At 47.6% G+C, this 70,390-nt stretch overlaps 3 protein-coding genes across 3 annotated transcripts; 1 reads left to right on the plus strand and 2 right to left on the minus strand.

Moving 5' to 3' along the window:
• Window positions 1-1,125: 1,125 nt before the first annotated feature.
• Window positions 1,126-3,774, minus strand: FOXC2 (forkhead box C2). Its single transcript, XM_034073004.1, has one exon. It carries the CDS (start codon window positions 3,491-3,493, stop codon window positions 2,000-2,002), a length of 1,494 nt encoding a protein of 497 aa, XP_033928895.1. The 5' UTR covers window positions 3,494-3,774; the 3' UTR covers window positions 1,126-1,999.
• Window positions 3,775-9,728: 5,954 nt separating this feature from the next.
• Window positions 9,729-24,684, plus strand: MTHFSD (methenyltetrahydrofolate synthetase domain containing). The gene is made up of 8 exons (XM_034073270.1): window positions 9,729-9,785; window positions 9,997-10,100; window positions 11,716-11,829; window positions 12,422-12,535; window positions 14,561-14,651; window positions 15,538-15,650; window positions 15,864-15,989; window positions 24,150-24,684. Exons 1-8 carry the CDS (start codon window positions 9,758-9,760, stop codon window positions 24,663-24,665), a joined length of 1,206 nt encoding a protein of 401 aa, XP_033929161.1. The 5' UTR covers window positions 9,729-9,757; the 3' UTR covers window positions 24,666-24,684.
• A 12,028-nt stretch (window positions 24,685-36,712) lies between these two features.
• On the minus strand, window positions 36,713-39,680 carry FOXF1 (forkhead box F1). Its single transcript, XM_005152359.3, has 2 exons — window positions 38,621-39,680; window positions 36,713-37,131 (listed from the first exon to the last, which is right to left on the minus strand). Exons 1-2 carry the CDS (start codon window positions 39,678-39,680, stop codon window positions 36,971-36,973), a joined length of 1,221 nt encoding a protein of 406 aa, XP_005152416.2. The 3' UTR covers window positions 36,713-36,970.
• Window positions 39,681-70,390: the final 30,710 nt, after the last annotated feature.

The following is a 70,390-nucleotide window of genomic DNA, read 5'->3' on the forward strand; positions in this document are numbered from 1 at the left end:
GGCTTGGACATTTTTTCTCATTTAAATCGAGAGTTCCAGTGCTTTTTGCCAGCTTTCTAGCTCATGAGAAGTTTACCCGATCAAAACCAATTTATATCATCGATTAGAGCAGCCTGCCACTGGTGTGACTGCTCCTAAGCGCTGCCAGGGCTGAGAGAAGCGGCGAGGACGGGGGGGGGGAGATACACGGCAGGGAAGTGTCCCCAGTAAATGTTGGATAGGTGAGCCTCTGCCACTGGGAAAAGAGCCGGGATCCAGCGAGCCGGACTTGGGAAGTCCCAAAGAGCCTTCCTAAAGCCTGCCTCAGGCTTTACCGGCATCCCAGAGCCAGGTTAAACCTGCTTCAACAGATAAAGGATGGTCTGGGGGAAAGGCAGAACATGTGTCAGTGCCGGGCATAGCGAACAGGAGCTTAAGCAGATAAAGAGAAGGTTAAAATCAGCCAAACCTTAAGACGGGAAAGTGTTTAAAAACCGTAAAATGATTCTGTAGTGAACTTTCCGCCTTGGTTTTCGACTCTGCAATGTGTCCGTGTCGAATAATTGCTCTCATCACCCTCACCCATTTGTAGCCTTTCAGGATTCGCTTTTATTATTATATTATTTTTTTAAAGTAAGGGATTTGTCCTCTTTTTTTGCCATAGGAAAGAGCCGGGACGCGCCAAGCACCGCGCAAGGCCCGCGCCTGCAGGGACAGGCAAATGAAGCAGAAATCCTCTTCCCTGCGATCCCTTTCCCTTCCCTCCTCCCCCCCTTATCCCCAAACTTCTTCCCTAAGTTTCAAGCTGATCAAGGGTTTTGGATGGAGAGAAGGAGACGGGGATCACACCCGGCCCTCCCCACGGTGCCTTATTCGTTTTCACCTCGCCCCCCCTCCCCCCCCACCGCAGTGGTCTAAATTCCACCTCTAAGCTTTTTCCTCCAAGAAATAACCATCATCAACCTCAGGGCTCCGGGAAAACGACTTAGTTTTAAAAACAAGCAGTGCCACGTTTTCCACATGAAGGTGAAAGGAAGATTAGAAAAAACTGGGGAAAAAGAAACCAACAAAAACCCACTTATATAGACAGACAAGCGCCAGACTTGGAGAAGAAAAAAAACCAGCATGGATTTATTTTAAGGTAAGTACAACAATTAGGACCACATAAGACAAACGAACTTTGAAGCAGGTTAAAGCAAATAGTCCTTAGGAATGGTCAAGGTGAAATCTATTATACAAAACATCACACGTTGTAAATAATAGTAGAAAAGTATCAGATACTTTGTCTTTTTTTTTTCCTTTCAAAAAAAAGAGAATCCACCAGCAAAAAATAAATTATTTCCTCATCTTGTGAAAAGAACAGCTCTAAACCCAAAGAAACTATTGCATAATTGTACGCAGACGAAAAAGAAATCACTTGTCATTAATTTGGAAGTTAGGAATTGTTGGGCGAGACAAAAGCAATCCAGTGAACTCAACTTTAAATATTATATTAATGGCTCTGAAAATCAGCCTGATTAGAAATCCACACACTTTTTACAGCACAACAGAGAACTTAAAAAATACCCAGGACATATATTTATATATATATATTTATATACTTCCTTTTTTTTTTCCTTTTAAAAAGTATAAATGGTCGTTGTGATATTGGTCCATAACTTATTTTTTTTCTGAGATCCCCTATAGTTTAGCATATAAATCTTGCCACTTCTAGATAGACATATATATAGAATTATTCTTTTTTTTATTCTTTTTTATTCTTTTTTATTTTTTTTTAGGAGATATCCCCTTTTCAAGCAGGATTTACTTGTCTGCAGTATAAGGAGTCCCGAAATTGGGCTTGTGATTTACAGACTGTGATCCCCATGTCATATTTTATTTTTATTCTTTGATTTTTTTCCTGCCTCTGAAGTTTTTGGTGTATTTTTATTTCTCCTTTTTTAATTATTATTATTAATAGTAATCATTTTTTTTCACTTTTCTTTCTGGCGGGTGGCCCTAGGAGGGGGGTGTCGGCTACTCAGTACTTAGTGCAGTCGTAGGAGTAGGGGGCGGCGTGGCGGTAGAGGGAGGGCGCGGATCTGTATGGGATCTGACAGGCGGAGTTGCTGCTCACCTGGTGGTCGCTGAGCGAGGCGCTCTCCATCCCCAGCCGGTGCGAAGTGAACATTTCCCGTACGTTGGGAAACGTCTGCTGCTGGGAGCCGAACGTGTGCCCAGGCAGGTGGCTCAGCTCAGCCCCATGGTTGAGGTACCAGGAGGCAGGGGGCTGCCCCCCTCCCGCTGTCCCCCCACCGCCGCCGCCGCCACCGTGGGGATGCCCGGTCCCCAGAGCCCCTTCTTGCCCCGCCGGCAGGCCGAGGGTGCCGAGGGGCGATGGGGCACCCGGAGGGTGCTCGGCCAGGCCATCCTCCAGCGCTGCAGGGGGCACGCACATGTGGCCCGGCCTCTCCCCGCTGTAGAGGCTCATAGCGCGCACGCTGCAGTGGTAGCTCCCACTAGTGTCCGCGGCCTGGCTGCACGCCGCTCCGTACCCCGACGGCTGCCCCGGTGGGTAGCCCAGCGGCAGAGCGGTGCCCGCCCGGCCTGGGGCGGCACTCACCGGGCCGAGGTCCCCCGCCGGGGAAGTCCTCAGGGTCATGATGCTCTCCACAGTGAAGCCCGGTAGCCCGGTGCCGCCGGGGTGATGCTCGGGCAGCGCGGCACCGGGGGAAGCAGCGGCGGGGGGAGAGCCGGCGCTGCGGGGACTGTCCCGCAGCGCCCCGCCGCTGGCCGGGCTCAGCGTCTCCACTTTGGTGATCACCGGCAGCTCGGGAGACGCCGTCTCGCTCTTGATCACCACCTTCTTCTCGGAAGCCGGCGCCGAGACGGAGGAGGAGGAGGAGGAAGAGGAGGAAGAGGAAGCTTCCTTCGGGAGATCGGCGCCGGCCAGCCCGGGGGGCTTAGACTGCTCCTTCAGCAGCCGTTCCCGGGCCTCCTCTTTCTCCTTGGAGACATCCTTCTTCTTGAAGCGTCTCCTGCGGCGCAGGAAGCTGCCGTTTTCGAACATGTTGTAGGAATCGGGGTCCAGGGTCCAGTAGCTGCCCTTACCCGGCTTCTTGTCGTCGCGGGGTACCTTGACGAAGCACTCGTTGAGGGAGAGGTTGTGGCGGATGCTGTTTTGCCAGCCCTGCTTGTTCTCTCGGTAGAAAGGGAAGCGGTCCATGATGAACTGGTAAATCCCATTGAGAGTGATCTTCTTGTCGGGGGCGTTCTGGATGGCCATGGTGATGAGAGCGATGTAGCTGTAGGGCGGCTTCACCAAGTCTTTGGGGGCGGTGGGCTGGTGGGGGTGATAGGGGCCGTAGGAGCGCCCCATGCCCGCCGCGTACTGCTCGGCGGGTCCCGGGTACACGCTCATGGGGTTCCCCATCCCGCCGTACGTCCCCGCCGTCCGGTAGTAGTTCTGTTCGCTTAAATACGGCACCACTCCCAAAGCGTTGGGGTCCGAAACGGAGTAGCGAGCCTGCATCATGGAGAGGGGCTTCCCGCTGCCAGGGAGAAGAGGAAGAGGAGGGTGGAAGGGCCTCACCCCCGTCCGGGACCGCTCTGCGGAGAAGGGAGAGGGCGAAAGCGGGACAGAACGAGTCTCAGAGGCGAGCTGAGTCCCAGCGTGTCCTCTAGCAGCGGCACCTCGGCAGCATCCTTCGGGTCGCCGGGGCCGCGTGGGTTCTGCCGGCCTCTTCCCCCTTTCGTTATGGCTGTGATTCCTGCCTACACACCTGTGACCCGCTGCGGGCGCTGCTGCGGAGCGGGAGGGGCTGTTCTCGCAGGAAAACGGGATTATTAAAAAAAATATATATATATAATTTACAAAAAGGGGGAGAAAAAAAGTAATAAAAAGCAGTCTTGAGGAAAAACAGCCCTTGTCACAACAACCGCCCGGGGTCTTGCGCAGCCCGCGTGCCCCTCCGGCTCCGTGCGCCGGTGCGCGGGTGCGCAGGATGCGCGGGGGGCGCGGAGCTCCTCGGCCGCGCTGCGGAGCTTCAAAACTCTCCCCGCGCTGCCGACGCGCTTTTACTCCCCGCTGGCCCCGCCCCCGGCAGCCACCGCCAGCCAATGGGCGAGCGCGCCCCCGCCGCCTCAACCAATGGGAAGCGGCGGCGGCGGACGGGGATGCGGTGGCGTTGGCGAGCATCACAGCGCAGGCTACACGCCACACAGACACACACACACACACACGGGTCGCCTCGCCCCGTTCTAAACGCCCGGACTCACACATCAGAAACGGGTTCAATCTCCCTCCGTTCCGTAATTTTAACGTTTTGGCCCAAAAAAGAGCCAGAACCCAAAGGCTCGGCCCTGGGGTCCCGCTGGCCCATGCGATCCCCCAAAAAGCCAAGGTTTTTGGTGCCAGGTTGATGTCGCTGGAGTCGCGACATTGCACTCATCGCGCCGACAGAACGGTGCTCCCCGGGGCGGGCAGGTCCAGGTTTTACAACGATGGAAGTGATAAAGCCCGGAGGGGCATCGGGTCCTGTCCCCGCGTTGTTCGCCCGATGGCTAGTGGCATTTAGCCCCCGTGGCCCCGCCGGAATAGGGGATAAGGGGTTCATCTGCCTCTTTGGGGACACTTTATTGTTATTTTTAATAATTAACAATAAAACAGTGACTGCAATTAAGCGGAGGGGTTTTTCTTTCGTTCTGGCCACCTAGGCGAATTTTCCCGTGGCTGTGAAACCCGCCCCTCCGCCTATTCCTTAACGATTTCATTAGGGGCAATTAGAGAGGGACAATTAGGGACGCGCGGTGACCAAGTGTAAACTCAGATAGTGGGAAAATTGCTAAGAGCTACCCTGTCCCAGCCGGGAGAAGAGCGGATCTTCTCGGCGAAGAAATTACTGTGGGAAACAGTGATTTCCCCACTCGGGAAAAATGAATAAAATAATAATAATAATAATACAATACAAAAATTCACCTCAAAATCGATTCAAGCCCGAGGCGACCAAGATAAGGTTAAAATTGATCAGTTGTCATGTCGGCAGGGCTCCTTGCCGCCGCCTCCCCGAGCCCGGCCGCCTCCGCTCGGGTTTCCAAGCCGTGATCTTTGGGTTTCCTACACTGTAATTCTGCCTTTCCCTCCTTGCAATTTGTGTGGCTTCGGAAGGCTTTAAACAAAGGGGTTTTTATTATTGTATATTCTTTTCTTTACCCCCAAAGTCAGACCGGGATTGTCGCTGGCTGCCGGTAGGAAGGGTCCGGCCGTGGGAACCCGGCGGTGCTGCTAATTACCGGAGATTTTCTTAATAAGAAAGGAAACGATTTTATGCGATCGCGGGGAACAACAAAAAAATTACAGAATAAAAAATTAAAGGCAGCTCCCCTGCAAGGAGGTAAGGTTAAAACCGATCCGCGATGCAAAAACGAATAGGAAAGTTTCTCCGGACTCTTCGAAACCGTGATTTAATTTTGGTGGAAATAAATGGAAACGTTCTGGGACGGTTTCATCAACCGAGCAAATGTCCGGGTGATTTATTTTCTTTTTTTAAATGAAAACAAATAGTGAATTCTGCAAGGTCTGCTGATGCTTTTCATGTACGAGCAACGAGAAAGCATGTATATATTATTTCTCGAATAATTTGAGAACGACTTCCCATTTTTACCTTCGATTTTCAAAGAAATAGTATTTCTGGTAAAAGCTGGGGGGTTATCTGAGCGTGCACACACAAGGATTTGTTAAACAATATAACTTTTAAAATGCAGTATTTCTTTTTCAGTGCAAAAGCTTGACCCGAGACAGCCTCACACCGTCCCAGCGCTGCCCCTTCCCACAGCCTGGTGCGCTCAGGAGAAATACCCTGGACGGAATCTCACTTCTTCTCAGCTGAAAGCTTTAACCTAGATGAGTTTCTACAGAAAACCCAGCGGCAGCGGCCGGTCTCCTCTCGCCTCGGCCAGGAGCCTCACCGGGCCGAGCTCCGCGGCGAGGAGAGCCTGCACTGTGGGTAGCAGGAAGGAAAAGAACACCGTCTTTGTGAAAATAGCCAGCACCCGAAAGGGGACCGCGGAAACCGGGGTTCCTCCAGCACCGTGGGTCCCACCGCCCGTCCTCCGTGGGGAGCCGCGCTCGTCCGCGTTACCGGAACGGCGGCGGCAGGGCAGGCAGCGATGTCCCACCGCAGCCTTTATCAGCTCTGGGAGAGCACCGAGGGCCGGAGCGCGGACCCTTCCCCTCCCCGGGCTCTCTCCGCTCCGGTTCCCCGGGCCCCGCGGCCGGTGCGGCGGAGAGCGCGGCGCTCACCTGCCCGTCCCGGGGCTCGGCGCGGTGGGTGCTGCCCTCCAGGGGACACCGGCGGGTGTTGCACTGCCCCACTGGCACTGCACTGGCACCGGTCGGCCGGTCCGGGCCACGGCGTGCGGAAGGAGGAGAGGAGACACGGGAGACAGCGAGGAGAGATGGGGAGAAAGGCAGCGAGAGGGGAAAGAGAGAGTGGGATGAGAGAGACGCAAAGAAAGGAAGAGCGATAGAGAGTGCAGGTGGAAACAGAGCAAAAAGTGTGTGAGAAAGGAATGGAGAATGGGAGCAAGAGAAGGAAAGAGTGAAAGCAGCAGAGGTTGGTCAGAAAGAAACAAGGATAGGGAAATATTAAAGGAGAGAGAAAATGAAAGAAAGAAAGAAGGAAAGAGAAAGGAAGAAAGGAAGGAAAGAAAGAAAAGGAGCAGTTATGTCTGTAACTGATACTGTAGACATCAGTGCAGCTAAGACCCTCAAATTCACACCGCTTTCTTTGTGTACTGGTGACCATTCACGGGGAGCGCACCCCACTGCTGGCTGCAGGGGCTGACCCAAAGCCCACTCCTATTTTCCAGCAGCCGGCAATGTCCTGACAGGTCAGCCCGGGCCTGCCTCACCTGCCCAAAGGTGCCCTTTGTCGGGTTATTTTCTTAGCATATGAATTCGGTTGTACATCGTTTATTCACACACAGAAACCCACTTCACAGTGGTTGAAAGCCTAGTTTCTAGTACCCTAAAGCTAATACGCTTTATGAATGAACGCATCATTAATAACCATTGCCTTCAAAACTTGTAGCCTACTATTAATTTTCAGTACTGAAACCAAAGCAGAGCGTTATCGCCAGCTTAGCGCTCCTCTTTGGTTGTGTTTCTCTTGTTTTTCATGGCTGCCCTGGTGTGTTCAGACCGCATGTCAGAGGAATTATTCCTACAGCACAAGGAGTTCCTTTCTGCATTGTTCACAGGGTTTGTATTGACATGGCACTCCCTTTTTCTAGGTGTTTTCACAAATTATGGGTGTTTCGCACAAGCACCGCATTTTGTTTTTTGTATGAGAGCTCAGGATTCTTTTCAACCTCTTTCAGTTGAGTATTTTATTCAGTTTGGTAAAATGGATGTTAGAAGCGATGCAGGCACTTCCAATAGAGTAATTCCATTATATGGATGCTGTAGCCCTGCCTGCTTCCCGCTGAAAAGAGAGGCTTTCCCACGGCATCTGTACAAGCTGCATCAGGATATTAGAATTAATGCTAAAGGCTGAGTGATAGAAGAGACCCTGGAAAAGTAATTTGGAGCAAATTTAAGACCTGTAGAATCAAAGCAGAGAATTGAACCAGCAGAAAAGCCGTCATCTATTACCAAACTCCTCATTTGCTCAGGGCAAGTTATCCTGGCTTGTAGAAAACCAGCTCAGGCCCTCTCTTTTTTTGGAAGGCAAATCCATGTGAGAAACAGCTTTACCGAGCATCTTGCACGGAGGTTGGAGGGAGATGTAGGTGGTCTGGTAGGATCTGAGCATCCCTCAATTGTTAGTGTATTAATTAACAGCACTGTTGCTACTTCACTCACTTCCTTAAAGGGGAGAAAGAGAGTGCGATGGGGTGGAAACAGGTCCCATGAGGTGCAGTGCGGCGACTTTGGGTGACAGCGAACAGGCGCACAGCACTGGCACTCGCAGCATAGGAGTGCAAATTGCAATGCTGAATTAGAGAGAGGTTGTAAATTGCTCACCAAAGGCCCGATCCCAAACTCCCCACAGAGATATCAAAGTCGCTGGGAGTTTTCCGTGAGTAGGAAGTGGAGGAATGAGCTTCAAACATTTAGGCCCAGCTCCACATGGGTGGTCTATTATGCCTGGATGGATTCCCACTGGCTCCAGCAGCACTCCGAGGTAGTGAAAAGGCTCTTCCTAAATGCACCCCGTTGCAGAACAGGGGCTCTAAGTACTTTCTTTGAATGCTTACGAGGGACTTGGGTGGAAAGGTGAAGCCTCAGGCTCAGCGCAGCTGCTCTGCAGCATTCAGCCCAATATACTGATCCTAATCTGAGCTTGACAAACACACATAGTTGGAGGGGGAAAGACTCCCGAGCCCATCGGAGTCCTGGCCTTTGATTTGCACTGTGAAACAGAAAGAAAGCAGTTCAGCAATCAGCAGCAGCCGCAGAGAGAAAAAGCGTTTGCATCTGCCCAGCTACATCTGCAACTATTCAGGGGAGAGCATCCGAATTTGTTCCGCTTTTTGGTTGGCAGAGCAACAGTCAGCTCTAACGGTGGATATGTATCGGTAGCATCCAAGCCAAGCAGATTAGAAACCAAATTCAAAAGCCATTTCTCCCCCCCTCCATCTCCTTCCCAACACACTTTAAAATAAACCTCTGTCTCATTGTTCCCATGACCCTTCCATCCCACTCCGCTCAGGAATGTCAGGATTCTCAGTGTTCTCCATCTTCTCGGGGCAATTGTCAAATACGTTAATTCTATACATAATAAATCATGCAAACAAACCATTTATCATCCTATTAAATGAAAGTGAGAAATGTACTTTCTGGAAGCTGGCAGCCTCAGAAGCCCACGTAAAGGCTGGATATTGCTTTATTCGCGACCAGCCAATTTTAAATGGAAAAATAGTTTATTTGGGAGTTTGTTTTATGAAAAATGAGGCGTTTTGTTTTCCCCCCACGGCTATAACACACAATTGAAAAGACCACAGGGCTTGGAGCAACCTGGTCTAGAGGAAGGTGTCCCTTCCCATGGCAGGGGGCTGGAACTGGATGAGCTTTAAGGTTCCTTCAACGCAAACCATATGGTTCTATTCCTGTAACACTGGGGGTACCCAGCCACAGGGCACCATTTGACAGCAGGGAAGCTGCTCGCTGCCAGAGACACCCCAAAAAGGGAGCTGAGAGTGTTCCAAGCACACACACTGTGTGAGGCAACGCTTCCCCTCAGCACACCCCATCCACAGCAGGCCTGAAACCTGAGGGAAGGGCTTGCCATTAGACCACGGGTCCCTCATTGCCTTTATGCTGTAGAAGGGGCTCACCTCACTGGGATGGACACCACAGCCACCCCCGTCAGCCATCCCCATCCCTCCACCATGTCACAGGCTGAGGTTTAACAAGGAAAAGGGTCTCTTCCCCTAAGCAACAAGCGACGGGACAACGGGAAACGGCTGCGCCAGGGGAGGTTTAGCTTGGATATCAGGAACAACTTCTCCGCTGAGGAGGTGCTCAGGCGTTGGAACAGGCAGGACAGCGGTGGGATCACAAACGTGCCGATGAGGCTCCCAGTGACAAGGTTCAGTGGTGGCCTCGGTAGTACGGAGGGAATGACTGGATTTAATGACCATCAAGCCCCTTCCCAACCCCGTTAATTCCTTAACGCCACCGTTTCGCCTTCCACCCCGTTTGACCCCCCGCCGCCACCGTACACGCGTGCGAGAGGGGAGGGGCGGGGCGCCCACGGCGGAGGCTCCTCCTCCCTCCGCCGCCGGTGCCGCCGCCATGGAGGGGGGTGTGCAGCTGCGTGCGGGTGAGCGGCGGCGCGGGTGTGACGTCACCACGCGGCTGGTGACGTCACCGCGCGGAGGCTGGTTGGGGGGGACCGTTGGCCTGAGGGGAAGGGGGGGAGCGGCCTGGCCGCGGTGGCCGGGCTCCCCCTTTAGGTGGTCGGGCTCCCCCTTTAGGCGGCCGGGCTCCCCCTTTAGGCGGCCGGCAGCGGCCTCAGCTCTGCCTTCCCACAGGTGCCTCCAAGCGCGACATCCGGCAGAAGGTGTGGGACTACCTGGAGGCCAGCGGCCTGGCCGATGTCCCGCGGCCGGTTCACGGCCGCATCCCCAACTTCAAGGTACGGCGTCTGGGCCGATCCCTTCTTCTGTCTCCTTCCAGAGCTCTGGAAGCTCCCCTCACATCTCCACTATGTGCGCATTCAGCTATGAACTGCGTGTGCTCCAGCGGTGTGCCGTTGGTCTGTGGCTGTGGTGGCCGAGCTCCGGAAAACAGTGTGCAAACGGCGTATACCTGTAACTTACAGCGAGTAAAGAAATACAGGGGTCTGTACCTGACAATACAAGGCAGGTGTGCGCTGTGTTGAATCAGTTGGTACAAAAGTGCCTTGTAAAGGAAATAAATACATTTATGGACGGGGAAACCGAGGCATTCTGAACTGATTTCACTCCCCAAGGCCTTCAGTAGGTGCGTTGGGATGGAAAGCTGAAGTCGCCCATCTTGTAGAGCTTAGCCTAGGAACACTGTGCCGCTAAAACAGGAATGGTGTTCAAGGTATTACTGGCAAAGCGTTGCTAGACAGTGATGGGAGAATCCTTCCTCTGGCTTCATTGTGTCCCCAGTTTGATGGCTGGGATCGGGAGACGGGGGAGGAGAGAAATAAGAAGACTTTAAAGTATTCATTTACTCAGGCACTGCTTCACTGTCTACCTGTTTTAAATCAGGCTTAGAGTGTGCAGCTACCTATCTGCTGTGTATTGAAGAAATTATGACCAAATCAGCATTCTAGGGATGGATGTTGGGTGTTTTAGTGTTAGGAGAATGTGAGGACATGGGCTCCGCTTTTGCCCAAGGGACTGGCAGAAGCATTCTGCCTTAGTTTGGCAGTAAGGTCAGGTAGGTGCTGAAGCAGGTGGAGGAAGCCTGCGGATTTATGACACCCTAAAGCAAGGGGATGTCAGCTTAAGTTGCAAGAGGAGTATGTGCTTTGTTAAGCTTGAGGACCTTACTCAGCTAAGAAATGAGTCTTCGGAGTTCCGTAACTGAAAGAAGGCAGATTTAGATTATATATAAGGAAGAAGTTCTTGCCAGTGAGGGTGCTGAGGCTCTGGCACAGGGTGCTCAGAGAAGCTCTGGCTGCCCCATCCCTCACAGTGTTAAAGGCTAGGTTGGACAGCACTTGGAGCAACCTGGTCTAGTGGAGGGTGAATATAGTGTCTGTGAAACACAGACAGCCTTGTCCAGAAAGTCATAATCTGAAAGAATTCTGGCTTGTGTTCAAAGGAATCTGTTTGCATTAATTGATTAAAAACGTCTCCAACTGTCAGATAGGTATGAATATAGGTGAAATTGGGCAGTGACTCACTTGAATCCCATATGTCTGAGGTCTGCACGATACTAGCCAAGCGCTCAACATCTGTTGGTATGTGAGAGTTTCTCATAGAAAACATCACAAAATTAACAGTATGTTCCTCATATTTAAGATCTGGGAAAATCCATTTCTCTGTCGGACGAAAGAGTGTAAAATGCCCATCTCTGCTGTGAACTCCTTGGTGATGTGCTGATATCTTATGAAAATAGGGTGCCTCGCATGCTGCGACAAGGCTTCTGGGTATACAGGAGTTCAAAGCTGCCAAGACTGTAAAAATAATTCCTGATGCTCCCCAGAAGAACAGTCGCTTTCTAACACTAGAAGTGAGTGAACTTGTTCTCTCTCGATTCCTCTCTTCACGCAGGGGTCTCACCAGGCTTGCTGCTCTATTAGAGAGCTGGATATGTTCATCAGAGCACGTGAGATTAAAGTAGATCCTGACAAACCTCTCGAAGGTGTTCGGCTAGCTGCGCTGCAGGTAACAGCACTGTTGCACCCCTGAGGAGAGTGGGACCGCAATGCTTGGTGGCATCTCATGTCCAAACGCTGCAATTTCTCTGGTGGGAGTTTTACCAGTCCTTAGCCCCATGAAGGTGTTCATGGAAGGATGTTTTTGCCCTTTTTTTGGCAAATGGCAAAGGTGCAGGTAGAGTTGGGGGAAATTAATATATTTTTGCAGAGCAATAGCCATTTCCCTATCATTGTAAGCATGACTGTTTACAGGTTTACATTCATTTCATTCCCTGAAACATGTAAGGTAGCCTCACCTCAAACTGCATTATGTTTATCACAACATGAGTGTGTGTTCAGTAGCTTATATGTGTAATTCATGCGTGACATGCACTTTACATCAGCCATCATGTCTTGCCATCTGTTTCTCAAATAAAACCTTGCCTGGTATTTTGCCATACTTGTGGGCATTCATCTACAAGCACTACACCATCAGCAGTGCTAACTAATAAATAGGAAATGAGATAAACAACATGGAGACCTAAAGGACAATAAAAATATTTCTTTAGTGTAAAATGAGCCCAGTTCCTTTTAATGTGAGAACTTCTTTTGTTACACAGGCAAAGAAGACTTTGTTGGTTCCCGTGCCACGTCTGAGAAGTGGACTGTTCAATAGGATTGTTCCACCTCTAGGTGCAACTAAGGAGATCCTGCGAATATGTGCTACATCTCAAGTAGGAATGAAGAATGGGGGAGGTCTGAATTAAGTGATGGAGGAGCATTGTGTTACAATAATCCAACTAAAAGTTGGAAAACCAGGTGCTACCTGACATATTATTCTGCTAGAGTGTTATTCCTGGTTTTTAGGTACATACCCACCATTAATATTTTTATTGGTAGTTAAATCATGAGCAAATGTAGTATTTTCATTATATTTTCTTAAAAGAATGATACTGGTATTTTCTGAATGCTTTTTGGAATATTGAGCAACTTTAGTCAGTGAGTTCTTTAAAGAGCATTCGCGTATTCTGCAGCTTTCAGCTAGTGAACCCTATGAGGAATATTTCAGTGTATGCTTTTTTTTGCATAATCTGGTCAATAGAATATTAGGTGTTACTAAACAGGAAAGATCAGTTCGTTCAGATACCTGAATTTATGGAAACGTTGATTCCATCGTTTGCATCAACCCAGGTGCAAAAATGCATTACCGGTTTTCTTTGAATTGTGGTGTGTTGCTGCCCTCTTGTGTTCAAGTATCGTGCTGTACAGCTAACGCTATTCGGCAGAGAAATCCGTGTGGTGTCATTGCATTTTTATTTGATATAAAAATGTAAATTCTGCAGAATGACTAGGCCAGTTACGTGGATTTATTTTGTTCTTTATCTCCTGCTAAAGGCAATGGAGATCTACAGTAATCCTGTTTACAACCAAGGGTTGTAAATGAATGGCAATTAGTGGTCACTTTCTTTGTTGTTAGTTCCACTAAAGTCGCTAACTAATTAACCTTCTCGGTATTGAAGAGCACTTTTGAAAGAGACCTTTCTCTTGACCTGCTTTGAGCCTTGTATCTGATCTTACCACCATATGTCTGTTTTTCCCCCAACCGAAAGTACTAACAAATAAATGCTGTTAGCAGTTTATATTTACAGAGCACTGTGCAAACAATTCTTACCACGCTCCTACAAAGTGGATAATGAGCATTGTTACTGATAGTCACAAATTACTGATATTTTGGGTTTTTTTTGCTCTCTACACAGAAAATTTGGCTTTTGACTGTGAGTATTAACTTAGCACAAAGTCACATTAGTTTAAGGAGGATTTACATTACACTGTACACCTATGTTTAGAGTGAATGGATCAGAAGATACCTTTTTAAAAGTTCTAAACCTCTGATCTTGTAAATCCCAAGTAAAAGCCAGGTTTTCATTTCTGCAGCTCTCAACAGAATTTTTGTTAGGACATATTCTTCATAAAGGAGCCTGAAGAGGGGTGGGAGCAGGGAGAAAGGGGAAGGAAGAAAGAAAGGCAGGAATGTAGTTTTTTTCTTTCCACTTCTCAAGAGTGGTGTGTTTTTCTGTTCATTAGCATCTCAGGTAAAAAGTTTGGGTAAAGATGGCTGAGCTTGGCAGTGACACATCCCAGATGATGATCATGCAGCAAAGTGTTGAAGAATATATTCGCAGGGAACACATAGGCAGATTTGGAAGGTGCTGTTAAAAATGCAGATATGGGGAAACTGCCAGTACAGTAGCTGCAGTGTGAAGTGTAATCCAGCTTGTGTACCTGATTGTGACTTCTGTCAAGCAGCTTATCATCTTTATGCTGTAGCTGTCTGTGTGTAAATTAACTTTGTGATTTGTGTGTGAGAATTAAGTGTAGTGCTCTGTTATTCCTCATAGGCATGAATTTACATATTAGGACTTCGAGCTGGTAGTAATAATAGGGTAAGAAGTATCATTTGCCCTAATTTTTAGAAATTAATGTCCAGTAAAGGGTTTGATCCTAAATAACCTTGCTTTAAAAAGTGCACACCTCCCTCAGCCCTTCTTGAAGTGTGCCAAAATTCTTGTCACTGTAGTAGGGAATCTATTCTAGGATTCCCTAGAGGATAACTTTCCAGACAGATGCAGCTTGGCTATACATGGAAGAAACACTTTGAAATGTGGGGAGTTACTTGGATTTATCAAAATACTCTGTATTTCTGCCTCCCTGGTTGAAAGACTGCACTCTGCAAACCTAATATTATGTTATTCTTGCAGGGTATAAAAGAATACAGTGTGCCTGTAGGTCTTGAAGGGAAAGCACAAGTGGACTTGGTTGTTGTAGGATCAGTGGCTGTCTCTGAAAAAGGTAAGCTAAAGCCTTGTCAGGAGCTTTTCAGGAGGAGGGTCTTAAGTCATGATTCACAGTCTCAGTAGGCTACACTACATATTCCTTTTGGCAGACCCAAACATGTCTTTGGACTGAATTAGAGTCTTGAGTTCTGTCTGTTCTGTATAACAAGTCACTGATCCCAGTTCAACCAGGAAGAATTGATGCCTGCTTCACGACAGTGCTGGTAGAGCTTGGTAAGCAGACAGCAATGTGATTTAGAGTGTGAGGGACAGTGTTTTGGCCTTCAGTAGTCAATTCAGCAGTCAATTTTTGTTTCATTTTATTTTTTTTTAAGAATCAGAAAGGGCTCCCTGTTTGGAAGATCTGCTCTGCTTGCAAGGGCACATGAAAAGAACATGTGTTAATGTTGATTCAGTACCAATTGGGGATCAGATTTTGCATTTTCCAGTATTTTGAAGACCTGCTGGTGGTGAATAATTTTCCACTGATTTTATCCATTCTTTATCCATTGCCTAAAACTGACATGGTTTTTGTATGTGAGCTGGGTTCCTTTTTACCCACATAAAGTTAACCTATGTTTGATGTGAATAGAGTGTGCTAATTACAATGGGTAAACAGGATTCTGCATTAACTGAATTGGTCTAAATGTGGTTTATTCTGAATTGGAGGCTCCTGGGCTCCTTTAGGAGTTCATTGAAACTAATGTTTTATTTTCATTTCAGTGCTGATTACAAGGAAAGCTGCATTCTATGAGAGACACTGATGTAATGTTTTACCTGAATTACAACTCTGTGCTTGGTTTATCTGTTGCAGGCTGCTTAGTTTAATTGCATGCTTTTGACAGCAGCTCACCTTTCCACTCTGCTGTTCCTGCACTTACTATCACTTTTGTGTATTTCAGGCTGGAGAATTGGAAAAGGGGAAGGTTATGCAGACATGGAGTATGCGATGATGGTATCAATGGGTGCGGTGCAGGAGGATACACCTGTAGTTACTATTGTGCATGACTGTCAGGTAAGTTAAAATATCCCCTCTTTACTGGTGAGTCAGAACTATGTGAGAGTGAATGGTTTGTCTGGAGAAGGGACTTGGCATGATGTTGGTGTGGCATTTTTACTTTGTTTCCACCATCACTGGGAGATTTTCCTATGCTGCAAGACATCAGGGGTGGTGTGCAATTTTAGTTGATTCATTTTATCTGCTTAGCAGATCTCTTGTTCCATGTAGGTGGTTGACATAGCAGAAGAACTTCTTGATGATCATGATTTAACTGTGGATTATATACTCACTCCAACAAGAACTATCAAGACCGATTGCAAACGACCAAAGCCTCGGGGAATAATATGGCATAAGGCAAGTTACTTCTGCTAATGGTGGTGTAGTGGTACCAACATTCTGTTGATCAGTCCTTCATTTTTACATATGAACACATTTCTTATGTTAGAAATACTTGGAAAGGAGTAAATGTGTTACATGGTTAGATGAAACAAAACATCAGCATCTGTATTCAGTGGGTTTTAAGTGGTAATTGTGAGGAGGAGAAATAAATTGCTGAAGCCCAAGTTCCTGTTCCAAATGGAATATGGGAAGAGAGTAAGTGGAAATGTGAATTGTTAAGGCTTTGTTTCTTGTAGTTGTTTGTAGTATAAATCTCAATGTAAGGTGAGGGGCTTCTCCACCTTATGTTTTACTCAGGGTTCGTGTAGATTGGCTCTGTTCATTTTCTGGAGCCTGTACAACAGAGAGAACGTCATTGCTTTAGGCCGCGTGGGAGTGGTAGAGTATGTGCTGTCCTGGTTGTGAAAGGAAAGGACCTTGGTGGCTGATATATTGCTGTTTACGTAGCAGGTTAACTTTCCAACAATAGATTGAGTTTGTGGCTGGAGCTTGTTTTCAGGTGGCGGAATGTATCTATAGACTTTATACTATTTTAGGTCATTATTTATTCCTAAATATTTTTTATGGGTTTGGACTTTCCCTCCACCCATGCTTCAGATTGTCAGAAACTTTAACAGCTTCACAAATGGTTTCAGAGGAGCATTTAGTGAATTGTTTTACTGGAAGTTCATGCTGGGAAAATTCTTTCTTTGTCATTAAATTTTCATTCCTAAAATCAACCAGTTAGGGAGCAGACGCAATCCTGCATGACTGAGTAACAGTGGGAACACTGAAATGAGGAATAGTGTACCAATGTCTTGCAGAAACCACTGAGGAATTGTTAGTGAATACTTCTAGGGAAATGAAGAGTTATTTGTTAAGCATGTGCCTAACAGCAAAAAGAGTTAAATTTGTTAAGGTAATGTATCTACAACAAACAATTGCCAGTACTATTTTTGTTCCTATAGTGGGAGAGTATTTTACCCTGCTTGTGGTTGAGGATTTGAGGTTATAAATAAATAAATAAAAGCTCTGTCTGTACCAGTGCATTTTTTCCATTGAATTATTTTTGAATACTAATTTTTTTAGGATATTATTGAATGTAATTGTTCTGAAGGCCTACCCCTTGTGCTCCATCCATCTTGCCAACATACTTTTGATCACAGGCTGACTGTCTTAGTGTCAGACTTCAGTCTCAGTAAGTGGCCTTGCTAACCCTTTTTTTTTTCTTTCCTTTTCTGTCTCATTCCCTTTAGCAGTGACATTTTTAAAGGTCTGGGGAACCTTGCAAGGGCTATTGAATTTCTGTGAAACTCTTGCTGCTCATGAAAGTCAGTCAGACGCAAGTGATGTATTAAATTTGATGTTACCTTTGCATTTCTTGGCTTTTCAGAGAAAAAGAAATATAATAATATATGTCTCATAAACTAATGAAGTCTCTGCCACAGCTCCTTATCCTTTTGTGTAAGGCTTGAGAAGACATGTTTCATAGAGTCATAGCTAAAGCTTGTGCCACACTGACTTCAGCCAGTTTGCATGAGATGGTGAAACTTTCTCTCTAGTAACCTCCATGTTAATGATGTTGTCTGAAACAGAGCTCTCACTGAATATCCTACAGCTTTCACTGAGAAGGGAGCACGTTAAACTATGGGCCCTTTATTTGAATATTTACATGTTGATTTAACACATCAAGCAGCTTTTGGCTGTTCTTCAGAGAGTATGTTGATTAGCTAAGAATACTGGAGAATACTAGCCTCAGCAGGAATAATTTACATTTCTGTAGTTTTGGGACAAGAGCAAAGTGTTGTGTCTATATGAAGAAGGTAGCAAATAGCATTATTCTTTCTCAGAGATCTGAACAAGTTGTGTATTTGTGTATGTTTTGTTTGTGCTTGTGGTGGTAACTCCTATGTTCAACTCTTCACAGAGGGTCTTGAAGGTGGGAGGTCTAGTTAATCGACAGGGTGTTAGAAATGCAGGATTTGATACAGACTATTTAAGTGTTTGTCCTTTGACTTTTCCTGGTTGCTTTTGCATCCTTTTCTCATCCTTGTCTCTACATCCTTTTCTCCTTCAAATCCTGGCTTTACTGGTGCATTCCTGTTCCTCAGATCAAAACTAAATGAACCAAGAGGTAGTCAGTAAACAAATAACCCACTTCTAACCATGGTGTTTTGTCAATAGAAGGTAGCTAAACTTTATTGTTAAGATTTGTGATGCGTAAAATACATTGCAAAAAAGTTCTTCAGGAACATGGCTGGATCAAGCCAAGACAATGATTTAAGAGCTTAAATTAAAGGTGTTTGCAAACATGGGATTACAGCTAAGTATTGCTGAAGGATGTGCTTTCCTGAAGCTGTTAGGATAAATAGCCATTAATGCACATGCTGCTTGCAGCTGAAAAGAGGTAAGAAAGTACTTATGCAGCTAACAAAATGTGTGTCTCCAGGCTAGATTTCTGTGCTCAAAGAGGTGCTGTATTTTCCTGGAATGGTTTTGTTTGTTATGTGCTATGTAGGAAAGAAGTAAAGTGTCAAATATGGGGAGGGGTAAATAGGTTTTCTTCTGTAAGTGATTTGCTTCTTGGGGTAATTGGCATGACTTATTCTCAGTTGCCTTCTTTAATTTCTTCTCAGTGCAGAATTTCCAACTGAGCTGTTTCTTGCAGTACGTTTTTACAGACAGGAGGATGTGAATTACTTGGTGTGATTTTTGTAACAGAAATGCCAATTTAGGGATTTGTAAGGAAGTACAGGAGCTACGATATTATTAATACCAAAGAAGCATTGTCAGTATCAGTGCTAGGCACTCTGAAAACACTTCTAAATACAGAGGCAGTACTGCGGTGTGTGTATGGGGAAGCTTTCTCCATCTCAGTTCAGGGTTTTGAGAAATCAGTACGTGCTCTTGGAGGACAGCAAGAGCTGCTAAGAGCTGAACACTCTGGAAAACTGAATTTGGATGCCAGTGGAGAGTTATTTGGCTTCATCTATCTTGCAAATCTAACCCATTGTTTCTGGGAACTCTGAACTCATAAAGCAACTTACTTCTCATTTAGTATTTTGTATGGGTAGCTATGATCTTTATCTATGACACTGTATATTATATTGTCACAATTACAGAGTTATTTGTGCTGTGCTTATTTTAAATTGAAACTATACAGACCAATTAAAATATTTGGGGTCATGAAGAGGGAAATGAGAGTAGTTGGTGGAAAAATCAGTATATTTTAGCAAGCATTTCCTTCTGTTTTTTCAATCATTCTTCTGATGAGAATTTTATGGAAGTAGGAAAATATTTTTTTTCCCAAAATAAAATGAATTGGGGGGAATCCCTGCATCTAAAGTTGAAAGAATTTAGTGTGCAGTGACAGAGATGGAAACTATCTGACAACAAATAGCTTTTGATTTGGGTCTGTGATAGAATATGTGGTAAGTAAAATAATGTTTTAAAGCTCAAATTCATATTCAGACTCAAGCTGGCAGAACCTTTAGCAGGGACACAGCGTTGTCATCAGAAGAAGAAAATTGTGCTTAGTTTAGCCAAGGCTTTGCTTTGTGAAGGGATAGCGTGAGCAGGGCACGCTTCCATGCATGGTTAAACATCTCAACACCTTTGCAAATCTGACCCTTGCTACAGAGTCCACAGAATCAGTTTTTGCTGATGGATTCCAAATGTGGGTTGCATAAGTTTCTCCTGAGGGACACCAGCAGACTTCATGGGCTGCCAGCTCCCAGAAATATGCCCTCGGATTGCGTGCACATATTTGGACATTTTGTGCAAATGAATGATAAAATGTTAAACTGTGCTGGCCCATCCCAGCTGTCTTGGCTTTCTGTGTGCTTTAAAACCCTGTGAGCTCAGTATTCATTTAAACAAGCAACTGATTAAGGAGACAGCACGAGAAGCAGGCTCTGTCCTGAAAGCCTTTATGAACGGTCTTGGGCCAGAGACCCCTCTGGGTGGGCAAAGATAATTTTTTCAGGCATCTTCTGGCTACCAGCTAAATACCTGGAGGGGCTGGTGAATCTGCTAAACATTGATTGTTGTGTTCACAGCCTTCCTCAAAGGATGCAGCACCATCATCTCTCTCCATCTCTTTTTTGAGCTACATGTTCTTACATCAGTTGGTGTGTGCAGATGGGTAGCTGTGTGAAGCAGAATTAAATAGCAGACCTAGAATGCTCCTCAGTCTCTAGCTGCCCTTCCCTCATGTGCCGTACATCAGAACTGCACCACTTCTGCTGCCAGGGAAACTGAAGTAGTATTTGGCTTGGCCTGTGCTGTAGCAGGGGTCAGTATTGCTCATTCTGTCAGAGGACAAATACATCTTTCATTTTGCCCAGCAAAATATTGAAAGTGGCCACACTCACTGTTCTGGAATAACAGAGGCTGAAGAGAGCCTTGATGTTCTAGCAGAGTAGTTGCAGAAGTCCATCTGCCACTACATTGTTTTGGTACTAAACCAGGTGTCATTAAGAGTGGATGCTCGGGGTTAAGTGTTGGGAGATTTTTATTGGCACTCAGTACCCAAGACTCTGTTTTCTTCAGGTTTCTGTCAGAAAGGGGCCACATTTCCCTTCTCAGCTCCTTTCCCATAGCCCACTAATTGTGTGTCAGAAGAATTCATCTACCCTGCTGTCCTCTTTCCCCAAGGCTCTCCCAAGCCATGGCAGAGAGTAGGCAGGATTGTTAAATGATGAATTGCTTTTGGTAAAGTTATTTTTAACCTGAATCACATCAGTTACTGAGTTTATAGTGCAGACCCACAAACACTTCTGTTGGCCAACCCCAGAGGGCTGAAGTATGGAACTGGCCTGGGAATTGGTGGTCAAGGGGTAATAAGAAACTTCTTCAGCTGGCTTCACTGCCAAAGCCAATCATTTAGCTAAATCCCAACACTCAGTACAAAGTTTACAAACATCAATAAATGGTTTGGCCTTGACTTTTTAGGGATGGGGGGAGCAGGGGAAGAAGCTTCCACCACTGGGTTTGCCGAGATCTGCATAACTTTGTCAAGCAGACCTGGGGTAGAACCCAAGTCTGGCTTAGCCTAAAGCAGTAGGTCAGGCTAGGAAGGAGTGACCAGACAGCACAGAACCAACAAACGTGCAGCTTGTTTGAAAGAGAGGGGGAATATCTTTGGCCTGTTTCCACATGGAAATAAATCATTGCAGTCCTCCACAACTCAAAAGACAAAAGAAACTTTTTGCATGATCATAATTAGCAACACATTGTACTACCACAGAGCTCTTTTGTTTGCTATTTTGCAACAGAGCAGAGGAAGCTTTTTCCTCTCTGCCACCCGCTGCCCCTTTTGCCCTTTTGGCTCCCAGCCCCTGCACCCCAAAAAAGGTAGTGAATTGGTTTGTTGATTTGAAACTGTGGAATCCCAAAGTGAGATTCTGTTGTTCCTTCAACAAAAAAGTGGGGGAAAATAGGGAAGTATTTAGGAGGTTAGTCCCAGCTGAAAGATTCTCCAGGACCTCAGGGAAACAAACCCTTAAGGTAAATCCTCTGTCTCTCTTTTGTGGCAGAAGGATGTCAGTTGCCAGTGTCAGAACTTGTCTGATGTTGGTTGTTCTACAGAATGTTTTCTATTATAAAATAAATCCAAGTGCCAAATCATCTGCCTTTGTTGGTTTGGTATTGTAAAGGCAACTTTCTGTTATATCTGCATGAGACTGAATTTAAGGTATTGATAAGCTCACTTCGTGGTGGTGTTTGATCAGAGCTTCAGCTTTTATAGAAAACAACAGTTCATAGCCCTTATGAAGACGTTTCTCCTGTTGTAACAACATAAGTTTGCAGGAAGCCTGCAAACAGTAGCTCCAAGAGCTCTAATCAGATGCCCAAATCTACTGGTCATTCTAGTGAGAGGAGAGGCCATGTTGAAGCCTGGCCACGCAAAATCTTTTAGAGGGTGTACTAGTCCCCTGCTTATCTGAATCCTTTCCTTGGTTTGTCCTTAAAAGAGCAGGAGTTCCAGAGATCATCCTCTCAGTATCTTTTTCTTTGGTTGCCTTAATCTACAAAGTGGTGAGGGTTTGCACTTGGTAGCATTGATCTTTCTAACTGAACACCCAGTCCTTGCCCCAGGAACCAGCTTTAATTTCAGGGTGAAAGAAACTGCACATACACTTGGTAAGAGGTTGAGGTTGTGCGTTGAACCCAGGAGTGATTAGTTGCGTGAGAATAGAAAAATGTTTTTCCTGTTTGGTGTAATTAGCATTACACATAGAAATTTGACAGGGGACAACAAATGTTCCTAATTTTTGGCCAGTAAAAACAAAGTAAGATGGTTTCAGCCATTGCCCAGGGAAGGGGAGTTTGCTGTCAAACACAGCAGTCTGAATTCTTGGCTGAGAAAATCAAATCAGTCCAAAAATCCATAGCACAATAACTCTTCAAAATCTGAAAATGCCATGTACCTTTCAGAATACAGGGGCCCCAAACGGTGTCCTTGCTTCTCTGTCCTGGCTGCCAGATCAGGCCAGATTTGTTCAGAAATTGTTTCAGCTGTAAAGCTTGCATGTTTAAGGGGCATGGTCCCAAACACCTTGACTCTGGATCTGCAGTGTGACAGAGCGGAGGTGGCCTCTTTCATACTGGATAGTCCTATTGGGCTGTTTTGTTTTATGTTAACAGGTTGGACAGGCTTTATGTAAATTATAGTTTTATTTGGTTTCAGCCTGAAATAAAACTTGCTTATTTGCTCCTGAGAAGGGGAGCCTTGGGAATGTTTAACAGACTTCTGTTGACTGGCTTTCCTGTTACTTTAACCTACTATTGCACCCACCCTGTCTTTGATTTTACTCCAATCACTTCAGAGCTGGGCTACTCTCCCTGGAGATCTGTGAATGTTAGACTTGGTGTGGTGCTGCCAGATACAAACTCACTTTGACTGTAGTTGCAGAACCAAGAATTGAAGGGCTCGGAGTTACGAGGGAAATCTGAGCTGGAGATCTGCAAGCGTATTCTAGCCAGGATATGCTTGTGCTAGTCCAGTGCAGCCTTCTGCAAAGTATAGAAGCTCATAAGCTTGGGTGCTGTACCCTGCTAGAGTGGCTTGCTCACAGTGTGTGTGGGCTACTAGCTTGGGTCTCTGCTAGCTCAAGTGTCACTTCCCTGGGCTCTGTTTTGCTCCCTAAATTTAAGAATTGGATCTTGTGTTGATGGATGTTCTGCTTGTCTAGCAGCCAAGTACAAATTATTCCTCTTTCCAACTGCAGTTTGCAAGCCAAGAGCTAGACCACATTAGCCAGGGAACCACTGTGTTTCCTGCCAGTCAGTGAATGCAGCCTGGGGCATCTCATGCCTGCGATGGATAGGGTTCAGCTGTTGAGAGGAAGAGCCCTTCCAGAAAAGCTGCTGGTGAACTGGGGGTGGATGGAAGGGATAGAAGATTCAGTTTTGAAGAATAGCTGGGTCCGGGTGCTCTTCTGTTCTGTGACCCAACCCAGCAGACTGGTGTGAGAGCTGATGAGTAGCTGCGGGTGGTGCATGAAGTCAGATGACAAAAGGGAGAGGGAGGCTGTGATTTGCCGATGTGCTACAACCAGAGAACGTGCCTCCAGCTGGGCCCACATTCAGAGGAGCCCTGCTACAAGGCACGCTCCCCAGCTGCAAACTTCACACCATCATCCCTCCCTATTGTGTGACCCAGCCTACGGGATATCCTGTTTTGGGGGAAAAGAGCACAAGGAGATATGTAGGATGAAAGTGCCTGATGGTTTCATGAATTACGGGCATGTAAGATTCTGCCAGAGCAGGAGCGCAGGCCCTCAGTCAAAGCAAATATTAAGGGATAACAATGAGAATGCAAATCTGAAAGCACTCTGATAAATAAATGTCAAAATCTAGTAGTTCTGAGTTTGGTTTTGATTTTCCTGCTGGATCTACATTGTGCTGCTTGCTTAAAGAGTAACTAATGTTTATTTTTGTCCTGCAGTGTGTATTTAGGGAGCAACTTCAGAATTAGGCCAGCAGTTTGTAACATTTTGAATACTCTGGCACTCTGAATGGTAGCAGTATAATAAAGTTCCTCTTTTTATGGTGCAAATGGGTGCTAATGATTGTTGTCTCTTTCTGGAAGGTGAGAAATTTCATAATTGTATCTGTCTTCCTCCTTTTTAGGTCACCTCTGAGATGCTGGGAAAAATCCCCATCCTAAGGAGTCTTCACTACAAGGAGAAGCTGGCTGGCAAGGATGTGACCCTCCAAGATGCTCATTCAGACTTGGCAAATACCAAAAAGCCAGCAGCATTAAATCAGAGGGCAACGGCTGAAAATATAAGACAGCAGGCTGCTATGGGCTCAGCCGAAATAGGAAAACACTGTGTTGAAGGTGATTCTTTAAGTCCCAGATTAGATGGATCTGGCAGGATTACTACCGTGTACCTGGGGAATATATCTCCCAGTGTAAGAGTGAGCGAGCTGAAATGTGCTTTAAGGGAATTCCATGTAACTCCTTTACGACTGAATTGGCAAGGAGCACAGCACAGGGCTTTTCTCGATTACAAGGATAAACCAACCGCAGAGAGTGCTGTATCCTCTTTGAAAGGCTTGAGCCTCGGGGGTTATCCTTTACGAGTTGAGCTGGCCAAAAATCAGAGAAGCAAAGGGCAAGTAGAAATCAATAGTCAGAAATGAATATGAATAGAGGGGGGGGGTGAAATAGGCGTTTTCATTGTTTTGTGAGAAGCCAGTCTAAGTTTTCAAGGATATTAGTATTTCCTCTGCTTTCTGCAGGCTAAACAACAAAGTGGAGACAGCTTTTCAAACAAATGAGGCATGCATCTCTCAGCTGCCTCATTTCTGCAGTTGTATATGTAAAGTGTATTTGTCAAGACAGATGACAGAAGTGCCATTTCTCTGAACAATTATCCACAAAGTACCTGCACTCTGTGAATTTGGTTTTGGTGTGTTTTGGGGGTGAGGGAGTCAATTTGCTATTTGGTTAGTACATTTTTGACGCCCGGATCAAAAAACTGCCCCTTGGTAGCTGTGTGCAGCCATGTATAGTGAGGTGGTTATGTTCTGTCAGCTAAAGATTGTACCTGCAAATGTGTACTTGTGAGCTTGAAAGCCAGCTGCAGAAAATCTGTCATAAGGCTTACAATTCTGTTTTTCAATAGCTTTTGCCTGTTGGAAGTTTTCAGTGTATTTTTAATAAAAATGACGGGGAGGAGAGAGTGCCCTTTCTGTGCTCTTGAAGAATGACTGTGGAAACACTGGCTCAGACACTGAGTTCCAACAATAGTTATTACCACCAGGTGGAAGATTCTCAGCTTGCTTGGTTAATTCAGCCCTTTGTAAATCTTGTATTTCGACTTTCAGTCCTGTAGGGGAAAGTGAAGACCAGTTTTCTCCTTTATTTTCCCTCAAAACATTTCAGGTGCCTTTTTTATGGATGCAGATAATTATAAAATAACTGCTTTTCCTGATTGTCTCTTACAATCTGGTGTGATTGTATTGGCTCTGAAATGACATGAATATTAATCGTTGTAGTGGAAATGAAAAGCAGACAGACCACAGCAAAGATCTGTGGGTGACTAGTTTGATATGGAGCTGTTTGAAAAGTTGCTGGAGATGGTAGAAAATCATGTTCCTGCTGTGCCTGTGTCACAACCAGCCTGGTCTTCCTGCACCCACATCAGACAACAGCACTGTCAGCTTCTCCTCGTGAAAGGGCTGTCGAGTACTAGCTTGAACAGTAAGATTTGCACGCATGTGAACATTCACTTATGATGTAAAGGAGAATGATGATTTATTTGGTATAGCCTTTCTTACTACTTTTTTTTTTCCCCTTTGGTTTCCTATTCCTGAAAAACAAGTTGAATTTTGGCCGAACCATCCTTTCTAAACAGAAGCACTTTTGCCATCGACTCTGGGCACATAGTCAAAGTAAGCATCTAAAGGGGATATTTTTTTAAGTATGAGCTGGAAACTTTTTTTAGCCAGAGGGTACTGTTAAGTGTATTTTGAGCGTGTTATTATGCCTCAAGGGTCAGACATTTCATACAGTATTAAATAAAAAGTTCTCATCATTATTATGTATTCTCTACACAGGGGCTCAAGAGAAGTGTTGCTTCAACTTCTTGTAAGGTAAATAAAAGAAAGGTTTCTGAAAATAAATAGTGCCATGCTCTAAAATGCTCTCTTTAGCTCAAAATTATTTTCAGTATCACTTAGTGTGAATTAAAACCTAAGTGCTGCCTCTTCTTTTTGTTTCAGTTGTTGTGTACTTCAAGGGTAAGAATCAGTAGTTATGTTAATACTGACACATACTCATTACAACATGAGCTTAGAAAGCAGAGGAAATAAAGGAAAAAAATAATTATGTGTCACTGCCTTCCCCTTCCAGATGATGGCAAATTAAATAACATGATCATCTGATGTTCTTTTTGACTCTTGCAATCCTGCTTGCTTTGGTGAAGACACACAGGTGACCTTCACACTTAAAAAGTGCTTATTCTGCCAAAGACAACTTCTAGTATTGCACACTTCCCCTGTTCCATTATATATGGAACCAGCCTTTTCTGCTCAAATCTGTGGGAGTTTTATTCTCTACCTTATTTCAGTTCTTACCAGTTGAAGGTTTAGTACAGATATGTTTATATGATATGTAAGTGTTGTCTTGCTCTGCTCTCAAGGCTGTACATAGTCGGGGCCAGTTTTGTTTGGACAGGCATGTCTAGATAGTTTTCTGTTTGGAGCTGTGGTTCTGTGTGTAACCCACAGGGTGAACTGTACAAGGTCTGTATGCAGTTGGGCAGATTTCTGTGGTGTTCCTCCAGCCTATCACTTGTTTCTATCGTGTATTGTAAGACCATATTCACATATACAGGGCTATGTAGGGCTATTACTATTACTTTCTCAACAGGCAAGGTCCAAACCACTGCTGAGAAGATACTAACTAGACAGAGGTATTAGACTGTAGTTAGGCTCAGAGAAGAAGAATTATTACTGTAAGCTTAAGCTAATGTACCATTCATTAGCATTTTGAATGGAATAATAATGATGCCATGTATTTCCAACTCATGGAGGCTGGAATGAGAGCAGCCCTGTGGAGAAGGACTTGGGGATGTTGGGTGGTGAGAAACTGAACATGAGCCACTTCAGTGTGTGCTCGCAGCCCAGAAAGCAACCATATCCTGGGCTGCGTCAAAAGCATCATGATCAGCAGGTCGAAGGATGGGATCCTGTCCATCAGCTCTGCTCTTATGAGACCTCACTTGGAGCATTGTGTGCAGTTCTGGTGCCCTCAACATGAAAAGGACATGGAACTGTTGGAACAAGTCCAGAGGAGGCCACGAGGATGACCAGGGGCTGGAGCACCTCCCGTATGAAGACAGGCTGAGAAAGTTGGGGCTGTTCAGCCTGGAGAAGAGAAGGCTGCATGGAGACCTCATAGCAGCCTTCCAGTGTCTGACGACAGCCTACAGGGATGCCAGGGAGGGACTCTTCATTAGGGTCTGTAGCAACAGGACAAGGGGTGATTGATCAGTTCAAACTCAAACAGGGGAAGTTCAGGTTAGATAAAAGGAAAAAGTTCTGCCCCATGAGGGTGGTGAGGTGCTGGCACAGGCTGCATAAAGAAGTGGTAAATGCCACATCCTTTGCAGTGTTCAAGACCAGGTTGGACAGAGCTTTGGGCTACGTGGTCTAGTGTGAGATGTCCCTTCCCATGGCAGGGGGGGTTGGAACTGCATGATTTTAAGATCCTTTCCAACTCAAGCCGTTCTGTCATTGCATGATTCTATGACTTAAAAGTCTTGGTTGGTGAGGAGCTCAATAAGACCTGGCAGTGTGTGCTTGCAGCCCAGAACCCCTGTGTGTGCTGGGCTGCATCCCCAGAGCATGAGTAGCAGGTCAAGGGAGGGGATTCTCCACTGCTTTTGCACTTAGGAGAGACCCCCTTGCAATCCTGTGTCCAGCTCTGGGGCAACAGCACAAGAGGGACATGGAGCTGTTGGAGTGAGTCAGAAGAGGCTACCAAGATGCTCCAAGGGCTGGAGAAGCTCTGTTCTGGAGACAGGCTGAGAGAGCTGGGCTGGTTCAACAGGAGTTTGTGTCTGGGCACTCTGAAGTCAACACGATTCCTGTCTTGGATAGTGAGGGAAGCGGTGACAAGGATGGAGCCCTTACTGCTGCTTGGGGAGCTGCTCATCTTTAGCTAAAGGACATTTCAGTGAAAGACACTAAATTGCTCTTTAATTAAACAATGCAAGACTGCCCAAGGCATGCTCCTACATGGACTCGTGGTGTCTTTAGTTGTATGATGTGGATTTCTTCTTACGGGCTGACCGAGTTTCTACTTGAGGAAGCAGCAGATTTTGAAGAAAAAGTGAATGGAGCAGTCTGTCTCTCTTAGATCTATTGTTTCAGGCTCTCTGCATGCTCAGGAAGACATCAGTTATATATGAGTCATTTCTGTCTTTAAATCCACAAAACTCTGAAGTGCAATACATTTGGGTGAATCCTTGGACACTGATCTCATAACGGAACTTGAGGAACTGAGGCCTGCTTATGTTTTAGTTTGTCCCAGACCAAGATATTTTACTGACAGAACATGAAGTCCATGCCCTGAAGAATTTACAAGCAGAATTAACAAGTTTTAATGATAAGAACCTTTATTCAAGTAGTAATTCTTCATTTACTGCCTGTTGTAGCTGTGGCCCTGCTGCTAGCACATAGGTTGACCTTGGTTATGTCTGCATAGGCAGTTTGTGCCTCATTGAGGTGGATACCAACCCTTATGTCCTCTCTTCTTTGCTGTGACTTAAGGATTCCTGGGATTAGGAAGGAGTGAGATACTCTTCTGTCTTAAGACTCATGATTAAAACATATACAGTGACAAAAAAGTGCCTGGATGCTGGTGAGAAGTCTGAAACACTGGTGAAAGCCGGGGAGTCTGCTTTTAATAGGGGAACAAAGTGATCCCGAACACAGGCTTGATTGCAGTTCACTTGCAGCAGTAGAGGAGCCTGCACTTCACTGCTGTGTGATGAGAAGAAAAGTTCAGCAGTACAATGGGAAATACTTTACTGAGCCAACTTTGTTCAGAAGTAATTAAAAATGAGGCCTTTTTATTCTCTGTGCAGCCTGATGTCCTTGCCTGTCATGTGGTTCAGCACATTCTTTCCAGCTCCTTTCATGGCACAAACAAGTTGGGATGTTATTGCATGCCCCTCTTTTTCAGGGTTCAGTGGGGAAAGATGCTGAACAGCTCCGGAGGCTGGTCAATGTGAGCAAACCCAGCTCCATGCTCCTGGCAGCAGTGTGGCATCCAGCAGCGACCACCCTAGGTGTTACATTGCAGACGTGAGCTTCACAGGGCCATTCTACCCTTCTTCCTCCCCTCACTTGAGAGAGATGCTGGGAGAACACAGTATCAGATGAACGGAGCCTCTATGCCATCCATTAGGCAGGAGAACATGGTCACTTCGGAGAGGATTTTGGAGGGGATTTTCTTTTGTTCAATATTAGTCACAGCGTGGTGTGTGGCACAGAGCAGTGAGGCAACATTGTAATCTGCTAACAATAAAAGCGAGGTGGCGAAGTGCCACTCAGCGCTGAAAACTATACAGTCATTCCGGTTTTCCTTCAGACAGCTATGTCCATGCATTTCCTGGAACAAGGACAAGGCCACACAGCTTCAAATTCACCCAAGACAACAGCGGGTAAACAAGCTGTGTTGCTGTGTAGTCTTCTCCAAGTGAAGAGAGTCAGAGATTGTTTCCATAGAGAGAAAAAAGGGAGGATTAAATCTCAGCATCGGGGTGGGGAGGGAGGAGAGCCCTCTTCTGGGTCACACCACCAGGTCCGTATTCCCATCTCCATGCCATCAGTCCCTAGTCCCCTCCTATAAAGCAGTCTTCACAGACAGAGGCTTTATCCCATTATCTTTGGAGACCAATAAAACAGCTCCAAAAAGGGATGGTTAAATACTGTCTTCAAGTCATGTCTGCCTTTTTTTCTCATTGTCTTCTACTGCTCCTAAGGGAGAAACAAATGGGTTTTAGGGGAATGTTTCCATTGAGAAAATCTAGCACTGGGGATGCATTTTACTCCATGACTGCAGCAAGGGGTGAGGAAGGGGAGGAAATGCATGTGCTTGGTTTTCTCTCATTCGTGTTCCTCAGGAGCAACAACCCCATGTAGTAGTTCTGCCTCTGGAGGAAACATCTGTAGCTTTGCCCATGTTACTCAGGCAAATATACCCCCTCCGTGAGGTAGGCTGTTGTGTACAAATGCTTTTATTTCCTCATTGCCATCTATTAAAGATTATCTCCCTACAAGAAAAGTGAACCATTTCCCATGTTTTCATGTGTAATGTCTGTGATGTCTGCTATAAACATCGTTAAACCTTTCCCTGCCCCTACATTGACATAGGTATAAAAGTCACCGCTTTTCATCTTTCAAAGCCCTGCAGAAATGTTTAGGGTCATGTATCCTGCCATTGTTCTGGGCTGGGCATCCCACTGAAGTCACTGGGAGAAATTAGTTCAGGATATGGACCTATCTAGTCAATCGTTGCAGTGGCCCCAGAAACATCTATGTTTTACAGATGGGAAAGTTGGGAAGGCGGAGATGGCTCCTGCTAGACTGGATCCAACTGATAATTCCCACCACTTTGGAAAACAAATGGAGAGAGCAGACTAGAAACCTATTAAAAGCCTTGGTAGCCTTTGGACTTCTGTATGTCACAGGTACGTCACAACCTAGAAGGGCATCTTGTTGCTTCCCAGTGGATTCTGCAGATCCCCAAGCTCCAGAGGAACCTTCCAGGCCTGGCACACAGCACCTCCCTCCAGTCCAAGGGACAAACCACAGCTGTTTTGCCCTGGGATACAAGACACAAGAGAGAAACTGAGATACTTTCCCCTAAATGTGCCTCCTCCAGAGGTCTGGCAAGTCACACAAGTGTGTTACAATCCACCCATCCCATTCAGGAACACATGGAGCTGAACTGGGGTGATTTTCTTTCTTTAAGGAAAAAGGCAAACATACGGGACTGTTGGGAAAAGGGAAAGGAGAGAAACATCCATGAAATGCTGCAAAACCTTTGACATTTCTAGGCATTAGTGTATCCATTGCTGCCTCTCAGTATTTTTGAGCGACTAATTGTTCAGACAAGAGTAATACTTAAATTTTTCCAGGGGGATATCATGTTTTCAGAGTGTTTCCAGGCACCTCCACTGCTCAGTCTCCAAAGTGTGGCGTTTCCGTCTCTCTGAAGAGGTGATTACTCAGGTAGCTACTCAACAACAGCTTTTCTTTACCACCACAGAAGAACACAACTGCCATAGCAAGTTCTGCTTCAAGTGAACTCTTGGTCCTGTAAGCCCGTGCAAGACTTTCCAGGCCATGTCATCTTGCTTTCCCAGGTGTGTTTGCTTATTTTTGCAGTAATTAGCCTGAAACTGAGCCACAGAACTGCACTTTCTGTACCAGCCTGGCTTTTTCAACTCCTGATGGTTTAAATAAAGAAATGCCTATGTTTAAGCTCATGTATGTACACAAGGGTAAGAACTACTGAAGTGGCTCTGCCAGTGTCCCCACATCTCTTTCCATAGTTAAGCAGAGATGGTTTGACCTCTAGAATTGTCACTTGCTCTCTGATGCTTGTCCCAGTGGCCTTCAGTCTTCCTGGGATCTCTCAGAGGACCTGTGGGAAGTATCCAAGAAGAGGAAATTCATGCTTACGACACAGTGATTCACCTCAGTGAAGTGTTCTGATGGATTTTACAAGGGCATGTGGTGACAGGACAAGGGGGAATGGCTTTAAACTGTAAGAGGATAGATTTAGACATTGGGCAGAAGCTGTTCCCTGTGAGGGTGCTGAGGCACTGGCACAGGGTGCCCAGAGAAGCTGTGGCTGCCCCATCCCTGGCAGTGCTCAAGGCCAGGCTGGACACAGGGGCTTGGAGCAGCTGCTCCAGTGGAAGGGGTCCCTGCCCATGGCAGGGGCTAGAGCTGGATGAGCTTTAAGCTTCCTTCCAACCCAAACCAGTCTGGGGTTCTATGATATGATTCTATGATCTGCATCTTCCTTGCAAAAAGTTAACTCATCTTAAGATCTGAGTTAAAATCAAGTTTATCAGAAGTTTGGTGGGTCAGAGCAACCTGTAATAGTGGGAATTGGTCCCAGAGAGCTTTTTATGAGCCTGTACAAATAGCTCTCCAGCCCAGCAGCTCAGTAAGGTTTAATCCTTCTGTTGTCTTTCCTTACTAATATTCTAATTTTAGTTCCTTACTAAGCAAGATGAATACTGGCAGTGAAAGTTACTTAAAGACCCAACTGAGCTGCATGCCTTTCCTCCTAATTGTTTCTATGAATATCAGCTCTGGATTGTGGAGCTGATGCTAGTGCTCAGGACATACCCTGCTCATTGAAGGGGGGCTCCATTAGCCAGACATATGCTCACCTGCACCAGATATTTCTTCCTAGAGGATGACTCCCAGTGGCAAAGATTTCATAGGAATGTGTGAACACAAAGCCCAAAGAATGGTCTTTTCCTGCAGAGATCAGTCTCAGGCAGCAGTTATGCTTGTAAATATGCATGGAAAGACAACAAATGTTCAGGCATGATCTTCCAAAAGCATTGCAGTGACACAGAAATCAAAGCTCTCATTTTAAATGTGACAAGAACTATGGCATGGATTCCCCTAGGTACATAGGTCCCAAATTCCTTGGTTTTGAGAGAGAAATCAGGCATCCGGTTATTTGGATGGATATGAAAATCTACCTGCTAACTAATCTACCTACCTCAGACGTGGCTTTCCAAATACCCATTTAAGGTCCAAAGTGTCTGTTCCTACCAGTTAAGTCTCCAAAGAGCAGGTTTTCTGCTAGTCTGCTCAACCAGCCTCATCCAAGAGCATCATGTGCCAAACAGCTGCATTCAGACACTGTTTCCTCCTACCACTTGCTAAGTGTCCCTTCCTGGGTGCAGAACAGCCCCGATCCAGAAGCCCCTATGAACTTGGCCTGTTCAACCCCAAACATTGCAATGCCGAATCTGAAGATGCAACAGAGGGAACCTTCAGGGTTCCGGGTGCCAGAAAGGAACAAGAAAACAAATGAAAGAAGAAACGAAAGGAAAGATTTAACACACACATGCACGTAGGGATAGGGAAGGTCAGAAGCCACCAGATCCAGCTGGGTTTGAAGCCTGATTTTGGGAAGACAAGCGTCCGAGGAGGAGCAGTACCGGTGCTGCCGGCCTCTGACAGCAGGTGGCGCTGCCTCCAAGGGAACGGCACCGTCGGACCCCTCTTGGGATCCCCCCACATTCCCGAGAGGCCCCTCGACGGCAGCGCTTCCCTTCCCAGAAGGACCCCAGATCCCCCCCATAACATGTCCCCACGCTGTGGGGGACCCAGCCCTGCATCGCCTGTTGCAGGGGCTCCACAGTGTATGTCCCCGCTTCGAGATCCCCCCATCATCCCGAAGCTGTGCCCCAAAGTGGTACCTTGCATTCCTCATGAACACACTGGGGGACAGAAACCCGGCCGGGGTGGCAGCGGCCAACAAGGGATCCAGCACGGGATGACCCTGTAGGAGTGGGAGAAGCCTCTGGAGAGGAGAAATGGGAAGCACAGAGGTTGCCAATGCACCCCTGCAATGGCAGGGCATGGCCCTGGTCCCGTACTCCCAGCCGGGGGTACGTCCTGCACCAAATCTCATTGGATGCACCAGGCCATGTTTCTCACTATGCTCCAAAATTTCAGCCTAATTTCATGGGCATCTGCAATGAGAAACTCTTTCCTACCGTAAAAGTGCCAAAACCCCACAGAAAACTGTGTTGCTGTGTCACATACGGAATGGAAAGTGGGTGATGAGATTGCTGACACTGAACCGAGCCACAGCAGCTGACCATGATCAGATCTGGGCCATTACATGAGAAAATACGGTGTTTCTGAGCAAGCCTATGTCTCATCTCCTTGCACAGGAGATTTCTGAGCAAGCTGGCTTCTACTTGACTCCTGCCAGAGCCCAACAAGATGTACGAGTGAAGCTTGTACAAAGGGATTGCTGTGGTGGTAGCTACGGGTTTTTACTATCCATTTGGACAATATATATAGGAAAAAACTCGAGTTTGTCTTGTACAGAAGAGCTGGGGACAGGAGCTGGTGGGGTTTCATCTTCTCCTCTCTGCTGTAGGTGTCTGAGATGGAGAGCTGCCTGTTTAGACTGCGCTCACTGGCTTGAGGAATATGTGGCGTCCATGGTATGCGGTGGTTCTGTTTTTCCAGGTTTGGAAAACGACAGGAGGGAGGAAAATGAATCGTGTAAACCTTTGTTGGGAACAAGCCCCTTCAAGCAGGACCTGAGGCTCGCAAGGTGCCTGCCTGCCCTTTCCAGCCTGGCAACGGTGCCACACACAAACAGGCACGTCCAAGATTAATCCTCGAGGATGAAGATGAACCTTGGGAGCAACAGTGAAATATCAGCAAAGGAAGAACCAGTTGGCAAAGGCTGAACTCCTAAGCCCGGACCTTTATCTCAGCCACACCTAGCACAGATATGTGCTTTAAGAGCAAAAACCCCTCGGTTTTCAGCTTGGATATAAAAAGGATGGGAATGACGCGGCTTACCTCCGACAGGGATGGGCAGCAGTGCAGACGATGGAGGGATCAAGCCATAAAGGCATAAAACCAGGAAAACCCCACTAAATACTGCAGGCTGATTGTTGTTGGCTTGAACAGATCTCCTCTAAAAATAAAAATCCAACCCCCAAATCCCCAAACCAACCCCCCCCATAAAAAACCCAAACAACAACAAAACCCCCACTCACTGTGAAAGGCCCTCACCAGCTCTGATAGAGCCTTTCCCACCTGCCTTAATTAAAAGAATGGTTAGATTTGTTGTTGTTACCAGCTAACTTTGCTTTTAATTAAGCTGATTACACACAGCTGGGCTAATTACCGCGCAGTAACCTAATTTCCCCATATAAAGGCAGAAACACACAGCCAACTAATCAGATTAATTTGCGTGCATCTTTCTTTTTTTCAATGAGTGTATAATATTCATAGTGTGAGCGCTGAGACAGGCATATCGGACCACGGATTAAAGCGAAAATCCATGGGTATGGGAGGAAACTCAATTTGACCAAATAAACCCAAATTCTGCAGAAAAAGACTTATTTTTGTGATGAGCCGGACTTTGTGTCCCCATTGCCTTTTCTCCTCTCGCTGCGGATTTATCTCTGCCCGGCGCAGGACCATGATGGTGTAGAACTTAATCGGTTTGAATACTATTACTATTATTACGATTATTACTATCGCTCTGCTGCGGCTGCTATCACCGAAGGTTCCGCGGGGATGCGCGGTTCGGGATGCCCGAAAAATGACCATATCCCTCCCGGGATGGAGAAGGAGAGAGAAGGAGCCGCAGGCTCCATCCCCGCAGCGCCGCGCCTCGTCCCCGGATAAGAAGCAAAGAATAAGACTCAAACCCCTCCTTTCGCTTTCTCCTTGGATGGGGGGGAGAGAATTAATTATAACAAATAGAGAAAAACTTAAATCGCCTCCGGTTTTCCTCCTTTCCGGATCCTCATTCTGAGTATTTCCAAGCTGGAAGACGCCACCAAGCTCCCCCCCTCTCCCCCAGAATTCCCTTTCGAGCCCTCACCGAGGTGGGGAATTAGAACAGGAATGTTTGTGGGAGCGCTTCGCGGAGCCCACGGACTCCTCAGATATAACTACGCGTGTTACACCGCATGCTCGTTTATTTGCTGCTCGTACAATCGTGAAGCCCATGTACAAATAACATACATGTTTTATTTTGGTTCGACTTTTTTTTTTCCTTTAGGGACAAAAAGTACAGAAAAGGGCAGGGAGGAAAAAAAAATAACCCCACAAAGTTACAAATTTATACAGTGCAGAAAGAATTAAAATAGGTATCACCAAACTGTATGAAGTCAGGGCAAAAAGACAAAATACGGAGGGGGGTGAAGGAAGGGGAATAATCCTTCATTATATATATATTTCTATAAAAACATATGGAGAATTGCCTTTACACAGAGACCACGATCAGCTTAAAATTTATAAAGGTTAACTAGAAAAAAATCTATATGGCAAATATTGCCAACAGAGATTCACCGATTTAATACTGATCAACTGAGACTACTCGTGTCTCGATTATTAGCAACAACAACAAAAATAATGTAGAATAAATAGCAGGATGAGCATGGCTGTCTCTTTTCAAAGTGCCTTTTTCTCTCTGCATAGGGTTTGATCCTGCAGTTTTTATGCAGGAAAAAAGTAATATTAATAGCTAAAAAAATATCCCTCTGAGAGATTTTTGACCGCTGCGTGTTTGCTGCATAAAGAAAAGGAAGATGGGGGCATCTCTTTGAAGAATGGGCTCGAAATGAAGTGGGACCGAGGGGATCGAACTGGGGGACCCCGGTCGCTCCTCCCGCGGTGCAGGGCGGAGGGGCCGCGGGATGCGCCGGTTTTGGGGTCGGGAACGTTTACAGCCCCCCCCCAGGTCGAGCCGGCTCCGCACCCACCAGTAGCGCTGGTGGCACTGCTCAATGCCAAGGCCAAAACTGAATTAATAATTGAACTGTATATTTTTCCCTTTTTTCTTTTAAAAAGGGCTATCAAACCCTCAATTTGACGAATCCCTTAACGCAAACTCGCGGTCAGGGTTTTTTTGCGGGGAGGGTTCTTTGCTTTCTTCTCAACCCAACCCCAAACGAAGAAGCAGAAGAAGGCAGAGACCGTCCGTGATTGAGGACCCGCATTGAAGGGTCCGGCCGATGCTCAGCTGTGGGGCAAGTTTAGCCCCTATCCCCCAACCCACTCCCGAGGAGCCGGGATCTCTCCCTGGCACAGTCTTTTCGCAGAGACCCCCTCATTTCCATCGAGGGTCCGCGAGGGGGGGGCCGAGGCTCGGGTCAGGCCTCGACGCCCCCGGGAGGTGTTTTTTCCGCCCTGTATCACATAACGCACGGCTTGATGTCCTGGTATGTCACTTGTTGGTGGTAATAGGAGCCGCTGCCCGCTGAATGCATGGAGGAGGAGGCCATGGCGTTGAAAGAGAAGACGAATTCCTTTCTGTCGCACATGCTCGGAGACTGGGAATGATACCGCGGGATGCCTGCGGGACGGAGAGGAAAGATCGTCAGCCATCGGCATTATGTTCGATAGGGAAGTTGAAGACGGGGAGGGAGGGGAAAAGCCGCCGTCTGGGTTAAAAAACTCCAACAAAACAACCAAACCACAAAACAACGGCAAAACCCACCCCAACTTCTCCGCAGCCCCCAGAAATAGGGCGGAATTGGCCGTATTTCTGCGTTTTCACATAAATACATGGGCGCTCTTAGGGCTCCGCGGGTGCGGACAGGTGCGGTGGGGAAAACCTCCTGCCCAGCCTAAGGATGCTTCGAGGAGACGGAGTCTGGGTCGGGTCGGGTTTGATTTGCCCCCCATTTTACGCTCTTGAAGGTACTCGCTGCTTTTCCCATGTCTTCCGCAGGGTGCGGGGCAGGAAAGCGGGGCCGGGGGCAGGGACAGAGTGGAGAGGACGAGGGCTAAAGGCCGGGGGGTCCAGAGCTGTTCCTGCTCTTTCTGATGGCACTTGGGGACAGAAAACCCCATCTAAACTCGGGGTGCTCCGGGCAGGAGAGGCCGCTCTGGGTCCTGCTGCCCGCAGCGCCAGCGCCCATCGCCCGGGCGTTAAATCAGAGCGTTTTGGTTAAGGCCTCGGGCGGGCCCAGCGGCTCCTCGGGCTTGATTTTTGCCCTGTTTTCCAGCGGATCCGGGTGCGATCACAGCCGAGTTGCGGCCCGGGGCTGTGTTCGGGACAGGCCGCTCCGTCCGGCCCTGCTGATGCGCTTTATTTTCCTCCCCTTCACTTCGTGGTTGTGCCCCGTTATCACTCCCCTTCACACCCGTTTGTGCCTGGTAATTCTAAGGCCCGGGGTGATGTGCAAGGTTCCCCAAACCTGCCCCTTCACCGGTCACGGCTCCCAGGGCTGCCCCGTACCCTGAGATTCCACCCCCGAGATGAATTTCGGCCTCAAGACAAAGCCCAACTCCGGCCTCATCCCTCCTGAGGCCTCCTCCCGGCCTAACCACCGTCTGCCCCCTTCGAATAGCCAGGGCAAATCCCCTCCAGCAGCTCTACATAGGAGCCGGTGGCGATGCCGGGCCGGGGATGTGAGGCGCGGGGGCCCCCCGATTTCCGCATGGGCGGAGGGAGGCGATGGGCCTGGGAAACACAGCCCCGAAAGGAGCGGATGGAGGGGCCGGGAAGGTGCGGATGGCCGGCACCCTAGTGGGGAAATGCCCCCACTTGTTCTCCCTCCGCAGCTCTCCATGTCCCTATAGAAGGGGAAAGAACCCTAAGTCCGCAGCTCGCCGCCTGGCTGAGCCCGGAGGCCCCGACAGCAAAGCGGCTTCCATGGGTAGCAGAGCCCCGGCCCGGCCGGTCCCAGCCCCGCAGTAGCGGGGAACCCGGAGGCTGCTCGGGTGCAATCGGAAGGGAACAGAGGAGTGGATCCAGGAGGACCCACGCATGGCCATGAGCCCCCATCCGACCCCCGCGGCGGTGGCCTCGGTAAGTCCCACGCGTGTGTGCGCCTTACCTTGGAGCTCGGCGGTGTTGTGGCTGTTCTGGTGCAGGTAGGACTGGTCGAGGGAGTGCGTGGAAAGGCTGGAGGACAGCGGGTTGGCCGTGGGGTTGCAGGGCGACAGAGGCTGCTGCTTGATGTAAGATGCGCCGGTGTTCAAGGCCGCCGAGGCGGAGGGTGCCCACGCTGAGGCCGAGCTGGAGTAAACCGAGTGAGGCTCCATCACTCCCCCGCCGGCGAGCAGCGGGGAGGCGGGCACGGAGCTCTCGTGGTGCGGGTATTCCCCCGCCGAGGAGCCGGTGCAGCCGCCCATGTAGGAGTGCCCACCGTTGGCAGGCAGGTGGGGCACGGAGTGTCCCGCGAGGCCCATCCCCTCCACGTTGCTGGACAAGTGCCCGTTCATCATCCCCAGACCCCCTTCAAGGGAGAGGCTGTTGGGGGGGCAGGAGAGCCCCCCGGCCGAGCCCTGGAAGCCGTAGCTCTCGGGGAGGTGGTTGAAGCTGAGCCCGTTCATCATGCTGTACATGGGCTTCAGCGCTTGGCATTTCCTCCTGAAGCCGCGGGGTCGGCGGCGAAACGAGCCCTCCTCGAACATGAACTCGCTGGCCGGGTCGATGGTCCAGTAATGGCCCTTGCCCGGGCGTCCCAGTCCCTTGGGCAACTTGATGAAGCACTCGTTGAGAGAGAGGTTGTGGCGCACCGAGTTTTTCCAGCCCTGGTAAGAGCCGCGGAAGAAAGGGAAGCGGCTCTGCAAGAACTGATAGATCTCGCTGAGGGTCAGGCGTTTCGAGGGTGAGCTTTGGATGGCCATGACGATGAGGGCGATGTAGGAGTAAGGAGGTTTCTCCGGCCGCCGGATCCCCGCGTTGGTCTTCTTCGCCTTTGGACCGCCGCTGCCCGGGGCTCCACCGCTACCCGGAGCGCTGCCGGTCGCCCCTCCGGGCGCCGCGGAAGCGGTGTCCATGGCCGAGCTCTGCGGCTGCTTCTCGGCCACGGAGGACATGGGGCCGTAGCTGCTCTGCACCGGAGGAGGAGGGGGCTGAGAGGACAGAGCCTGCTGCGCTTCTGCAGTCATCTACGGCCGGGTCCTCGGCGGCCAGCCCCGGCCCTCCTCCGCCAACACCCCCCCCGCGCTCCCCCAAAAGGCCACGCTGCTGGGGGCTCGCCTCCACTCACCCCGCCTCCGGCCTCCTCCCGGCCCCCCGGAGGGGTTACTTTCCACCGGGAGGCTTCACCCCTCCGTGGATAAACAAATGGAAGCACCGATCCCCCCCCCAGCCCCCCTTTCCCTCCTCCTCCCACTTTATCCCTAAATCCGAGCCCGGCTGCAGAAGGCGAGCGAGAGAGGCGGAGGGTCGGGGGGGGGGGGGGGGTAGGGAAGCGGGATGGGGGGAGCGGGTGGAAGCGAGTTGAGCTCTGCTGCAGCGAGAAAGAAGCCGGCGGCCTCCGCCTTGTCCCTCGGCGGGCAGGGCTCCCGGGACCGCCGTCCCCGTCCCCCCCGCCCGGCTCTAACTGGGCCGGTGCTGCGGGGAGCTGCTTCCCATCGCGGTGGCTGTCGAGTCTGCCCCCGGACCCGCTGCTCGCCTTTTACTTTATCTCTAGCGGCGTCGTCTGCCGCTCCTTGACAGACGTAAGAGCGGGGGGCGATCCCCGCCCCGGCCCGGCCCCCTCCGCGCCAGCTCCCAGCTGGTGGGCAGCTTTTAAAGGGCCCTTTCCACGCCACCCCCAGCGACACAGGGGCTGCGCGACACATCCCAGCCCGTTCCCTGTGTGTGTGTTTTGGAGGGGGGACTTGTCACCCGTGGCCGTGGCGCTGCGTGGGGCTCCCCCATTTCCCCCCGTTTTCCCCGGCCACCCCTGCTAAAAGTCACTGGAGGGAGGTGGGAAGGGCCGTGGAAGGGGCCGGGGCGCGGCAGTGTGGGCCTGCGGGCAACGCGGAACTTCCGCGGGCGGCGCAAGGCAGCGGAGGTGCTGCCCGGCCGAGGGCTCCGCGCTGCGCGGAGTTTCACCCACTTGAAACCCCCTCTTCTTGCGCTCTTTTAAGCTCGGCGGGCCAGGGCAGGATGTTTATACTGCGCAATGTAAACACGGGCTCGGGGGTGCTTTAATAAAAAGAAATCGGCGAAAACTCCTGCTGCCTCTTGAAATGCCCTTTTCTGTCTTTGCAGCCGGGCCGGGGATTAGGAGCGGGCTTCGGACCCCTCGCCTGCTCCGAGGCTGCCTTAGGATGAGGCTAGGATGGGCTGTTTTGGGGGGAGAGTTATACAAATCTGTGCTGAAGTGTCGCAGTTGGAAGCCAGGAGCCTGATGCTCAGCTCCGGCGGATGCCACGGGCACAAATGCGGGGTGGGGGGAAAGAGAATAGGAAGACAAGGGGGAGAAACCCCCTTATCCTCCCCAACCCCTCCAAAAACACCCCAATACACCCTTTTGAGCATCGTCCCATCAGGAGAGATATCACTTAAGGTAAGTCGCTTAAAACCTTTGTCACATTCTTGCGGATCACGGGTGGAAATCTGCGCTCTTGGGGGGGTGTGAGGGTGGGTGGCAGGAGCCTGGGCTGCTGACTGAGAGCAAAGCAGATGCTCCGGCTACTGCAGCGTGCTCCCTTTCAGGACGGGGGAAAGGAAAAGAGAAAGGAAGGGGAGTAAAACAAGAGGAAGAGAAACCTTACATACATACACCCCTTTGCCCTTTGCAGGCCGCAGCGCTGAGGGTCCGTCCCGCTGCACCCAGTGCAGTCATAGAGGGGGGAACCTTCCCCAAACTTCCCCCCCCGCTCCCCGTCTTCCAGATTCGCTTTCAAAGTTTTGCCATGATCATTTAATACTTTTTACAAGAACGATAGATACCGATCGGGTTGAGAAACTCCCTCCGCGTTATTCACGGGCTGTTGTGAGCAGCCTCCGGGGCGCCTGTCACATCTGTGACACCACCGAGAGGGATTTCACATCAGGAGCTTCCCCCCCCACCTCTTCCCCTTCTTTTCCCCCTTCCCATCATATGCCCCCTCCCTGCAAAATCAACCCTTCTGCAGAAAGCACCGGCCCTCCCGTTCCCGGGGCAATTGGGAGTATGGGATGGGACATCGGAGAAGAGCAGGGGACAGTCGTGGCAAACAGACGCAGGCCGTGGCCAGGTACACAGTGAGGGGATGCAGGCAGGTATTTCTGGAGCTTCTTCCTTCAGGAGGAGAAGAAAAGTGCCCTGGAAAAATCGGTTTTTCGGGAAGCGATCCCGTTCCCTGGGTGTTACAGCCCCGGGGCTGCTGGTCCAGAATAAAACCCCCTCTTTTCGCTGTATTTCTTTGTATTTTAGAGGAGGGAGCGCATCGCTGACCCTGATCTTTGGTCTGCATCGAATGTCCCTCCCCGGGCTGCCAAAAGGGTGTTTTTCTTTGCTTTGCATCCCTCTGTGACTGAATCTCCCCAGCGTGCCTCCAAAACATGCGGAGATAGAGCTCGAAAAGCAACACAAAGAGCTCGTGTAAAATCCACGTTCAAAACCGCCCCACCAGCGCCGTTTCCACTAGGAAATAAGATAGCTCCGAGCAAAAAATATCCCAAAATAACCCAAAATAAACCAGCAAAAACACCCTCTCTGAGGAAATCAAACGGTTCCCTTTCAAAGCAAATAAGTCCTTGCGGGAGTGCCCTTTCTGTCCCCCGCACTATCTTTTCGGGCTAAGATTTGGTTAGTAAAGATTTGGTTTCCGATGTAATTATTATAGCCAGCGAACGTGAAAAACGCAAATATATCTCTCCAGGTTTAATAGGCCTAGCAGTGGGAATAGCAAAAACCTTGGACGGTTTTAAACCGAGCCCGTGAATTGGGGAAAAGGAGAGATTTAAAGCGGAAAAGCCGGGCCGGGCTATGTCCGATGGACGTGGGGGTCATGGTGGCTGTGAGTGTGACCTGCTTGTTTGCTGGTGCTTGAACCGATGGGGAGATCTGGGGAACGGGGTGAGAGAAGAAGCAAACTAAAAGATGATCTAGAGCAATCAGCCCTGAAAATCCCAGCACGGTTTGGAGCCCGTTTTGCCGGCCCGATCCCGTGTATTCCCCGCTCCCACCCCCAGCCCCTCTGCGCTTCCCAACCGGCTCCTTCCCAAACCCTCTCCCTTTCCCTCCCTCCCCGAAACCCGGCAGTGTTTTGTGTAAAAATAGACAAATCCGAGCTTTCTTCCTTTTCCTGCGCCGAAGGTATTTTCACTAGCTAATTGCTTAAGTGAAGTCAACTTTGCAAAGCAGGCCGGGTGTAACCCGAGTATGGAAATGTATATAGGTGGTATTGTTATAGGCGGGCTGGGTGCTGCTCCGAGAGGGGCCGGGGTGTTCCTGCGAGCCCAGACCACCCAGGGCGAGGGGAGTGACCGCTTCATGTCCCCCTCCCCGCTGCCCCTGCTTTGCATTAACACCACCCGCAGGACCCCCCCTCCCCTTCTTCCCCAGCACCGGCTCTTTTCCCTCGCTGGATTTTGCGTTTTAGGAGGTTTTTTTTTTAGTTCTTTGTATATAGATATTTTTTTCCTTCAGTCGCGGCCATCTCCGTGGCCTCTGGCCCCAGATCCGCGGCAAATCGATCCCTAAATGTTTATTTAAGGCCGAGGGGGTGCGTTCAAAAAGGGGGCTTAAGGCTGGGAGAGGGGATGTGAACGGACCGAGGAAGAGGTAGTAATGGGGGTTATTATTTAGCCCAATTTTGGGAGGGTCCACCACACGGAAAAGGCTTGCCCCACGCGTGTGTGTGTGCCTGATGGCGGACGGGTCCTTTCCCAACGGCATCCGGGGCTCCGGGACCGAGCAGAACCTGATGGAGGTTTTGGGGTAAAAGAAGCCGAAAGCAGGAGCGGGTGCGAAGCAAAGCTGCCGAAGCGCCTGGGGAAGCTGCGGGGGGGGGGGGGGGGGGGGGTGCGGGCTGGCTGTCAGCAGCCGTGCCTCAGGCACAAGTTCAGCCTGTGGTCAGAAACACCAAAAAAAAGGGAAAATCTTACACTTCCCCCCCCTTTTGTCTCCCTTTCCCCCCCCTCTGCCCGTCCCAAGACTTTCCCCACCCCCATCCCACATTTTCCATGACGTCCTTCGATGAAATATTGCAGCACAGGAATTTACAGCCCTCTTCAGCACACGATTTTTTAGGAATTTTCTGGCAGGACCCAGTCGCTGTGATACAAATCGGTTCCAGCGATAATAAGCCCCGAGCGCTACCACTTAGACACGATCGCTTCCCACAGAGATCTTCTAAATATCTCTGGGTATTTATATCCCTGCTCAGGGACGGATAGCTAGAATACTTTCCCCTGGGGGATGCTTTTTGACTGGCTGGGATTATGAGCTGAGGACCTGGGTACCGAGGGAAACAGCGGTGCTGAGTAAGGGCAGAACTGGGACCCTGCGAGTGATGCTCCCGGCCACCTCTCCGGGAAGGAGCTCCCCCTTAAAGGCAGCCCGAATTGTTAATTCAGGTGTAAATCTAGTTATAAATCCAGGCTGGTGTTGCTGAGCCATCCATGCTTTCCCGGGCAAGTTTTCTTCCCTCTAGTGATGGGGCCCGGTGCTGGGAATGCCCTCACATTCTAAGCAGGACCCTCGAGAAGGGATGCCCCCCTTTCCAAGCGCTTTGGCAGAGCATTGTGGCATGCAAACAGAATGAGTAGCCATTTCCAGCTTTTCTAGCCCCAAACTCCTCCTGGTTAGAGGTAAAACGGGGAGAGCGGTGCCAGAGAAACATTTCGGTGCACTGAGTTTTGTGGGGCCAAAATAAGCCCCGGTTCCTCCCAGAACGAGAAGCTCGGCTGGGCCGAGCCGGACGAAGGAGGGCGAGGGGTTTCCCAGGGGCTCAGCCCTATTTTCAGGCTTATTAAGCTTTTTTCGTTGTTTTCCTCCCAACTCTAAACCAAAACCCCTTGGAAATCGCACTGATGCTCCGTTGGTAGCGCAGGGGGGGATTTTTAGCTCCAGGCAGGAGAGGGTAGCTGGCTCCCCGTTTCGGGGTATCACCTAAAATCCGTCTGCACGGAGAGGTGAGGAAAGACAAAACGGAATTGCCCACACCAAGGATTAATGGGTTATTTTTTAACACGGGTACTAAAAGCCAAGGGGACTGTGCATTGTCGGGCTAAGTATTAACCAAGCTGGCGACTTCGTCTACTCCCAATATTGGGGAGAGATGTATAAAACAAACGAACTGGTTTGGGCAGGATCCGGCCTTCCAGTGCTATCACTCGGTCCCCAGTCCCGGGGACAACAGACCCTGGACTTGACCGCCAGCCCCGGTGCCCTGGGCTGGGGATGAGGGCAGTGGGCACTCCAAGAAGGTGAACCGTGGGGACCCACACGGGCTCCGCAGCCGTGCAGAGAGTCGGATCGGTCCCTGGTACTTCGGGAGCGAGTGGGCTCCGAGGAAGGAGAAACGACCTTCCAGGGACCATCGAAGCAGGAGCATCACTATAAGGAAACAGGGGTGCCAGCACCCCGGTGTTCCCCAGGGCAAGTGCCCTCTGCGTCCCAGCATCGGGGTCCCCAGCAGCCACCACCGCCTGTCACCTGCTGAAACAGGAGAACAGATGGGAGAGCCATCCACGCAGGATGCTGTGGTCCCCCGTGGGGAGGGATGAGGGGAAGGATGCTGAGGGCAAGGCTCCGCTGGGAGACCCTTGAAAACGACCGGTCGGGAGACACCGACCTGCTCGGGTACCTGTACCTGATCGGGGGGGGAACAGCCTTTCTGCTTGCGGGATGGTTCCAGCTGCAGCAGAGGGGATTTGTGCCTCTGGTCTCTGCCCAGGGGCTCTCATGCCCTGGGACTGGCCAGGTCCGCACCACCCGCAAAAGCTGGTTTTGCTTGATGGAGCCCCGCAGCATCCCCATTGGGGTGGGTGAACTGCCCGTGGGCCTTTCCTCCGGGTCCTTTGCTGCAGGGAGTGTGGCTGCAGCAGGGCCTTGCAGTCCCCGGGCAAAGGGACAGCTCACGGCAGTCCCCCAATGGAGAATCCCAGTGCCACAATCGAGGTCAGCAACCCCCTGGTCCCCAGAGCTACCTCCTGCGTGTTTTAGCTGTGTTTCTATAATAAACCTCCCATCTGAGCTCCATTCTCCCCTTCCCAAGCACAAAGGCGGGTAGGGGCTCATGTTCACAAAAGGTCCCTACAGTTCCACTCTCCCTGCTCCCCTCTTTGCAGAGACCTGGGAGTGGTTTTCCTTGGAAACTCTCCCAGCAAAAGCTGATTTCCATCGTTGTTGTTGTTGTTAATATTATTGTTACCATTACTATTACTATTGCTATTATTATTTGCTATTGTTATTGCTATTACTATTACTATTGCTTTTCTTACTATTAAATGAGTAAACTCCCGTCTAAAGAAACATCACATTATCGGCGGCTCCTGGCCACTCTGTAGTGGCCCAACGGGCTCTGGAGCAACACTGCGGGTTGCTGCATATTCATGACACCCTTTGCTTTGCAGTTACCAGCGCAGAGGGTGAAAAGACACCAAAAATTGGTTGATCATCTTTCCCACCTCCTTAGAAAAACAGAGGAGCGCTTCGTAAAACGATCCCTTTTGTGCAAGCGGTCCCCAGTTAAATATCCTAAGTGGAGTTTTTGGGGGAGATTTAAATCTGTTCGGCAGGAAATTCTCCGTTGGCATTCCCAGAAAAGATGCTCAGTGGATGCCTGAAATGCCCGATGCAAGATGGGAAAGCTTTACAAATCCCTGTGGTTTATGCCCCAAAGTTGACCGATTTCTGCAGTTGGGGGTTATATGTGATAATCAGGCTGATAACGGGAACGGGTACATCCATCTTCCCATTGCGCATCTGGGATGATGGGGAAGGAGATGTGCGTGTGCGAAAGACGGAGGGGAAAGGAGATTGGTAAAAGAAACACCCCAACCCTAAAACCAAAATCAAACCCCCAAAAATCAAAACCTACCAAAAAAATAAGAACAACCTCCCCGCAATCAGACCACCAAAAAACCCCTTCACCAAAGCTGCACAGAACTCAATAATAATTGGAGTAACGAACACAGAAATGGTTTTGTTTTTCCCGTTTTCAGAACCTCTTGCTGAATTACAAAATGCCCGTTTCGCACAGCACCCTCAGCTCAGTATCTCGCTTCACTTCTACTAATTAAAATATGATATTTTTAATTTATTATCTTTATAATCGCGGAATGGGAGAATTTGTGCCCGGTCCCAAGGCATTGGGAGAAATCTTTTGCTTTCTCCAGCAGATTTTGCGGGCTACCTGTGCGGAAAGATGCTGCCCGGGGTTTATGTTGCAGCATCGTCCTTTTTCTTGCAGGATTACCCGTTTCCCCGTTAGAAATGATCGAATTTGAGTGACACTCTCAAAACATCTCGGGGTCGAGGGCTTTCCCCCCTCAACAGTGTCCCGCACCCAAGCGCAGCCCCTGCGAGGACGGGGCAGAGGCAGCCCCGGTCCTCCCTATGCCCTCCAAGCGTTCAACTGCGTTCAACACGGGCTGTACCGTCGGGGCATGGTGCTGAGCCCTTACACCCTATCGAAATCTGCCTCGGGGAGGGAATGGGTCCGACCCACTGCGGGGTTCCGACCCTCCCCACTGAGGTTAAACGGCCGCGGTTGAACCAAATATCGGCGCGTTGGAAAACCTTGAGCTGACAGAGCAGGAAAGGGAATTTTCCTTCCATCGGGAAGAGGGTTTGGCGCAGAGCTGAGAGGAGTCCTGGGTCTGGTTTGCCCCGCAGCCCCAGGAGGGGAAAACAGAAGTGCCTCCAAATACTGAACTAGATAAATGTGTATGGAGAAAGCCTGTCCTGGTGAGGAGAGGAGGAGAGAGAACAGGAGTGTGCAGAAGAAGGAAGACGGAACGACATGCAAAATTACAGACAGAAAGACAGAAAAAAACCAGAAAGAGAGACAATAAAAGAGAGAAAGAGAGAAAAGAACGAGAGAAAAGAGAGTAAAGAAAAAGAATGAAAGAGAGAGAAGGGAAGAAAGGGAGAAAGAGAGAAAGAAGGAAAGAAAGAAAAAGATATAAAGAACGAGAACTAGAAAGAAAGAGAAATTGTGAAAAAGTGAAACAAAGAGAAAGGAGAGGGGGAAAGACAAAAAATGAAAATAAAGTGACAAGAAGAAAAAAGGTGCAAGAAAGAAACGGAGAAACAGGGAAATGGAGAGGCAAAATAGAGGGAAATAAAAAAAGAAGATAAATAAATAAAAAGAGAAAAATAGAAAAAATAGAAAGAGGAAAAGGTGGAAATAAATAAATAAACAAATAAAAAAAAAACAGAAGAAAGAGTCAGAGGCAGAATAATACAAAGAAAGGAAAGGATAAAGAAAGAAACAGAGAAAAAAGGATAGAGGAAAAGAGAGACAGAAAGAGAGAAACAGACAGGAAGAAAGAAAGAGAAAGAAATTGAAAAAAAAAGAAGGAAAAAGAGAGAGAAAGGAAGAAAAAGGGAAAAAGAAAAAAAGAGTATAAGATAAAGATGAAAGAGGTAAAGAATAGAAAAAGAAAAAAGAAATTAAAACAGAAAAGTGGAGAATGGAGGGAGAAAAAGCACAAAAAAAGAAACAACCCACAAAATACAACCTCAAAAAATCACCAAACCCAAACATTAAAAAAAAAAAAAGGAAAAGGGAAACAAGCAAGTACGAAAAAGGGAAAAATAAATTTCCCGCAAAACCAATGCTAAGACACGGATGATCTGATTTCCCTGTCAGGCCGGGATGAGTCGGGGGGGACCCTCAGCCTCAGCCCGCACTCATGGCCGGGTCCTGAGTACCCCGAACAAGAGGAACCCCAAGGTTGGGCAACGGGGAGCAAGCGCTGCCTTCCCGCACCCCCATCTTTCCTCGGGGTGGAAAACTTGGGGGGGGGGGGGGGGGGGGGTAGATGGGATGGGGGTGACTGCCTCTGCACCCGCAGGGCAGTGACAGGAGTGAGAGCCGAGATTTAACCCCGGTTTCAGAGTGGGTTTCCCACGCCGCTCCTGCCCCGCTCCGCTACAGTTAAACGCGGCTTAAAACCAGCGCTCGAAGCGGCGCAACCGGCTCCGCATTGACTTCAACCGGCTTGGTAGGTGGCCGTGTATATTTTTGTTGAAGTAGTGTTTATGTTAATGAAAAAGGCTGAGATTACAAACAGACCACTGAATGCCCGGGATGTTGCTGCCGGATTGGTCTAAGCTGTGTACTTTAAGCCTAATCAATTTTGGGGAGAAAATAAGATTTAAAAGAAGAAGAAGGAAAAAAAGATCATTACTTTTAGCAAAAAGGCATTTAGGATCTTTAGGGAGCCCCGTGCTGCCTCTGCACTCCGGTTTGGGGCTGTGTTTCAGCTTAGCGGGCAGGGATAGAGGAAGGTTGCAGTGCTAAGCATCTCCAAAAATGACCCATAAAAAACAACGAAAACGAGTCCTGGGTTCCTGGTGGAGGGCAGGGGAAGGGGGGTGCTCTGCGAACCCCCTTTGTTTCCCTCCTACCCGCAGAGGGACTCCCGGTGACAAAGGGAACCGTGTCCCCTAAAGTCTTGGCTGTGCAGAAGGACCGCAGGAGGGGTGCAAATGGGTCATGCTCAGGGTCTGTTCTTGCGGCCGGAGCTCTGCAGAACTTGAAATTTGCTTCAAAGCCCAGTAATTCACCCGTTTATGATGATTAATATACACACATATACATATAATTCCAGTTAGAGCAGGTATAAATGAATCAATTTACATAAAAATTAAAATATAGATTGATTTTTTTATTTTTTATGTTTATTTTTTTGTGGGAGCAGCAATCATCAGCCTGTCTCTTTGATTTCAGAGTCTGATTTTAGGGTCAATCTCCTGGTTTGCTTAACAAAAAAAATCTCCTTTTTCCTTAATTATTCCTGTCCCCCATTGTGTCTATTCCCGTCTGCATTTGCAAGCCTGAAACATTGATAGCTAAAAATTCGTATTTTCATGGATTTTACAGACATTTCCCCCCCCTCAATCCACCGTTTCCCAGCACGGAGGGATCCACTTTGGGTCTCAGCGAACGGGTTCTTCCTTGCCAGGAGCTCTGCGAGCAAACAAGCTCGCAGCGTTTGGCATCTCGCTCCTTTTCAACACTTTCCTTTTGTGGGCAAAAGCTCTCATCGGAGGAGCCTGTCCGACAGAGCCAGGCAGACCTGGAGGATTTGTGCATGCTGATGGTTTACTACTGTTACGACTCCTCATTGACTAAAGCACAAAGAAAACCGGAGCACAAACAAGTCACCATTGGAAGGGGATGCTGACAAAATCTAAGCCAAACGTTAGCAGGGAAGGGGTTCAAGAAAACGAGGGTAAAAAGGGAAAATTGAGAGAACCGTAGCCAAGTTTTTCCCTGTGTGATGGCTGTGCTGCACAAGAGCTGCAGCAGGGATTTCCCCCCTTGTTTGGGAGGCAGAAGAGTGCTCTAAAAACAGCTTTTTCTCCCTTAAGATATCTTTAGGGGGTCAAAATGTATCCCTGGAGAAAGGGGAGATTCCCAGTGTGGGGCTTAATGCAACCATAGAGGAATTTCTTTGTTCTCTCCTCACACCTGGGATTAGCCTTTATTACATTATCCTTTGTTTTTCTCTTATTTATTTATATTTTCATTATTTTTTTCGGGGGTTGGAGGAAGAGAAATACTGTTTTTTTTCACAGTGACATTAAGTGATTCTGTAGGAGGTATTGTCAGGGAAAAAAAACCCAAAACTCAATAGAAGCAGACAGTTTTAGAAAGAACATCACCAAAATCAGCCTGTGCTATTAGGGCCAGGTAGGCCCTGTGGAAGTGCTGAGGGTGGGAGGTCCTGGGGTCCCCCAAACACCCAACCCCTTGTTGATGTCTGCCCTGTATTGGAAACAGGTCTAATGCTGGTCACTATGGACAGCCCTGGTGTGGGGACCGGCTAAAGGACAGGCACAACAGGCTGTCCCCTGCCCTGACACACACACACACGTGTGTGTGCATACATGTACCCGCTCTGATAGACACCCCCCTCCTGTAACCCCGCATCCGACCGCGCTGCTCCCTAGAAGCACTAATGATGCTGCAGACCAGCTATGCGGTGTGAGGCAAAAGCAGATGAAAGTGATGTCACATTAATGTCAGCTCACAACTCGAGCCCACACAGCCTTGATTGCTCTTATTAATCTTGCCAATTTGTCTGTCAGCACTTGGCTAATCCCTAAATAGCCTCCCAACAGGTGCTTTATGCTTCCGCCACATCCCTGCTCCCCAGCACCCCCTGGGAGCCCTGCTCGCCCTCCCCAGTGACACTGGCTTTCTCCTGTCCATCTGGGACCAGCTCTTTCCCCCTGGGAGGGCTGGAGTGGAGAGAGGCGACTCTGCAGATGTTGTTTAGTCTGTCCAAAGAAGGGTCGGAGTTTTGGGCTTCCCAAAAGGAAGTGATGAGAGGGATGGGGGGGGCAGAGGAGATGCTGGGGGAACTGAGGGGTGACAAAGAGGAATTACCTGGGGGTGAGCAAACTCTCTGCATGAGCTTAGCTTGCCATCACAGTTAGAAATCATTTAGGCACCCTCTGCCTCAGTTACCATGTAATAGCAAGCCATGTTGCTTTTATTTGTCATGGGTTTGGTGAGTTTATTGAGAGGGGAGAGAAGATTAAAACAAAAGGTCTGAACTGAAGCTATGGTGGAACAGCCACGTTACACCCTAAGAGGTTTCATCCTGCAGTTAAGCTGAGGGTTGCTTATTTCCTTTACTATATTACCAGAAAATTCACTGTCTTATTATAGTGTATATTTAGCCATAAAGCAACAGCCTGTATTGAGTAAAAGGCTAAAATTATTGTGTTGCAAGGCTTCATCTTTCTAATGTTGTTACTTAGCACAGTAGTCTTAGTCAGAAAACATGGATTTTATGTTTAAGACTGCCAAAACCAATTAAGCACTAAACCCTATTAGCTGCTAAAGCGGAGTCCAGGCTGCTTTCCTCTATCTGCATGAAGAGAAAAATAAGTGTTTTATTTCTGTTTGGCAACTCTGCTGTGTTAAATGGTTCATGCACATGGATTACAAGCCCTGTGCATTGCAGTGGTCTCCTCCTGCAGCTCGCCTGGGAGATGCTCTGCTCTGGAGGAAAGAGCTGCCAAATCCAGCTTCAGTGCAGCAGGCTCCTATTTTACATCCAAAGTTGGCTCAGGCTGTTTCCAACCCTGTGCTCAGCACAGCAGGAAGGAAGAGCTTTCAAGAGCATCTTCAACCATTTCTCCTAGTGCCTGGTCCAAAGCAGCCAGAGCCACCAAGGGAAGTATATCCACTAATGGAGTTCAGGGATGTTCATCATTAACCCTTAGGTGCTTCGGATCATATCCTAAAAGCTCTCTAAAAACACCATTCATGACGGCAAGCTGTTTCACTCCATCCTGACCTGGATTTATTATCAGGAGACAGATAGATTTTCTTTATTTCCTTTCTCCCAAGCCATTTATTTCACCCAATAAGACCATCCATCACACTGCGCTAGAACCGACCTACGATCCAAGGATATTCTTAGAGACTCAGCATGTCAGGAAACGGCTAGCAGCCCTGTGTGATGCAAATATTTGGATGACCAAGAGGTAGGAAGGATTGTCCAAATGTTTACTGAAGACTGTTGATAGCCTAAGGATTTATAACTGATGTATAATGTCTGCCCCCACACAGCTCTGTTAGCAGGTGCATCCAGTTTCAACATGACACATGGTATGTGTGTGCTCTGGGAAAGGGGATGCAGGAGAAAGCCTTTTCCCAGCTCTGTGAAGCTGCTTACTGGTTTGGAGCCCATGGAGTAGCAAGATGGGAGCCCAGAATCCACTCTGGTAACTCATGCCCCTGATAGAAATTCAAGCTATTGCTGACATTTAAAAACAAAACACAAGCATCGAGCATGTATATTTGGAATTTCCTAAGTGAAACTAAAGTTCTGAACAATTCAGGCCCATCAAAATATTCTTTGTCACATTCCCTCAGTGCTGTGGTGGAGGAAATTCATGACATTGTTCTAGTTATTGTTCTTGGCATTTCACTTCCTAATTTCCACTGTCGGGATTTGATCTCTTCTGCCTCGCATTAAGCCCTAATTGCTGCTACAGGCATATCAGAAGTGCTAACAGATCAGTCTTAACCATTTCTGGTGTCAGATAACTAGAGCTTTCCACTGCAGACCCCACTGCCAATGCTCCATACCTACTGGCAGAGAGCCTCTACCTCTGCCCTTCCAACCAAAAGAGTAGCATATGTCCAATACAGACCAGGCTGAGAAACTGCTGCTGGAAACATAGTCAAAGGAAGAGTTAATACCTTGCTCAAAGCCAGCTCTGGTGCCTTGATAACCCACCCTGCAACCTACTGTCCCGATGTCACTGTCTTAACAGGTATCTGCATGATTGAGAGGTTTCAGAGGGCTCCTGCTCAACCTTTTGCCTGAATGCAAGCCCATCACCAGCCACAGACTGGGTCAGTCATGGCTTTGTTAAGCTGATCCTTGAATACCTCCAAAGGCAGAGTCTAACAACCATGAATGTTGATAGTCCGGGTAGCAGAGTAGCTGCCGGTGCACTTGTGTCCATCCAGCCAGGTTGTCAAGCTCTGTTATCAAAGCAACAGCAGTTTTGGCTGTACGCATTCCTGCTACTACGTTATTGAGAAACAATATCCTACCAAATGGGAGAAAGCAGCAGGGTTGAGTCACGCAAGTCTGGGAATCACCTTCCCCTCCACTATTTTGCAAGTTTTGACTATGCTGGGAACGCAAACATATGCATTTAGCATGCTGCAGACAACCAGACAACGTGGTTTTCTTAGCAACGAATAGCAATTGTATCTGCTGCCGAAAAGCCTTTAATTCATTACAGCCCTGGACTAGTGGAGTTTACCGACGGCTCAGATGGGGAATACAATGGCTCTATTGTTTTCCAAGGGAAGATTTCTTAGTTGCATGCTGTTGCATAAACTGTATGTTTTGTATTTGTTACCTGTTTCGTTTCAATGCGCTCCCTTAGATAGGGTTAAGGTCATTTGTCAGCCTGTGCTGAAGCAGCAAAAGAAACTGTCACAGGCTGTGTACCAGATTATTAGTACTAACTCTTTTGGTTTGTTTAAAAAAAATTAAGAAAAGAACTTGGTATTTCTTCTAGGGGGAAGAAATTGCGTAATAAAATATATGGGGAAAAAATAGAAGTAAGTGCTCAAATTCCAAAGTCATCTGTTGTGCTCAATGAACATTTTTTATACATTAAAAGAATTCAGTCCTGGGTTTCATGTCACGTTCTCAGTGTGACCTTAGATGTGGAGTCATAACTCAAGCTAATCTGGACTTCTCTCTCCTTGAATGTATTTCTCAACAATTACCCACCAGTCCTGGAAATGCATTTCCTGGGCAAGGATCAAGAGTCATTGGCTGGCTTCAGTACAGCAAGATACAAGGAAGAGGCAGTTGCATATGGTAAAGTGGCTGGTTAGTTTCTTCAGCTTCTCACTGGGGCTGGTGACATCTAGAATGTGTGATCCAGGCACCAGAACTGCAGGTGTAGAGAGATCATAGGCAAAGCATTAGCTGTAGCATTGCTTTTACCTCAAGAGTTCCTACAAATGCACATGCTGTTTATCTTGTGGCCATACTGTGCACAGTCAAAAGCTTTATTGACAGTCATGCCACCCATGCTTATACCTCAATATCTTCAGTTTTGATTAGCCATGAGCCTTTGGTATATATTTTCACTCCATGGGGATGTGTTATGGAACTGGAAGAATCTTCCTGCATGTCTCCCTCCATGAAGACCACCCTATCTGCATGCCAGTGTGGTTGGCTCTCTGCTTTTCCCAGATCCATGGCTGCATAAATCAGTGGGAATGTGAGAGATTAGGTGAAGAAAATGGTAGGATGGGCTGGTGGGGACATACACACCATCCTCACACCAAGAGGAGGTGAAGAAATTCTCCCTGGAGTCAGCATTATGTTTCCATACTGCTGGGCCACTGGGTTAGGAACTCATACCCTCATTGTGTGTGCCAGCTTTTTGTGGATGGGTTATGAATTTTCAAATACTGTAGATTTGAGATTAAAATAATGGCAAAAAAGATGGGATAGAAAGCACTTCAGCCCAGAATTGCAATCCTAAAACCTCAGTTTGCCTGTTGTCTGAACCAGAAACACCCGCATTGCACAAGGGCAATTGCAAGTTCAAACCTCTCCAGCAAAAGAGAGAACCTGCTGCTGACCCATTGTGTGCCTGTTCTCTAGACTCTGTGATAGAGCAGTTTTAAGAGAGAAAGGCCGGTGATAACCACTCGTAGAGAAGGTACAGGTGGGTAGGGTCCACAATTCAGTTTTAGCATTCACAGCCCTGCTCTCAGCTGACCCAAAGCAGCTGTTCTTGGAGTTGCTGGCTTTAGGTTGGTGTAGGCTCACCTTGGTAAGGGAAGATCAACAGGTTTTTGAAGCCCTGACTGCCCCCAAGGCCCGAAATTGAATCATCTCATATGGATTCTTCTTACTTGGAAGTGTTGCTGCTCTTTGTCTCACCTTTGGGCTGAGCCCCTGGTACTTCGCAGTGTGTTTGCTTTTGGAGGCTGTGAGCAATGGCGTGTGGTCCAGACCAGTGTGGTGCTTTTAGCTGCATAGAATTAGATGTTTTTCTAAAGCAAACCATTACTGACAGATTGAAAGGTTTTTATTCCACAGGATCCTTTTCCTGCCTCATCTCCCAGGGAACATGCAGGACTTACTCAAACCCCACATCCTTGGAGTAAATCACAGCCTTATCTCAACCAGAGACCCTGTGCAGGAATGTTCCAGCCCTTGGGCCGCCCACCCTGATCCCAGGCATCAACATCTGCTCCAGACCCAAGCCCTGACCCTTCAGAGACATATTTTTGCAAGGTCAGGATGTTGGGTGGTAAAATGGGAGTGGAGAATAGTTGAGAGACATTTGAGGCTGGCTGTGTAAAGAGATTTCGGGGGGATGTTTACACTGGCCATTAAATGCAGAGTTAAGCCTGTTCCCTTCTCCAGACTGGCCACCCATCTGTGCCGTTAACATGCAAGCATGCATCAGACACAGACACAGTCCCAGCTTCAAAGTCTTCTGGATGAGGGTAGCCCATGGTGTACCCTTGGTCCTTGGTTGTGCAACTTGGTCCAAGTGGACCAAGGAAGGATCAGGTAAGGCAGAGAGCCCTGCTAAGCATCATCTTATCCTCAGTTCCTTTGTAGGGTGATGATGATACTTCTAGCATAAGCTGCAACTAAGATACTGTAGTACAAGCAAAAGGAAGTATAAATAAGCAGAAAAGCCATATAGGGGGTGATGACAGTCATAGCAGAAAGGGAGAAACAGCTCTGTCAGATGGTAGTAGATGGGTGTCAGTCTCAAATGGATGGAGATGCGGCTCTGTGCATTTGTTTCATCCATCATGAAACATTTCTTGTTGTGTCATGTGTTGGTGATTCACCACCTGCTGGCTTGTCAGCAGAAAGGATTACAGAAAATACCATTGCACTGGACAGCTGGATCCATTTTGTACACATTGATGAACCACCCCACCCCCTGCATGGAGACATTGCCCTTTGGGATCAGGTTAAAAAATGATTTCATGTCAAGTTTCTCTGTGAAATTTCTGCTGTATTTGTCTGGAAAACTCAACTAACTGGGTTCATCCAAGAAATAGCTATGTAAGGGGTCACTGAATGTGGACTGATTGCCCGTCAAAGACTTTTTCTATGCTCATCACACCATTTTCCCAGGACGTATTTTATTAAAGAGAAGGAAAGGGAGAAAAAAGAATGTTCCAAGTAAAATTCTGATTGTCTTAAGTTGCTAAGCTGAAATCAGGTTATTATTTTTGCATGACCACTGGTGCACAAATTCTTATTGAATGAAGGGGAAAACGCAATCTCCTTTTGTCTAAGGGCTGGCCTCAACAAAAACTCTGTTGCCCAGTGAAATAACAATTCAGGGTCCAATACAGAGAGTTGCATGGTGAATTCTTCCATAACTACTCATTGAAATAAGCTACTCCAGCTTCTACTGAGCCTTTTAAGCAAGTGGCTCATTTTCAGAACCATATTGCTAAGCCTGAAGTGAGGAAGTCAGCGTTGCCCATCACCCAGCCCAGGCTGCGCTTCCCTGTGATCCTGTTCTTATCCTGCTGAAGACACCTGGGGCTGAGCCACCCACTGCAGTGTCCCTGGATTCAGTTCCCATTTCAGCTCTTGCTTTCCTCTGTGACAGAGCATAGGAATCTCCTTCCTTTTCTCCCTCTTTCCCTCCCTTCATCCCTCCATTGCCATGCAGCTGCTCAGCTCTGCAATGGAAATGCTCCCAGATGTGCTTGGGAGGGAACAGGCAGAGCCCTGAATTCTGCTCCGTGCTGGGTGATGGACTCTGTATATTTTGTTTTAAGGAGAAAATATGTAGAGAGTCCTCGGAGAAGGGCTGGGGACCCATCACATCCCTGTGAGCGCACTAACCACAGGGCTAGGAGGTCCTGCAAGTCATTCACCTTTGCCTTGCCTTTGCCTGCCATTGGTCCACCAATGGCTGATGGGCAGCTCTTGGCATCATCAGTGGCTGAAGTCCATCTACATCACACAACAGGTCCCTAAGCCCTTTCCTGCAGATGCCTCAAGGTGACCAGATCCTTTGAGAAAATGATGCTTTACTCCAAAGCCCGTAAGCACTGCAACACCTAAACACCCACATTTGGTATTTTGGGCTTGTAAATGATGTGCTGTATTAGTTCAATAAATATTCACACAGTTGTTAAGTCTTTTGCAGAGCTGGTTTTACTGCATTTTATGTGCATTTAGCTGTGGTACTTGGTAGCTACTTGATTATTGCGTGAGACAATACATTTATGAAGTGTTTGCCTTCATTTAGTTAATCACTTCATTGATGTGTAATACAAAAACAGTATGAAACTAATTGTTTCCATGGAAACAGGAACCCGACAAATGATTTCATATCACAGCTTGGCAAAAGAAAAAGAAGAAACTTCTGTAATTGTTCCCATTAGCCAAGCGCAGAGGATTCATGCACAATCTCTACTACACTCTGCTTCACTTCTGTTGTGAATTAGGGGAGAAAAAATCAGCACAGAACCACATAAAAAAGCACCAAAACAAGCTGTGCTTTATTGAGTATTTGTAGTTCTGCCACCAAAATAATTTTCCCTTCTGCTTTACAGGTTTCTGGCCAGCAACATCAATGACTGTCACAGCCAGCTGCTAATTCACAGATGTCATGCACAGGGCCCTTAACCATGCATGAGCTGTGTGCGTGCAGGAGGAGGGAGAACATCCCCTACTACGCTGTGGGACTGAGCTATGGGTTGGAGACAGGACAACCCTTATCTCAGCAGTGAGTGCTTAGAAAGTGTAGGCAAAGCCAACTTCTGAAGCAAGTAATTGTGGCAACCCTCCAGCCTTAGGTAACTGAGATAGGCTGCCATGCAAATAAGCCTGTGTGGGCACAAAATAACGCAAACATCACCTTATCTGAGGTTTCCCCTATTCTCCTATAGGATTTATATGGGTCATCCTATGACTGGGTCATCTCAAGGGCTCTGTTGCTTTAAAAACACCCCATTATCACTGTATTAGAACAACTCATATTTTCCAGTTCTCCCAGGTTCACACCAGACTGAGAATTCCTCATCTCAGGCATCTCAGTGAGGAGAAGCAGGTCCTACCAAACTGCTTGATGGTCATGGACCATCATGTGCAAGATCAGCCTGTCTAGTTTTCATAAGATCAGTGGCTCTACAATGTCATGAGGTGGCATCCAAAACACCCTCCCACCATTCCCTAATTTGCCTGGGGGGGGGTCTGCCCCTAAACCCAGCCCCGTCACACACAACAATACAAGGGAACCAGCAGCACAGACCCCATCCTGTCTACCAGGCCATTGGCTGCACAACCCCACCAGCATCTCTAGAGGCACTGAGAGACATGGACTTCCTCCATTCTGGGAACCACCACGGAACAGGTTTCTCCCTAGGCTAATTGCTGCTAATTGTGCCACTTTGCTATCTCACCAGCCTGAACAGGGCTGATAGGGTATCAATGAGATAAAGAGCACTCAGCACAGGTAACTGGTAAATGTTGTCAGACCTGGGGTAGGGTGAGCTGCCTTCTGGAGGGGTTATCTCTCCCTTGGAGAGTCCAAAGCATGGCTTTCCTGCGGGAGACACTGCTGTTAGGATCTTTCCTACCGGAGACACCACGGACCTAAGGATATGTGGAGAGTAGCTTCCATTGCCACACTCTTCTAAGCTTTTTAGGAGATGCTATAAAGGATGTTGGTGAATGGGGGTTTGCAAACACTAGAAAAGCAAGCTGGCATTTATTTTATAGTAATTCTTTTAAATTTGCTTAACATGCAGTTTATTCTTTTGAGTGTTTTTGCTGTTGCTAATTTAACACTGTGGAAATGAAGGTTTCATAATTTCTGCCCCTTTGTTTTTCCCCACAGAAAAATAAATTCTATTCATTTAACAAGCACTGCATCTCTCTCTTTTATTTTTCAGCATCTTTGCTGATCTACATGGAGTAATTCTGGCCTGAGCACTAGGTAGGAATTACTAGCAACCTGTTTACCAAAGTGGAAACTTGGACAAGGTGTCAACATTTGTTGAAAATTATTTGCAATATTATACTTTAAAATTTTGCAGCCAACTCAGGAAGAAGTCTTGAGTGTGGATGTAAATTCTGGCTATGAGTATAATCACACATCACACACGAACACAATACCTGGCTGCATCAGGACTTACATTTTGTCTTGCATTCAGGTGTCTTGGTGCTTGTTGCAAAAACTAAGAGGTTATCACCAATTTGTTAGATGGATGAATCAATGGAGCTTGTCCGTGACTATCAAAGTCAATGGCAAGGAAAGTCAAATGCCTGAGAAATCTGCTGGGTCCTCTAAACCAAAGCTTGGGATATTTTGACCTCAAGTATCTCCACATCTTAGAGCAATGTAGGATAAATGGATAGGCAGATAGACAGGCAGAACTTTTACTTCCTCAAAGTAGCTCAATCATCTGCTTTTCCTTTTACCCTGCAAGTCTGGTCCTCTTTCAGTTTGGTTTAAGTTACCAAAGTTTCTCAGCTTGTTACAGTAAAGCTCATAACAAAGTCTGTGGCCAGCTCGCTCTTTGATAATTCCTTTTCCCCCATGTGTTTATCTCAAGTACTGAGCTTTGTTCCAGGCCCAAAACCAAAAGCCTTTCCACCCTGTTCTCTTCTTGACTTGTTGCAGATGTAACAAAATAAATCTTTAGAAAGAACAAACCTCCACTTCCTCTCTCCTGTCTGATTCAGTCACAAACCCCAGGAAAGAAAAATAAATCACAACATGGGCTCTCCTGGTCTCGAAGGATACCACGTTTAGTCCTTTAGGCCACCATTCAAATTGTACATGTCCATCCCTTGAAGAAGTCAATTATCACACTGACTGAATGAACTGAGCAGCCTCAACCTAAGCTATTGTATGAAACCACCCAAAGCCCCATACATTGTCATGAGAGAGATGCCCATCGTATCCATACTTCCCATTCTACGTGTTATGTTTGTCCTCCATAATTTGACAAGGGGGAAAAAGATCTGATAACCATGAAACCTTTATATTAAGCATTCAAGTCAAGGGCCAACAAACAACTTGTCATCAGCCTGAACCGAAGCTGGTGTGTAATGGTAAGCAGAGGTTGTAAGCACAACCAAGCCGTTGGTACCTTCCCAGAGCAGGTCTCTTGGGCACTGAAGGGTGATGTGCACCAATGGCTCTTCTCACAATCCCACTGGTGGCTCTGCCCCTTTACTCTCTCCCCTGTTATCCACCTAATCATTTGACACTGTAATCAGAAAAATCAGCTGCAAGATAGGTTTGTTTTTCTCAACTGGCCATAGCAAAGAGGTAGAAATGTGTCTCCAAATAGAACTTCTTCTTCTAAGGGATGTCTCCATGTAAAAGCTGTGTTGCTCTCCCATTAATTATTAAAGGAAGTCTCAAATGATCCGTAATTGCAACCAAATTATAGTGGCTTACCAAATTCTTGTTTTCAGCCAACCTGCCATAGATCCCACGTATGGATCTACCCCGTACTCTGTTCTAGCTCTGGGGTGAAACACATCAGCCCAAAGCTCTTTCTAGTGCCCATTTCACTATGCATTGCCCAGGACTAGGACCAGACAGCTGTTCATGGCATTCCCACCAAGGGAATTGCAAGTGAAGTGGGGCTCAAGTTCCTAAAATGTGGTTAGCTACATTTATGTAACTGTGTCTTCAGCTGACATGGGTCTAAGCTAAAGACAGACCTAGCTTTAAGGTGGTCAATACCAGAATTGTATAAATGGGATGATTACACCAGATAGTATCTGGCCTATTGGTTTTTACCCTTTCAAGTGTTCTTGGGGTAAGAAGTAAAGAGTCCTGAACAGTGTTGAAGTCAGAAGACATTTGAGTTATGCCTCTAGTCTCATGCCTTCACTCCAGAGGGATGAATCAAGACTTTTCTTTCTTTCTTTCTTTCCTTTTTTTTTTTTTAACTTAAACAAGACGTTTTTGCACATTTGAAACAATCTGTACAGTTAGCATTGAGGAAGGTGTAATCAGACACTTTGAGAACTGGAAGAAATTAACTCCAACCGCAGACCATCACTCAGACTATTACTTAATAATACTTGCCAAATGTGCAAAGTACTTAGTTTTAGAATAACAGGAAAGTAGTATAACTTCTCATTGAGAGCAAAGGCTTTGGACTGTGAAGTGTGCACGGAAAAGTCAAAAGCCACCATTCTCCAAAGCCAGAAGATGCTTTGCCACATCCCATCACCTGAGGGGTACCAAGGCACTGGGCTGGGACCAATATGCTTGGCCATGGTGTTGGTCTTTGAAGGATGTGATTCACAGTCCGCAGCCCCATGGTGCTTGAATGGCTGGAACAGAGTCAATGGGAGCGACCAGCCTGAGGTGCAATGATCTGTGTGCGAGAAGATCGCCTTCAGTTTCCAACATGCCAAGGAAACCGCTGAGAAATTGCTGTTTTCCGTCTTCTCCAGTACCAGGCATAGATGTTGACTCACGCCATGCTACCGAAGCCTGGCTAGAAAGGGATTATTGTGATTTCTGCCCATTTCTTTCCTTACTACAAAAGGCCCCATTCATCTGGCTAATTTTGAAGGGGAGAGCAAGGGGTATCAGTAGCATGAACTGTATCTGAGTGTCTCAACCACATTTCAGCAAGCCACGCTTGTTGGCCAGTCCAACCCAGTGAAATAGATATCTTTCATTTGAAGCTTTTTAGTGGATCGTTTCTCTGATTTTAAACAGAAGCATCTTTTCTGGCCATGGCAAGTTTAAAAAGTACTGACGAAGCAGGGACGGCCATTTCCATAGCAAAAACAAGAGGCCATTCAAAAAGTGGGGGGAAAAGTTGTTCTTGCAGCAGATACATGTTTCTGCTGCTGTGATCAACGTTCCTACATTTGCCTACCTAAAGGTACTCTGTGCATATGCAATAAGGCTGTGTCCAGAACTGAGAATCTCTTGCTTTATTTTAAAGCACCGTTCAAAAATGGATTAAAAAAACCCCAAAACATACATGATGTCTTATATGCTTAACTGCTTGTCTTTGTGGAGCACAACTGGGACTGCCTGTGTGTGTGGGAAGAGCTACAACATAATTGCTTTCAGCAGAATATCACTGTAGTCTATAATTAAAATATAGGAGGTTGCCAGTTTCAAAATCTTTAAGTGATTTCATCTGTATTTGGGTGATTATGTCTCTCTGAGTGGCTCATTTAAGACGATACTTCTATTTTCAGCACACGAAATGGTTGCTGGGCGAAAGAGAAGGGTAATTTTTGTCCTCTGTCTCTTACAGCTTCTAGGTATTAAGGGAAGTCTGGAGAGATAGAGATCAGACTCCAACAGCATGTCCCATCACTGGGGAAATCTTTATTGAAAGCTGCTCATGAAGTGTTGTTCCAGAGATGGACTGGAAGGTGTCAAGAAAGAAAAGAAAAAAACAAGGGGAAAAAAATAATTAACAGAAAAATCTGGCACCTCCTAAATCACAGTGACAATTTCAGCACTGTGTTTACACAGGGTAGTAAAAATAAATTGCCTGAGACTGATTACACCCACATGCCACTCGCCAAGCAATAGGGATGTCCCGCAGTATTGGAAACCAAACACAAGGAAACACGTGCAAGTGGCAATCATCAGTGTGACAGCATTAGGGACAGGATTGCTTTGTCCCATTCTCAGTAAGTGGAAGCAGCAGAAGGAAAAGGGATGTGTCGCTCCTTGCCACCACTCAGACATGATTGTGTGAAGGGTGACATTGGAGGCCACCACAGAAATCCTGTAAGGACCATGGACAAATAAGCAATGTGGCTTTAGGGTCAAGCTTTGATAAATTAAACCTGCATAGTCATGAAGTTCTTCTGTGATTTCTGCCACACTTGGGATATTGTGAGTAGGAGTCTCAACTCCATCCATGGTCCTCTCCTAAAGTCTGCATGGTCCCATCCAGTATGCAGCCAGATGTGCCCTGAAATGCATGCAAAAGGGAAGGGACCTCTGCTGTAACTGCATTAGGAACAACAGCAGGGGAATATCATGGTCCCATCTTCAGGGGAATAACTCGGGGTATGTCTGCCTTTAACACATAACCCTCAAAGTGTCAAAGATTATCACAGGTGGGAGGTAACCCTTTTCATATCCCCATCATAGTGCCCCTAAAAACCTGTCTTGCTTTGCTGGTGTTTCTCCAAGGTAACTTCTGTCCTTAAGAAGAGGTCTTTGCCACAGGAGGCTGGATGGCTCCTCACAGTGGCACAGTCCCATGTCAGAGGGCATGGCTAGTTTTGGTGGGTTCAATCTCCCCAGAAAGCTTGTAACTCTGATGCTATCCCTTGCTGGGGGCTGTTGTGGCATCAGTTATGTGATATGTTCTTACAGGAGTGAATGAGCATTATCCCTTGTCAAAAGAAGGTTGCAGGTACAGACATAATGGAGAAGGTGAAAAAAAGAGAACAAAACACTCAGCCCAGTTAACATATGTGACCATGTACAACTGTCTCAAGCAGAGCAGGGCCTCTGTAGTCAATATAGTTGGCTATTTCACCTGGTGGCAGGGCCAGAGGAGGAGATGCAGGTATAGAATTACCTTGACAGGGCTCTCTGTTGCACTTAAAAGAAGGAGAAAGGGCAAGAGAGAAAACCTCTGGAGAACAATTTTGAGCAAGAGAAGACAGTACATGTATGCTGACTACACCACACAACAGATCCAAAGGCATCCCAACTATACAGAGAAGTCATGAATAAATCTTGTGCATATTCCAGTCATTTGTGGGCTCTGGCTTTGAATATGTGTAAAATGCCTTGGCTTTGTGGCTTTCAGCAGAGCAATAAACCAGCTAGAGATGTGTTTGGCTCCTCTTGACAGATGCCAAGGCCAGCCATACCTCAGCACTGCCGGGAAGCATCCTCTTCACAGTGCTGGAGGGATGCACACTCATGAGCTGTTAAAGGTATGTGTGGCATGCAGCGTTTTTGATCAAAATAAGTAATATAAGAAGGCAAAGATGATAGCATCGCTGTTATAATTGTAATGAGTCACAAATGCTATTTTGACGGTTTTCTTTGAAAGAAATACACAAAACCCAAGCGATTTAATTAAAGATCTCCAAGGCTTTGTAATCAGCATGGCCACAAATGAAGGCAAATCTACTTTCATGTGGCAGAATACATGAGTAGGTTTCCCATTAAAATAAAAAGAAAGAAGAGAAAAAGACATTTTAATGAGTTTTGTTTATAACAATACTAGGATACAACATGAAGGATCTATATCCCCCCTGAGAGAGAAACACTGTGATTAGCTTAGATAATGCACAGAAGGTTTGGGGGTTTTCTAAATGGTTTATGAATATATGAATTACATTACACATGTCTGCTCTAACACTGAGCATATCTCCAGCAGCTCCTTTGGTAAATGCATTTGGGAACAAGAAAAGGAAGAAACTCCCAGGGAGTCAAAGACAGCGACAGGTATCTAAAAACATTCACCAGGCTCAATTTCTGAAGCTCTTTCTGAGCTTTTTCAGATCGAATGCCCAAAACCCAGGATGCAGAAGCAGCCTTTGAAGCTGCTGAGATCTTGAAATGAAAGAAATAGGATGGGTCACTCAGCAAAAGCTTTTTATTTCTGGCAGTCAGGCATAGGGAAAATGAACGTTTTTGACCTGAGTTTGCATGGTGCTCTGACCACCTGGGACTGATCTGCTCAGAAGTGCAGGAAACACTGTGAGGGTTTGATACTGATAGAAATAGCTACCATTTCCTTTCAATCATATCACCCTCGAGCCTGTGAGATGTACAGAATCCTGCATGGATCCAAGATTTGCTGCAAAACATCAGAGAAATGGCAAGAGGGCAGATTAATCCCATTTACTCCAAAGAAGTCCATGATTAATGCAACTTGGACAGGGCTGTAGGAAGGGGGATGGATTAAAAAGATGGAGGGAAGTCTGTGCCTGTCCTTAGTTGATACTATATATGGTATTTGGTCAGTTCTGCTTTAGAAGCTGCAGCCAGAATCACATTTTTATTGTATTTCTTTTTAAAGCAGAATAAAAGGTCAAATAACTTCACTGCGCTCAAAGAGCCCATGGTGATGGATAGTGCTGCGAGTGGCAGTTACTAAGCTTTGAGCCCTGGGAGCAAAAGCAGGGGTTATGCCCCCAGTTTGGCCTCTGCCAGACCAGTGAGCACTTAGACTGTCTGCTCCTTTTCCCTTGGGCACCCCCAGTACAGCTTTTGACCCACGTTGACTGGCTTGGTGGGGAGCTGTGTTGGGTTTGATGCATGAACCCCCTGGACCAGAGCTGTGGTGCCTGCGGAGTGGACAGATGCGGATTAGCCAGAGCTAGGGCTTCATGGTAGAAAAGGTCTGTCTTGAGCTGTCAATGATTCTCATCACACGAGTAACACCAGGGTAATGCTAGAACCTGTGTGGGTAGTGACTGCAGATGTTTCAGCTGATCAGAGAGGTTACTCATAGGTGGTAACTGATGGTCACAGACCCAGGAACACTGTGTGGGACAATAGGACAATCAGCAAGAAGTGAGTTTCTGCCTACTTCAGAAAGGTCCTGGAGGATCACAGCTCCTTCCCTGTCCCATCCCACCGCAAAAAAAAGACATTTATCCTCAGCCCCCAGAAACCTCAGTGCCCCTTTTAACCTGCCCAATAAGCCAGGCTTATTTAATGGGACTGCTTTGCTAGCAGGACAGGTCCACCTTTTATTCCCACTATGAACTGGCCTCCCCATCAGGTTGATTTCTCGAGGCTAGGGCCGTCTGGTTGACCCACGTCCTCTCCAACAGCCTTTGGTTAAGGTCCAAAACACCTGGGGAGTGCAACCTCAGACCTTTCCCTCTCTGATTCAACCAGCACTGATAACCAGCACTGCTGAAAGCACAGGAACATCCCCCCTTCCCTCCACTCCCCTTTTACATCTGCTCTACATTTGCATCTCAGAAATTAGAGAACTTAGTTATGCGGCATTACATAGCTGGGGCTGGAGTATGGAACTGATTGGGTATTCAAGCTAAATAAGACGAGTTTAAAGATCTTTCCAGGAAATTGAGTGGAACACCCAAACTGACATTCGGTATTAAATATTATATTTGTGCAGTTGCTCTTTATAGCCCGTTGGCATTGAACATCTGGGAGCACGATTTATAACATACAGAAACTGAATACCTGCTCAAAATTATGCTCATCAGAGCTCAGAAATTAGAATATTACTGTGTACACTCTGAGCCAGTCCATTCCTAAAAGGTAGGGCTATTAAAATATGATTAGTTGAGCCATATCTGGTCTCAGAAATGTCATACAACATTACAACTGAAAAGACCTTGATGCAATACTATTGGCAAAGTCCCCTGCTTGATCAGCAGAGAGATGCCAAAGAATGAACCTTGCAAATACTTACCCCAGCACCGTGAGGGAAATTAAAGAGAGAAGGGGGGTCTTAGAGCTCTTGGTTGTACAGATTGGGGTGACTTTGGGCTTCTCCTTAGGGCAAGGTGGAGCAGAAAGCTTGTAAGGGTATTTTTTCTGATGCAGGAAGAGCTCTGCTTCCCTTTCCTGCCTCAAGCGCATGTTATTTTCACCCAGGATGTGGTGGGATCATCCCCTACCACAGCCCCATCCCAATCCCCAGCAATCACAGCTCCCCATCCCCAACATGTTCACATTTCCAAGAGCGCTGCACACTTCATGGGTGGTCAGGATTGCGTTTCCCCCCCCTCCTTTGCTGGAGAATAAAATCCAAACAACAACCACAGAAAACCTGCAGATTCTGGGCTCAGGTTGAGGTAATTAAGATCTTCTTGCTTCTTGCAACACAGTGTTATATATATATTTATATACATAAAAAACTCCTTTGCAATATATGATCATCTCTCCTAATGAGGTGGATTGACCTAATCAGGTCGGCATTGCACTGCATTAATCATGGTAAGCATTTCTGTGCCAAAACCTCGGCAAAGGGCAAATCACCCCTAGGGCAGGGCTCAGCCAAAGGGGGCTCAGCACCGGGTGTCCCATCCCCAGTACCTACAGGCAGAGCCCCCCAGGCCTGATCTTGGCCTCCCCAGGGGCTGGCCAAGGGGCTCAAGGCAATCTCTTGCCCTACAAAAGCCACTCTGAGACACTGATGGGTTGGTGCAATTACAACAGCAACCAAATCCCCCAGAGCCAGCCCTTGTTCTCTGTAATTGAAGACATTTCCCATAGGCGGGTGGCATATTCTGCTGTGTTAAGCGTGGCTGCACTAACCCAAACGTCTGAATAAGACTCAGTTTCGCAAAACACAAGTCAGAAATGCAACTGGGGGTCTTTCGCTCCAGGTCTCAACGAGGTCCCAGCCCTGGTGCCCCCACTTTGCTGCTTCTGCTCACCCTACGCAGTGCAGAATTCCCCCCTAAGGCAAATGCTGCTTACCCGGCCCGGCGGGACCTGCCGCTGCCTGGCTTTGTCAGGGCTTATTACTCCGTGTTTTCACACTTATCCCCAAGGTGTTGAACTCGCCCTGAAGGTTAATTAGTAATTTATTGCGCTGTCATCAGTTCGAGGCTACTAATGGCTTCAATTTAGCCCCAGGGCTTTTGGTTTTTTTTCCTTTTCCTTTTTTTTTCTTTTTCCTCCTTTCCTTTCCTCCTGCCTGCTTTGGAGGAGCTGGGAGTTGCAGCGCATGGGAAAGCAGCTGTAAAAGCACCTAGAATTAAGGTCCAAAGGAAGAGGTGAAGATGCCGTCTCCCCAGCTCTATATCCCTGGACTGGCTTGTGAAGAAACAATTTAAAGCAACTCGAAGAGAATTGCAAAGCTTGGGGTGGTTTTTGGGTGCTCCAAAACGCTCAACTTGAAATAACATCCTTTGGACAGCTATTTCCAAGGCAAAGCGGCCACAGGGCATGAACCTTGGGCCGAATGGTGCTACGTGAGCTGTCACTGCGGTTAGCAGCATCCCCCTCTCCCCTTGCAGGACACAAAATCATCTTGGCTGGACAAATGTAAACCAGCTTCGTGCTCAGAGAGACATCTGTGAGTGGGCAGAGGGCTGCTTGAGAGGAAGACGCACAGAGCCCATCACCCCAGCGTCTGGGAGCCTGCTTTTCACATGCATGGCTTCAAGGCTTGCCTGGGTTAGCAAAGAGCTGTGGTTTGATCCCGCAAGGACTGGGATGGGGGGGCACTGGGATGTGGAGATACTTTGCCCTTCCTGTGATGTGCCTCCATCGTGCCTCAGTTTCCCCGTTTATTTATATGGTGGATGTGCAAACCACCAGGCAACGTGAAAGCAAACTGCCCCAAAAACCTACAAACCTGCCTCAAACCCCTCCACCCACCCAGACAGCACCTATATGCTGTCTGATCAGCAATCCCTCTTCATCCTGCCCTCAGATGCTTCTTCCTGGGGCTTTTGTGCCCTCTCCCATCACAGGGATGCTAAGCAGGGAAAGTGCACGCGTTGTGTACCTGCCTCCCCATCAGCCCTGTCCTTGCCTGATGGAGCGCCTCTTGCAGTGCAGCCACACACCAATTTTTCATTGTTTTTTGGAAAATAAGCACATTTCCTGCATTTACACAGGCTGTTAGGTAAACTGGCCACAGGGAAGGAGGATGTGAGGTGCTAATGAGGACTGGCTGGGGCGGCTGCCACAGCCTGTGTCCAGGGCAGGAAGGGATGGCTGAGATGGAAATGTCCCATTTGGGTTGAGCCATGCAGGGTGCAGGGACAGGCAGCACCAGTTGCCTTTGCCACCATCAGCACGGGGACATGGGGATAGCAAAAGTGGGTGATTCTGAGTGCCAGGCTCTCACTGCATTGGGGATTCATAGGGAAGAGGGATTGGCTGAAGGGCAATTGTGTGATTTCAAGAAAAGAAACGGTGTGACCTGGAAGCCAGAAAGGGAAAAGGTATGGACATTTCTTCGGATTTTGATTTAAAAAGAGAAAGAGACCCCAACAAACCACCTATATTTAGTTTTCACCTTCAGCTGCACACATGTGGGTTCCCTGAGTAACATCTGCTATTCCCCTCCCCTGTTTAATTTATGGCCGTTAACTTTAGGGCTAAGGACAGTTTATGGAAAAAAACACCTGCTTTCCCCTACTCCCAGGGCAAGGGTGGAATTTTCTCTGACTCTGCATCCTAAATAAAGCTCCGTTCCAGGCCCCAGTGATTCATACCATGGCTCATGCACACATGCCTTATGTTAGGAGGCCCTGTCAAGATGCTCGTGCCCCTTTCGAGTTCGAGGACTCGAGCACAGGCTTTGCACAGATCTCATTTATACACATCACTGGGGCTTTCTGCAGAGCCCAGGGGAAACCTGAGCCTTGGAACTGGCTGCCCTGGTGTTGGGGAATGTGCTAACATCTCATATAGTGACATGGGGAGCAACATCTATGTTATTAGAACACCAATAAAGCCACCCAGTTCTGGCTATCAGCCTGGTTTTGCTCCATCCCTTATCTATCCCAGCCGGCTCCATCATTCCAAGCTTTTCTACAAATGCACCTTATGCACGGACAAAGCTCAGGCTCTGCTTTCTCAGCAAGGCAGTATCTCAGCCCTTTGACACAGATCCCTGGCTCTGGTTCTGTCATTATAAAAGATTATCTTTCCATGATGGAGCTTTCACTCATGGATGCTTGTCAAGAAAAGAAAAGAGAAAAGAAAAAAGGAAAAAAGAGGTAAAAAAAATCAAAATGAGAATTGTTGGCGTCAAATGGATGATAAAACCTGGACGCTCATCCAAGCTTGTATTTGAAAACTGATAGCCAGCACTCAGGCAGCACGCAAAGACCCCACACGTAGCAAACCACCCCGGTCCAGAGCTCTGCACAGCACGCAAGGATGTAGCATGGTGAGGCTTCAAACCCTCTGCAGCAGCCACCCCATAGACCCCACATCAGTGCAAGGGGAGGCTCGCTAGCTCTTTCCAAAGGGGAGCAAAGCAAGGTGATGGTGGCGGGGGGGAGAAGCCCATGACTAATCTGGTAACCTTTCCTTTTAGTGTTTAAGAGAACCGGAGTCTGTTTACAATAAAACAGAGTGATATTTTTCATCCTTCCAAATGGAACAAGGATTATATAAACAGAGCAACCTCAGACACAGCAAACACCTGTTGAAGGGAACCGGCTTGAAAAGACACGCAAAGATCTATCTGTCTATCTATCAAGGCCCCTGTCGACTTGTGGTCAAGTTCAAGTTGAAGTG

Source organism: Melopsittacus undulatus, chromosome Z (genome assembly GCF_012275295.1).
Source record: "Melopsittacus undulatus isolate bMelUnd1 chromosome Z, bMelUnd1.mat.Z, whole genome shotgun sequence".
Taxonomy (NCBI): domain Eukaryota; kingdom Metazoa; phylum Chordata; class Aves; order Psittaciformes; family Psittaculidae; genus Melopsittacus; species Melopsittacus undulatus.

What these genes read in the sequence shown, in the direction of transcription:
- FOXC2 (XM_034073004.1), bottom strand. Translation starts at nt 3,493, where the DNA reads ATGATGCAGGCTCGCTACTCCGTTTCGGACCCCAACGCTTTGGGAGTG.
- MTHFSD (XM_034073270.1), top strand. Translation starts at nt 9,758, where the DNA reads ATGGAGGGGGGTGTGCAGCTGCGTGCGG. An exon ending in TTCGGCTAGCTGCGCTGCAG is followed by an intron (nt 11,830 to 12,421) that starts GTAACAGCACTG and finishes TTTGTTACACAG; the next exon opens with GCAAAGAAGACTTTGTTGGT. An exon ending in GGGGAATAATATGGCATAAG is followed by an intron (nt 15,990 to 24,149) that starts GCAAGTTACTTC and finishes CCTCCTTTTTAG; the next exon opens with GTCACCTCTGAGATGCTGGG.
- FOXF1 (XM_005152359.3), bottom strand. Translation starts at nt 39,680, where the DNA reads ATGACTGCAGAAGCGCAGCAGGCTCTGTCCTCTCAGCCCCCTCCTCCT. An exon ending in CAACACCGCCGAGCTCCAAG is followed by an intron (nt 37,132 to 38,620) that starts GTAAGGCGCACA and finishes TCCGTCCCGCAG; the next exon opens with GCATCCCGCGGTATCATTCC.